General features: G+C 42.9%; 1 protein-coding gene across 1 annotated transcript; it reads left to right on the top strand.

Annotated features, from left to right (window-relative positions):
- Positions 1–3645: 3645 nt before the first annotated feature.
- On the top strand, positions 3646–42476 carry CUNH12orf75 (chromosome unknown C12orf75 homolog). Its single transcript, XM_019446661.2, has 5 exons — positions 3646–4259; positions 36312–36347; positions 37462–37541; positions 38353–38387; positions 41605–42476. The coding sequence occupies exons 1-4, from the start codon at positions 3646–3648 to the stop codon at positions 38355–38357; spliced, it is 735 nt and encodes a 244-aa protein (XP_019302206.1). The 3' UTR covers positions 38358–38387; positions 41605–42476.
- Positions 42477–63066: the final 20590 nt, after the last annotated feature.

The following is a 63066-nucleotide window of genomic DNA, read 5'->3' as shown; positions in this document are numbered from 1 at the left end:
TCTCTGCCCAACAAGGGGTTCCCCCACAAACAATCTGCATTTGAAGTTCTCCTTGGCCTTGGTCAAGACTTTCTCAGAGCTGCATCGCAATCTGGGGTTCTTCCTACCTAGTCCTCTTTAGATATCCCTCTTTTTTTTTTTTTAAGTTTATTTATTTTGAGGGAGAGAACATGGGACAAGGGGAGAGAGAGAGAGACAGAGAGAGAGAGAGAGAGAGAGAGAGAATCCCAAGCAGCCTCCCAATTGTCATTGCACAGCCTGACGCGGGGCTCGAACTCATGAATCTCGAGATCATGATCTGAGCCAAAGTCGGACACTTAACCAACTGAGCTGTCCAAGCGCCCCATATACATATCCCTCTTCTTATTTCCCCCGTGGGTGTTAGACCTCCAATGCAGCCTGAAGGCTTTCCCTGCCTACTTCTGATCCTGCCCCCTGGATCTTTCAGGTAGTACCCATAACAAATCTCTTCTACACCTGTCTACTAACTCCCAACAGACCAGAAGTCACAGAGCCTCTGACTCATATTTCACTTTTGTTCACACTTTATTGTCCAAAGCTAGTCATATGTCTGTGCCCATCTCCAAGGGGGTAGGGAGCCTAATCTAGAAGAGAACTAATCTAGAAGAGAGAGATAGTACAAAGGGACACATAAGTTCTATCTATGACTACTACTGGTTAAGCAGCTACACTCTTACCCCCCTCCATGCCGGCAGAGCCCCAATTTTGTTCAGGTGTCTATCCTGCACTCCCTGTCATGACTCAGGGATAAATTGTAACTTAACCAGAGCCAATTACAGCCATCCTATTCACCTTCCCAGTGGTTGCATCAGGAAGAGTCATGTGATCCAAATCGTGGCCAAAGAAGTGGGAGAGGAAGCGTTCCCAGTGCCTCTCAGCTTGGACCCAAAGGGGGAAAACAAAATCCCCCTTTTGTTGCTGAGTTCTGTTGTGTCCAGTGGCTGAGCTACCCAGAGCCGAGGCAGCTATCTTGCAGCGTGTCCAGAGGGAAAAGGAGAGAAACAAAAATAAAATTCGGGTTGCCAAACTTCTTGGTGGGGAACTCTTTATGGAAGAAAAACCATGAAAACAGACTATTTAGCTCCACGTTCTCCTATGTCTTGCTTTCCTTCCCTGGCCAGATCAATTTCAGCCATGCACATCTTCTCTCCTCCTCACACCACATCGGTTCTTGTCTGAAGAATGAAAACAACAGCTCAATGGTGTGATTTAACTGGCACAGAGAATGAAGGCAAAATTGACCAGTCGGGAAATGAGACATGTATTAATGATTTTCTTTTGACTCATTGTTTTTGAAAACATCCAGATGCAATTAACTGTTATTTATAAAAAATAAAATAAATTCCTAAAAAGGATAAAGGAGACACTAGACTTATTCTTTCACTCCACACTAGGGAGAGGATTGACATTTATGGGGCACTTACTATGTGCCTGACACTTTATCAGGAACTTTGCCTATATTGTCTCATCAAACGACTTCGCATCGCCCTTTGAACACAATTTTAACTCCTTACAAAGCCCATCATACCCAGTGTGATCTGGCTTACCTCCCCAACTACCCCTCTCTATCTCTGCTCTAGACCTGTCATGCTGGCCTTTTGTTCTATTTGTGAACCATATTCAGCATGTTCCTGCCTCAGGACTCTTGCACTGGCCATTTCCTCTGCCTGGGATGCTCTTTCCTTGGTCTTTACAGGTTTGATTTCTTCTCTTCAATCACACCTCAGCTAAAATACCCCTTCTTTGGAGAGGTCTTCCTTGATGATCCTACCTGAAATAGTACCTCTCCTTCTACCCCTAGTCACCTATTTCAGTGCCCTGCTTTATTTTGTTTCCATCACACTTATAGTATCTAAAATTATCTTTTGTTTGATTCTAATCTGTCTCCTCCCACTGGCTTTTTCTTCTGTGCCTTGTTCACTGTTTCATCTCAAGCATTTAGAAAAGTGGTTAGCACAAAGGAAATACTCAATGGTGTTTGTTGAAAGAATGAATAGATAACACACTCTGTAACCTTATAAGGCAGACTACATATCACTCACAAGGGTCAATGTCCTCCAACCTGAGACCACCAGGAACATGCTGGTAGTTGAGCAAGTTGGGTTTACTGCTATTGCAGTGAAAGAGAAGCCACACCATAGGCAACCATCTCACTAACAGAATGTTAGGAAAGAATCCCTGGGACTTGGGTTCAAGTTAAATGATTATGGTTGGGATTTGAGAAAGCAGGACTTTTTGGGGCACCCGGGTGGCTCAGTCGGTTGAGCATCTGACTCTTGATCTTAGCTCAGGTTGTGATTTCATGGTTCTTGGGATCGAGCCCTCCTTCGGGCGCTGGTCTCACTTCCGCAGAGTTATAGAGTGTCCTGGTCTGATATTGGTGTTCTGTGTAACTGTGCTTAACAGAAGAACACAAAGGCCTGGCGGTGTCAGGCCACTTACTAGATGTCAGGATCTGTTTCTCTCTTTCTTGCAAGTGTCCTAGGGCTGGAGTCCAGTGTCAGCACAGAAATAAACAAGACTGTTTCCTTTGGCTGTTTGATAGTCCTCCCCTCCTCCTCTGCCCACCAATTTTGGGTTTGTATGGGGGTAGCCACTGAACAAAGATGGCGGAGGCCAAGGTAGAGAAACGGTGCTTCTAGAAGTCAGACAACTCAGAAACACCTTTATTTGCCGAAGAATTAGTTACCACCTCAGAAGGTGCCCAAATCTATTTAATTTTCAAATGAGGGATGGTGTATCCTGAATGGGATTACCCCATGTTTACCATTGCCTCAAAGGTCATGTTAATAGTCCACCAGGGTCTTGGTTCTAGTTCAAGGTTTTCTCTAAATACAACTGTATTGTTTTAGAAAAGTGTTTTAACCAGGATCCCAGCATCCTCTGGGCTCCCGTAGCACCCTCTATTCCTTTGCTAACATCCCTGCTTATATTGTAATTAATCTGTTTATAATCTGTCTGCCTGGTTAGACTGTCTCCTACATGTTTGTATCACTGGAACTTAATTTTAACTAAGGACTTGGCACAGGCTACGTTCTCTATAAATATTAAATGGATTTAAAATGGAGATTTAATTCCTGGCCTGAATTCATCTCACAAAACATTTATTGTGTCTGTACTACGAGCCAGGAAGACACTATGATAAAACTGATAGTCCTTACCTTCAGGGAATTAGTATTCGATTCTAATAGACTTAAGAACAAGAAGAGCTGGCCTTTATTTAGGATCGGGCACCGGGTTACGTGCCTGAGTGATTACTGCCATCTTAGAACAGCTGATACACTAATGGGTTAAGTAACTTTGATGAGGCCACACAATTATTAAGGGGGCAGAGCAGGGGTTGTAAATCAGACAGTCTGACTCCTGTCACACTTGCCCAAATGTTAGGCTGAAAGGTGCCAAGTAAATTCAATTCTGTTATTAAATGAGTGGAGGTCCTTTAGGCTATCAACATTGCAGCAAATGCAATTAAAGTGGAGTAGGTTAGTAGCACCAAGCTAGGGAAGACTTTATGCTCTTTACCAAAGAGCTGCATTAGCTCTCTGTTTCAGCAGAAATGGATTTCGGTGTTGGCTTCAGATCTGAGGATCATTCAGTCAGTAACATTTATTGGGCGCCCACTGTATGCAAATAGCTGTTTCTGCCACTTCCTTTCCTACCCACATCCTGAAGCAGGGAGGGGAAGTGGGGAAGAAAAGGCAAAGAGGGCGTGGAGGCCGGCAGGTGAGCATCTCCGGTCGCCTCCAGCCTCACCCTACTGCCGGCGCCGGCCACGCCCCCAGCCTCGCCCTAGCCCCCCAAACCCACTTTAAACTCCCGCCCCCTCTTAACGACGACCAATGCCCGGCCGGGGAGCCCGAAGGAGACCGAGGATTGGCCGGCGCGGCGGTTGCCGAGGTGACGGGTGGGTCCGGCGGGGACCCCGACCGCTGCGGGGGCGAGGGGTGCGGGGCGGCTTCCGCCCCCGGGCCGCGCCGGCTCCTCTCGCGCGCCCCCTCCCCCCGCGTCCCAGCCCGCACCGCTCGGCTGCGGGAGGGGGCGACCCGGCTCTGCCCCCCTCCCCGCGGCCCGGCGCGCCCCGCGCGCCCCCCGCCGGCCTCCGGCTCGGGGCGCACCGCCCTCCGCCTCCGTCTCCGCCCCCAGGACCCGCGGCCGCCCGCTCCCGAGCGCGGCTTCCCCGGCCAGCGGCGCGATGGGCTGCGGGAACTCCACCGCCACGAGCGCGGGCGCCGGCCGAGGTGAGCGGGGGCGCGGGCCGGGGACTCGGGGGCGGCGGGGAGGTCTGCGGGGCGGGCCGCCCGTGCGGGAGAGGCCGGGGTAGGGGTGGGGGGAGAGGCGGCGGGGCGGGGACCCCGCGAGGCAGGGCGCGCAGCCCCCCTCTCTCCCCGTTCCCCATTTTCGGGCCGGGGGGCGCAGGCCGCCCGCTCTCGGAGGGACCCAAGGCAGGGCATTTCCCCACCCCGCGCGGGGGCGGTCTCGGCGGGACGCGGAGAGCCTGCGGGGCGGTCCTGCGGAGGGTGCGCGGGGAGGACGCGCGGCGGGGCTCCCCTGCAGCGGGTAGCCCGGCGCCCTCCGGGGGCAGAGGGCTCCTGCGCGCGGTCCGCAGCCGCTCCCTCCGCGCCCCGCCGCCTCGCGGTCCTCGCCCCCGGCCCCTCGGACCCCTGGCGCTGCGACAGGCAAGTGCGGCAGGGCAATTCAGGACTTTCTCGGTGGTGCTGGTGGCGGCGGGGTGCGAGTGGGTCGGGCAGAGCCGCAGACGGGGCTCCGAAAATTCATCCGAGTCTGTCCTGACGCCTAAACCCGGCCGGGCTGCCCGAAGGATTTCTCCGAGAGGCTGCAGTTTCAAGGATGCTTTAAGACAAAGTGTGACAAAGCTTTCATATTCGCAGTGATCGCTTCATGTAGTTTTCACTGGAAATTCTATTGAAACTTCTTTTACTCCGCTTCATTTTGTGGATTGGCAGGCGACAGCTCCCGAGGTTTCCCCCCTGTCAGCCAGGCTTTCTTGTCGAGTGACTTATTCTAAAGCTCAACTCTTCTTCGCATTTAGCCCAGCTAGCGTCTCCCAGTTAAAGAGTCAGGATCTGTTTGGAGTAATGTCTGCTGGCCTGTTTTGGTGATTCTTCTGGTTAAAGAGCTTCTAGTCTCCTCCAGTTGAGATCAGTCAGATGCCACATCCTATCCCCACCGGCAGGTGCAAGCAGCATTCCGATGCGGCAGTGTTTCCTAGCACGCTGGTGTGGGCGCCCTGTCAATAACTTGGTGACCTTGGGCCTGTCACTTCCCTTAACCCAGACCTCCGTGGAAGATGGAGTTTAAAATTCGAGCCCTGTTTGTTTATTTACTTTAAAGTTTATGTTGGCGTTTTGCTTAGTGGGATCAGATGTGGAAAGCTGCCCTGTTAACTGGCCAAGTTTGTTTTCTCCTGTTTGTGGGTAATCTCACATGGAATATTCCGTTTTCGGAGAAGGCGCTAAAATATGTGGGCTTCTAGTCTCAGAGCTGTGAATTAACCCAGGTGAAGGATTCACTGAAAAGTTGATCTGTTACAGGTGATCTTTATCATCTTGAATTAAATTCTTGTTCTTGGGATATGCAGAGAGCCACCAGGGACCAAATCTTTTCCATCCATGTAACAGTGAGACGGGTTAGTAAGCACCTTGTGCTAACGAGGACAAACAGGATTCTAACCTGACAGTGGCCAGAATGCTCTGGTTGGAAACCTGGAACAGTGTCAAGGCCACATCCTGCACCATGCGTTGTGCCTCTCAATCTGACGTGCACCGGGACCCCGTGCAGGCCACTGCAAGGTTAAGAACAGGGCATCTGGGTGGCCCTGTTGGTTGAGCGTCCGACTCCTGATTTCGGCTCGGGTCATGATCTCACGGTTCTGGAGTGTGAGCCCCGCTTCTATCAGTGAAGAGCCTGCTTGGGATTCTCTCTGTCTTCCTCTCTCTCTGCCCTCCTCTCTCTCTCTCTCTCTCTCTCTCTCTCTCTCTCTCTGCCCCTCCCCCACTGGAGCATGCGCTTTCTCTTTCTCAAAATAAGTAAGTAAACTTAAAAACTAAATAAAAATTGGGGGCGCCTGGGTGGCTCAGTCGGTTGAGCGCCGACTTCGGCTCAGGTCATGATCTCGCGGTCCGTGAGTTCGAGCCCCTCGTCGGGCCCCTGTGCTGACAGCTCAGAGCCCGGAGCCTGTTTCGGATTCTGTGTCTCCCTCTCTCTGACCCTCCCCCATTCATGCTCTGTGTCTCTCTGTCTCAAAAATAAATAAACGTTAAAAAAAAACAAAAACTAAATAAAAATTAAAAGAAGGTCAACAATTATCCACATTAAAAAAATCATAGGAAGGATTTCTAACATTTTCTTTAAAGTGGAGCTATACGGTTGGTTAGTTCATTTGCGTTTTTATTTATTAATGAACTGCTTGTCAGATTTGGGGCCAGGAGGGAGGAATACTGTTGCTACATCAGAACAACGATAAGGTAATTTGGAAATGGTAATGTAAGAAAATGGGAAAACATGATTCTTTTTACAGATATTTGGTTGACCTTTTCTTTTTTTTCCCTAGGTGCACATCCCTTATTACATAAAAGGAGGTATAGTTCTGTTGAACAGTACATGCAAAGTGCATGTCTTCTGGTTGGGTAGCCTCTTTTGTTTATGAAGAAGAGTTCACATAAGAGCATGCTGTTCTCTCCTCTGGCTTGCTCTTTGCTAAAAATTACTTTTCGTTCAGGGAAGAACAAGATAGCGAGTGCAGACCGTGAAACATGACAGAGAAGACATGATGAGTAAGGACTTACTGCATCACTTCTTTGATGGATCTGCCCCGTCTTTCACAAAGTCCTCCCCCAAACATTTCCTTGCTAGAGTCCAGCTGGCCAGCTTTGGCATTTGGTCATTGTTATTTTGAAATTTTCTGTCAGCTGGTGGCAGGACTTGAGTTTCAGAAAGGAAATGCGTCAGGATGAACTATGTAAGGTTAAGAAAAATAAAACCACAGTGCAACGGTATTCGGGTATCTTTCAGTTGTGAACTTTGACATCAGCATCCAAAACGCTATTGGCCAAGTTGCGAAGTTGTGGTCCTGAACCCAAGTGGCATGAAATGCATTAAGTAGATGTTGTCCCTGCCCTCTAGGTACTTACCATGCACAACTTCTGAAATATCCCGGGGTCATACAGGTCAATAGCTATCCTTGAGCTTTTCAGCAAGCAATCCATCCACCCATCCATCCATATATACATAATATAAAAGTACAGAGAGAAGGTGAGAAGGGTGCTGAACTTGGAGACTGGGGACTAGGGCTCAAGCTTGACTTTGGCTCTGTGCTGGTTGCGTTGCTATGGGTATTTCATTTCACTTTTCTGAGTTACAGTGAAAGCACTATGTAAGCTGTAATTTATTATAGAGTAGTGGAATATTACCATGTTGAAGGTAAAATGGCTTTCCCTGAGCATTTTTCTGCAAGAATGTGGCAAATCTACTTCCAAAGTATACATTAACACCTAATAATAATACCCTTAAACCTAAAATCTTTATTATAAGCCCTGTTTTACTCTCTAAGTAATTCAGGTAAAACACGATAATTGTTTCTCCTCTCCCTGATCTATCTGAACAACTGCCTTTCTTGGCTTTTGCCTGGAGAAATTGGTTAATGTGACAAATTGATACTTAGTGTACTTGTGTAAATTTGATTCCATATGTCCAGTATATGGAGAAACTGATAGGCAGTAAAATGATCGAACAGCCATAAGGAATCAGCCCCTAGATCACTCAGGCCCTACGTAATTTCTCCCAAGGAGATTTCTAACCATAAACTTCTGCACAGTCCACCTGTACATGCAGAGCACTGGACTTTACTAGGAGCTTTAAGGCAAAGGCTGAGCAACCAGCAAAGGGTGATTGAATGAAATCAAACTTTCACGCCCTTGAGAAGTTGATAGTCTAGGTAGGAAGATGAACCATTTGAGAACATTTGCAAAGCAAAGTATGATAGAATGCACGCTGAACATCCAAGTGCCCAGGAGATGTTGAATAATACAGTTTAATCACAGGAGGCTTCAGGGAGGAGTTGCGCTGCTGGTCCAAATGGGGTCATGAGAACCATTGCAATTGCAGAAGAGCTCTCTTCATCATAATGTTCTAGTAAGATCACTGTCTCAATGTGGGAGTTTGATTTTCCCCAACCTAGAACTGTGTTAGGTTTCTTGCATAGTCTAGAGTCTAGACCGTAAATGATAGAGCAACATTTGGATTAAATAATCCATTTTAAAAGTGCTGCATTTACCGTAAAGCAGGGAGGTCTGATTGTTTCTCTTTGCTCCCCACCCCCACCTCTCTCTCTCAGCAATTAGATTCTCTGTCCCCTTGTTTTTCTTTGAGCATATATATATTTTTAAACTTAAGTGGAGAAAAGAGTAGCCCTGCATTTAGGCTAATGATCTAAACAGGTCAGCCATTCCCTTTTATATAATCATACATATAGATGGCTAAGCGAGTCTGTAATGTAAGCCAGACCGTCTCTTTTTAGGTAAACCAGAAAATCCTTAAAACGTCTGGATGGTTCCAAATATCTACAGTAGCCTACTTCAGTGCAGGCTAAGGCTGTGGAAATTCTTTGCAGCAGAGGACTTATTTCAGATGTATTCTGCTCATGGTAGTTGATTGAAATTTTTAGTTGTAGTTTTTCTACCAGATATATATGTAACTGGTAAGTGTCTGATCATAACTTTGTGGCAGCTTAGTATCAGAAAGTTTCTGTAATGGTTCTTCTGCTCTTTATATAATATTAGTCTGAAGAGGAGGAGTTTAATAATTATTTACTCTATTTTTATCAGTGTACCCAGGGAGTTAATACAATCCTTTTGAGTCCAGTTATTTAGATTAGTTTTTTCCTCATCAATTCGCCAGATAATTGCATTCTTTTCTTTTGATGTAGCTGTGTGGTCCAGCTTTAGCGTACATGTATCAATGGTTCGGTAGTCCTGAAATGTTGCCGCTGTGCTTAGCGTTAGTGCAGGCCGTATGGGGGAATAACAGAAAATTTTGTTGATAGCACCCAGGAAGTCACTTATGTCATAAGTGGCGTTTTCTTTTCATGTTTATTTATGTGAGACAGAGTGCAAGCAGGGGAGGGGCAGAGAGAGACGGAGGCACAGAATCTGAAGCAGGCTCCAGGCTCCGAGCTGTCAGCACAGAGCCTGACGCGGGGCTTGAGCCCACAAGCCGTGAGATCATGACCTGAGATGAGGTCGGACGCTTAACCGAGTGAGCCACCCAGGCGCCGCGGGCCTGGCTGGCTTTAGTAGTTCACGTTGGTTATAGGGTGTTGGGAAGGAAGGAAGAGTGGGAAGGAAGGCAGGAAAGCCTCAGAGTTGAGGGGGGCCTCTGGTGCCACAGGGCCCCAGTTCAAATCCTGCTTTTGTCATTTATCAGCTGTGTGACTTTGGGCAACTCACTTAAACTGTACCTTAGTTTTCTCAACTATAGAATGAGGGAGTAATAATAGAACTTACTCAGGGTAAAATGAGTTAATGTAAGCAAAGTACTTAGAACAGCGTCTCGTATATTGTAAGCACTCCCTGTGCTGTTTATTATTAATATAGGGAAAGACTTTGGTAACTGGTGTAGAAGGAAAGAGTGGGCATACAGCAGGGGCATACTTTAAAGCTGCTGCCTGGAGTCAGGGGAGTGAGAAGGGCCTGGAGTGTTGGAGGCATTGATGTCAGAGACCCCTGGGACAGCCAGGCTGAGGATGGGCTGCATGGGACGGAGAAATAAAAATGAACCCAAAGAAATGCCTGGGTCACTGGAAGATTCTGTCGCCTCTAAAGGGAAGGTAGGAAGGTGGGGGTGATTGGTATTCTCCTGGAGGTTGCAGTGAGAAGTGATGGTGAATGAGGAGAGATGTAGAAGTACTTCTGTCCAGGCATTTAACCATTCATGCGACAGAATCTGGACAGCATCAGGACGTTCCCGCGTCCTGGCTCCCCGGAACTGACGTTGCTGTTGCGTGCAGGGTTTGTAAAGGTGACCTCAGCGAGTTACTCAGTTCTGCCATAAGCCACTTAGCGCTCGATATAGACATGGTTAAATTATGATATAGGAGCGAGATGCCCATCCCTTACCTTATGTCTGTACTTATGTGGCAGCCTTTATTTATTAATTTTTAGCTGCCTAACGTGGAGCTGCTCAACAAGGACAACCTGCAAACAGAGAGGTTTTGTAAGAGCCTCCATATTCATGCACGTAATTTTATATTTCTAGGACACATTGACCTGGATTTTTTTCTCCCTTACTGAAGAGATGACTTACGAATCTAGTTCTTTTATTGGCTTCTTGAAAAAATAACATTGCTTTGGATGAACTATGAGCTGTTTTTCAACTTCTTTTGGCCAAACTGAGACTATGACATCGTTTTAGAACTATTATGGGTCAGAAGAGACATCACAAGCTGTCAAAATTAAAGAGAAGTTTGTTTAGTTTTTCTGTAGTTATGTTTATACAGTTCTCAGAGGGCCTTTTCTTTCCTTTTATAAAACAAATAAAGAGTAAGACATTCCTGCCTATTTTTTATTATTTCCCATAAGAACCATAGTCATTTGTGTTTCTGGTCATTTATGCTGAAAGAAGAGTGATTTGTAAATCTTTAGTGCTTTTTTAGAAATGCTTCATGTACACAATTTTATTTTTTGGCGCGTGTGTTTAAATTATCACCACTCAGTTGGAAGAAGGAAGTATGATTTAATATGTAATTTAGCAATTTATTTACTTGTGAATATTTCGTCTGTAACATTTCTATACATAGAACATATATTTATAACATAAATTCTATACGGTGCAATAGAACGGTGATGAAAAAAGGCATTAGTAGGCTAGTTTGTCCTGGTGTCTGGGTTAGTCGGTTAAGCATCCGACTCTTGATCTCAGCTCAGGTCGTGATCTCCCAGTTCGTGAGATCCAGCTCCTGGATCGTGTGGGGCTCTGCGCTGACAGCATGGAGCCTGCTTGGGATTCTCTCCCTCTCTCTCTCTCTCTCTCTCTCTCTCTCTCTGCCCTTCCTCTGCTCACACTATCTCTCTCTCTCTCAAAATAGATGCACATGAAAGAAAGAAAGAAAGTAGAACCTTTCTCTAAAAATTAATTAATTAATTAAATAGGCCAGTTTTTGAAATGTAAAAATGTATGTAGCCTTTCTTTAAAAAAGATAGATCTTTTGTTTATGTTAGCATTTGGCATATGGGAGGAAGCTTGTGACAATAACTGTATGAATCTGAACAATGTTGAGAACGTACCCGACTGTACAGCTCACTCTTCATTTGTAAGGCTGTTTAGATTGCGAAGGAACGTCTGTCTATAGGAACCAAGGTGTGACGTCCGTCTCCCTAAAACTGCTGAACCCGTGTTGTGTCTTGTAGCTGGCTTGCTTTATCATTCATGAGGAGTAAGATTGTGTCTGTGTTTCTAGAATGTATGACTGTAACATTAAATTTAATCCCTCCCCCTGCAAACCTTAATTTTGCTATATATTTCTTTTCTTTTTAAAAAATTTTTTTTTTAACGTTTATTTTTGAGACAGAGAGAGACAGAGTATGAGCTGGGGAGGGGCAGAGAGAGAGGGAGACATAAAATCCGAAATAGGCTCCAGGCTCCAAGCTGTCAGCACAGAGCCCGACGCGGGGCTCGAACTCACGGACCGTGAGATCATGACCTGAGCCGAAGTCGGACGCTTAACCGACCGAGCCACCCAGGCGCCCCTATATATTTCTTTTCAAAAGAGAATTTTGGGTTTTAGAGGGAAGGAGGAGGACAGGGGTGAGAGGTGTAGTGGGAGGAATGGTGGCCTCTAAAAAGATATGGCTGTATCCTAATCCCTGAAATGTGTGGATTATCTTACTTGGAAAAAGGGTCTTTGCAAATGTAATTACGGTAAGGATTGTGCGATGAGGAGATCATCCTAGATGGTCTGGGTGGGCCCTAAATCCAGTGATAAGTGTCCTTATAAAAGAGACACAGTGATGTGGGGACGTGGGTGGAGTAGAGTGCACACACCATGAGGTCACAGACCAAAGAATGCCAAGGAATGCCCACTGCCACCAGATGCTAAGAGGAACATGGAAGTTTGAACCTGTTGATGTCTTAATTTTATGCATCTGGACTCCAGAACTCCAAGAGCAGAATTCTGTTGTTTTCTGTGTCCATCACCATAGATTTAAGGGCAAGGTGCCGTAAGATGTTCTCAATTCTTTTTTTTTTTTTTTTAAACTTTATTTGTGCATGCACGTGTGCAAGGGCACATTGGGGAGGGGCAGAGAGTCTCAAGCAGGCTCAGCGAAGAGCCTAATGCCAGGCTCGATCCTGTGAACTGTGGGATTGTGACCAGAGCCCAAATCAAGAGTCAGACGCTTAACTGACTGAGCCACCCAGGCACCCCCAAGATGTACTCGCTTCTGACACCAGTCGCAAGTACTGGGTCCCCATTACTCCCACTTCTATCCAACTTGGCAGCAAATTTGGGTGTTCCCACAGCTCTTCTCCTCAGATTTGATAATTTGCTAGAATGGCTTAGAATCCAGGAAGGCACTTTAGTCACGGGTTTAAATTTACCAGTTTATTATAAAGGACACAAACGAACAGCCAGATGGAGAGGTACATAGAGTCATGTCTGGAAGGGTCCCGAGTATAGGAATCTCTGCCTCCATAGAGTTGGATTGTGTCACCCCCCCTAGCACATGGATGTGGTCGCCAAGTCAGAAGCTCTCAGAACCTTGTTGGTTAGGGGTTTTTAGAGAGGGTTCATTACATAGGCCTGATCGATGGAATCATTGGCTATTGGTGATTAACTCAATCTCCAGCTCCTTTCCCCTCCCTGGGGAACAGGGATGAGACCAAAAGTTCCAAGTTTCTAACAAGGCTTGGCTTTCCTGGTGACCAGTCCCCATCTCGAAGCTATCTTGGGTCCTGCCAGGAGTCCCTTCATTAGTATGAAAGAGGCTCCTGTTACCCTTATCACTCAGGAAATTCCAAAGGTTTTAGAAGTTTTGTGCCAGGAACAGGGGACAAAGCCCAAATATTTTTCTATGACCCCACAATATCAGATTAAATTTTTAAAGTGTTTGAATAAATTGGGTTTGCTATGCATTTTCAAGTGACTGAGGCTTTTGAACTTTGAGACTCATGAATAAAATATTAGTCTTTTGAAGTGTGTAAAGTAAAAGGTATACACAGTCTTGGTGAAGTGAAGTGATGTTTGAAACAACCAACAATGTTTAATTGTTTCCTACTTTTTTGTCTGTAGGGAAGTGTTCTTCCCTATAGACCGAAACCATTTATAATAACTTTTTGTCACTGAAATTGCATATAGTACTTGTCTGAGAGCAAACCTTAGACCCTTTCTCTTTTTTAGGAAGGTACTTAAAATTATCATCCTTTATACAGTTTTGGAAAATAGTCATCAGATCTCTAGTGTATATATTTTGTGATGATTTCATGCCACAAGAAGCATTGTTACCTTTCCTCCATCTCTGTTTCTAGGCTATGTTTAAACGGTAAAGAGTCATTTTGGCAGGAAATGAGGTGGTGCTAACAGGAATCAATGTTGTATCCCAGGGGCCAGGAAAGAATTAGATACCATTATAAATATTTGTTTAGCAAATGATAAATCACATGGACCATAAACACAATTTAAAGCAAATGGGATTTTGCCACTATCTGAAATGTTCTAGATAATTTTTTTTTTTTTTTTTTTTGTGGCATAAATTCTCTAGAGATCTCCCTCTGGTTAATTAAAATCAATATATAGGTGAATTGTGATTACAGTGTTGTGGTGAGGGTAATGATTTTTCTTCAATTTAGTTTTACAGTTTTATACTTTTGCAGAACAAAGACATTTTACATTTAAAAAAAAATTTTTTTTTTTTAACATTTATTTTATTTTTGAGACAGAGAGAGACAGAGCATGAATGGGGGAGGGTCAGAGAGAGGGAGACATAGAATCTGAAACAGGCTCCAGGCTCTGGGCTGTCAGCACAGAGCCCGACGCAGGGCTTGAACTCACGGACCGCGAGATCATGACCTGAGCCGAAGTTGGCCGCTTAACCGACTGAGCCACCCAGGCGCCCCGAAAACATTTTACATTTTATGTACCTGCATATTCTGATAGTTTTGCCAAGGTTTGCAACAATAACACATTTTTTATTTTTTTTTACTCTGAGAACTTGTGTGTTGGGGAGTCATGTTATACCTGTTCTGGTTCTATAAAATCATTACTACCATGTTCCCTTGCTTCTAAGATGCACATTTTCCTCCCTTAAAACAAAAAATGGAGCATATATTATGATCACGTGAATACCTGTAGTGTTTCTGACTTCTTTGCCCACCCTGCCACTGCACGTATTAAACAGATGGTGCCCTTTAAATGAGGGACATTTGCAAACAGGAAAAATGGTGGGCTGACTTCCTTTGGGAAGGTAATACCAGGCACCTGCATGGGGCCTGCAGCCATCAGGTGAAGTGAATGGAAGGTTCCCTTCACCTTCCATTGGCTTCCAATGGCTGATTAAGTACTCGTTAGACAACATGTTGCTGTTTTGAAACTAGTTACGCACACATTGTACTTTGTCTTCTCAGCTGCTTTTAATCTGCCCAGTATTAGCAATTGAAGCAGTGATTTAGTGACCTTGGACGGAATGATCAGAGCAAGGACTTTGCGTGGGTCTCTGCCTTCCCATCCCACGCTGTTCTTTCCCTACCACCCTGGGGCCATCCCCAAGATGGAGTGAGGTGGCTTCTGTCCCCTCTGCTCTCTGTGTGGATTTATCAGACGGCCCTTCATCTCTCTGCTGAGGACTCATGGTCCACACTATGATCTCTGCTCTCTTCTCTCTGGAGGACTTTGCAGAATCAAAGTTTCCCACCCCTCTGGCTCTCCTGACCACAATAAACCCTCAAAACATTCCCTGTGCTTTTCCATGAAAATGAAAATATGAAAATCAAGATATTATTTTCTCTCTAGACTTTCTTCCAAATTCTTACACTCGTTTTGACTCTGAAATACAACATTCATTTACACAGGTTTTTGGTGGCACTAATCCTTTGCTTATTTTTTCTATCAAAACATCCAATGTTCTTAGGTTAAGATTTTTTTTTTTTTTAATTTTAGGAATTTATTTTGGTTTTATGACTTCAGGTTCCAAACCAACTTTTATTTCTATAATTTTAATGATAGTTGTGACATAACAATGTCACTCTTCTCTAAAGAAAGGAATGAAGTTTGTTACAAAGTTAGGGTTTGGTCAGAACCTTAAAAGAATTTGTTTGAGACACAGTCTTGATTATCTTTATGCTCTGCTTTGAATGTGTAGGATTACAGATCTTAAATTAGTATCACCGGGGTACAGTTTGTGCAGTTTTGGCAATAACTTTTCCTGCAGGTTTATTGCTTACTTTGTAGCACATTTTTTGTTTTCAAATCTCTATGACTTGGGCAGAAATTATTTTAATTCCCATTTCATAGGTATGGAAATCGAGATATTAATTTCTAATGAAATTGACTGCTAATTAATAATAACACCTTAGCTATTTTTATGTAGCAGACTTTATTCTAGGTGTTGACATGCATCTTTAAAAAAAAATCTTGGGGTGCCTGGGTGATGCAGTCAGTTAAGTTGCCGACTTCGGCTCAGGTCATGATCTCACAGTTTGTGAGTTCGAGCCCCACGTCAGGCCCTGTGCTGGCAGCTCAGAGCCTGGAGCCTGTTTCGGATTCTGTGTCTCCTTCTCTCTCTGCTCCTCCCCTGCTTGCACTCTGTCTCTCTGTCTCAATCTCAAAAATAAATAAACATTTAAAATATTAAAAAAAAATCTCCACAGTAGCATCAGATAATGAAAGATGAAACTGAAGCTGCAAAATAAAATATGGGCATTTATTTGGGGGTCTTAGGGATTGCAATCTGGGAGACAGGAATTCGACCAAAGTTGAAAACATACTCTGAAAAGACAAAGGAGGTTAGAGTTTTTAGAGGAAAGAGAAGGTGTTCATAAATTGTTTTGAAGAAAAGGTGTTTGGTGCTGGCTTAAGTACAGTTAAAGCAATCCATGTGTGATTGGTTGCTAGTGTGAGAAAGCCCGTTTTGGTCCATTCTAACATAAGTAGATGCCTTAGCTTTTAGCTGAGTTCAGCAAAAGGATTCTGAGAATTTGGAACAGAATATGTGCATGAGCTGGGCCTGCCTCCTCACTGTCCTCCCTGATCCATTTTTTTTTTTTTTTTAAGTTTTAGTTCTTTATTTTGAGAGAGAGAGAGAGAGAGAGAGAGAGAGAATCCCAAGCAAGCTCCACACTGTCAGCTCAGAGCCCGACACGTGGCTCCATCTCATGAAAGTGAGATCACGACCTGAGCCCAAATCAAGAGTCAGATGCCCGCTCAGCTGACTGAGCCACCCAGGTACCCCCCCCACCCTGTTCCATTTTAAATGGAACCATAGCTCTTAGCTGTGGTTATTCCATTTTATTCTCTGTTCTACATTAACTTTTGAGAAAGAGACTCGTATTACCCTCATTTGACACAAGGGAGGGAAGTGAGGTTTTAAGAGATTAAAAAACACTACCTAGTATAGTTGGAACCAAGTTCTGTGTCGCTCAGATGAGGATCCTGGGAGGAGGCAGTGTGTAGATGGGGCTGGCCATGTTGGGGAGAGAATCTGTGCTGAATGATAGGAATGGGGTCTAGAAGAGAGGGGTTGTTTTTGGCATGTGGGTGGGAAGCCAAGATGGGACAGGGTTCAGTAGCAAATAGGAGCAGAGTTAGATATGCATGTAACACCCTTGGGAGCTAGGCTGGTGTCCTTAAGACTCGTAGTTTACTGAGGATGTCCCTCCAATTTGTCTTGTGCTTTACTTTGTGACTAGTGCATGGTGTGACTTAAAGCAAGGCCATGTGGACACCAGCTTAGAACATGTGTGACTTAGAAATGAAAATATTTCTCAAATCTGTCAGCTTATCTGGAAAATGAAGGGATCGGATTGGGTGATCTGTAAAATCCTGTCTAGAACTGACACCTTAGAGTTTATAGAATTGTTAAAAGTGGGCAGAAGAAATTCAAATTTTAATATTTGAATATAATGATTTTCTTGCTCTCTTTTTTTCTTTTTGAAGTGATCTTTTTAAAACATATTTTCAACTTGTCTCTTCTAGAACATCATTTTGGATGGGTATCGGGATTAATATTTTTGTAGCAATTCTATCACAGTAATGCAAACCTTTTTTTCCCCCCTAGGCCCTGCGGGAGCAGCTAAAGATGTGTAAGTAGTTAATATTATGATTTTCTAAACTCTTTTTGAGGAAGACACTGTTTTTCATGATCATGGCCTTTCAATATATGTAGGTATGCCTGAAAAGACATGGGAATACTGGCTGTACTGTGTAAAAATCAAGAGTTTCATCTGGTGTATAACTAAAGTGGTATTTGAAGAATGATACTGTGTTACTAATTATTCCGTTTTAGCCTTTCAGTTACCCTAGCACTGTAACTCAGAACTTTCAGGAAGGGAAACATTTAATTGTGCTTCCTTCCCAACTTATGCCAAAATTTCTTCTAATTGAAAGCAAGTGGTTATGGGAGAATTAATTTAGCACGTAGCTTCTATGACTATGCTGTAGAGTTAGCCAGTGGGGAGAGGCTGGAGCGAGCATTTATCAAATGCACGCTGAATTTTAAAACTAAAATTGAAAATTTTCTTTAAGTTTATTCATTTTGAGAGAGAGAGAGAATGAGCGGGGAGAGGGGCAGAGAGAGAGAGGGAGAGAGAATCCCAAGCAGGCTCTGCACCATCAGCCCAGAGCCTGATGCGGGGCTCAAACTCACGAACTGTGAGATCATGACTTGAGCTGAAATCAAGAGCCAGATGCTTAACGGACTGAGCCACCGGGTGCCTCTGATAATTAGATATTGGAGTGAATGTATGTGACCATTCAACATAGTCAATATTGAGTTGATCCTTTACACCACAGGACATTGATAAAGGGGCATGTATCTCCCTGGGAGAGGTTTCTGGAGCTCAGGAACCCTTCCAGTGTTTCCATCATGCCCCTTCTCTCCGTCTTAATACCTCTCATCTAGGACAGAAGGGACATTGCTGTAGTGAGTATTTGTGGTTACTCCGTGGAGAGTGGGATGGACCCCACCCCCCAGCCAATCTGGATGGTAATACTGATGGAACCACACACATACCAAGGAGGATAGGAAGATTTCTTTCTCTACACACATAATGAGGCTTTCTGGGGGAGAAGAGTAGGCACCCACCTGGCCCATCAGCTTGAGTGAAGGAAGAGGGTGGCGGTGAGTGGCTTTGGTTTTTATTGGGGTTGGGAGTGGGGCTGGTGAGGGGCTCGTGTGCAGGGGGAGCGGCCTGCCTGATTTTGTTGTCCTCACTGGCACTAAGGAAGTAAAGTCCCTGCTTTCTCGGATCCACTCACACTGGTGTGAGGCGAAATGGGGAGTGGTCAGACTTGAAAGCTGTCAGTGGTCAGACATCAAAAATAGAGTCAGACTTTTTTTTTGTTTAATTATAGGGAAGATTCAGAGAAGATTCGAATGGGATTGTTTTTCAAGAGGTTTTTCAAGAGTTAAATATGTATCTTATGTGGGACTTCAGGTACCCAAGAAGGAGTCTACATTGCTTCAAACTCCTGATTGCAGCGTTTGAGTTTATTCCCACAACTTTTAGCAACAACAGCTTCCGCATCCTGACCTTATTCCTGTCATTGCTGTATCTTGGTCTCCCTCAGCCCCTCCCTTCCGTTTCTATACATTGTTGCCAGATTCATTTCCTCAGGCACTCCCCTGCCCTTGTAGGACGTCCGCTCAAAAATTTGCAGTTGTTCTCCATTGCCTGCTGGATTGAGCCCAGAATCCTTTGGGAACAGGAAGGCCATTTATGTTTTAGCCTTTATTTGACACACTCTGCATGAGGTGGAAGGAATCACTGCAGTTGGGGTGAGCAAGGCCAAGGATGGGAAGTGAGCTAAGTCCTGCTCTGTGAGGCCTCTGTCAGGGGCCCCCTGACCTCCTGTGTTCTGCCTCTGATCCTTGTGTTTTGCTGTTCCCTCTGCCTGGAATGGCATTTTTCTCAATTCTGTTATAAAAAAATGCTATCTCTTCTTCAGGGCTTATGTCTTGTTTGTGGGAAGAATTTCTTGGATCTCTCAACTGGATAGAGTGTCTTTTTCTTCTCAAATGTTATAGCATTTTGGACCTTTCTAATGACACATCGAATTGGGCTTATAATGTAGCTATTTATCTTGTCCTCCTCGGGCAGTGAGGGAAGTGAAATGTCTTACCCATCTGGAACGTCTCCCATAGTTATTAGTATTGTGTTTTGAAGGTGGTGTTCAATGAACAGTTGCCGAATGAATGCCGTCATTTCTGTTCCAGGAGAGAGATTGACAGCTTGACTTTTTCTTTCTTTAAGAGGCATGGAAATTTCTAATAAAATTTAGTGATGCTTTTGTCAACAGAATTAACTATTCTAGGATATGAGATGGGTAATTTAATTACTTTTTGAAATCCTAACTTCTCCAGATCTAAAATTTCTGTGACTATATATATACTTCATTGTATGTCCTAGAAAGATATAATTTTAGTTAATGATTGACTCTTTTAGAAATTAATGTAGCAAACTGGAAAAAGTTAACGACTATTATAGTATTACTTTTTCTTGCACAAAAGGTATATTTAAAAGTGTTCTTTTGTTTTTTTCTAACTAGAAGGTAAATATTTATAAATCTTGACTATGAATGAACAAGGAGCTATGAAATAAAGACACTTAAAACTTTTTTTTTTTAAAGCATGGGGCTTGAACTCACGACCCTGAGATCAAGACCTGAACTGAGATTAAGAATCAGACACCTAACCGACTGAGCCACCCAACAATTTAAACTTTTTAATATGAAGATTTAATTAAAAAAAATTTAATATTTATTTTTGAGAGAGAGAGAGAGAGAGAGAGAGAGAGAGAGAGAACGAACAGGAGAGGGACAGGGAGAGAGGGAGGGAGACACAGATTCTGAAGCAGGCTCCAGGCTCTGAGCTGTCAGCAAAGAGCCTGACACAGGGCTCGAATTTATGAACTGTGATATCATGACCTGAGCTGAAGTCGGCTGAGGCACCTAGGCGCCCCAAAGATTTAGTTTTTTTAGGTTTATTTATTTACTTTGAGATTGAGAACATGAGTAGGGGAGGGGCAGAGAGAGGGAGAGGGAGAGAGAGAATCCCAAGTAGGCTCCACAATGTCAGTGTAGAGCCTGATGTGGGGCTTGAACTCATGAACCATGAATTCGTGACCTGAGCTGAAATCGAGAGCCGGATGCTTAATTGACTGAGCCACCCAGGCGACCCATGAAGATTTAATTTTTTAATCTAGAGAGACTGATCCCAAACCAAAAGAAGTGGCCAAAATTATATAATGGGTGCTAAGAGTACAGAACTTCATGTAGGGCAACCATCATATTAGTATGCAGAGAACATAAAAGTCTTTTGGGGGGATTATGGTTTAGTTTTAGAAGTGAGAAATACTATAATCACTCTCTTAGTATAACACAAAAAACCCATTCTCTAGGGAAGGTTTGCCTTTTCTTTCCCATTTGCCTCTTTTCTGTAGACAAGAAGCCAGGATACAGTAACAAATAAAATGATACTTCTGCCTTTTAGTAGGTTATTGTCTATTGGGGACCAAAATAGAGTGATAGGTGCTGATTATGAAAATAGAATTTAATGCTGGTCTGGGTCTTGAGGGATGAATAGGAGCTCGTGTGGAGAAGAGAAGAATGGCAGCCCAAGCAGAGGAGCATGACAAGAACCACATGGGTGCAAGAGAGCCTCAGCCCGTCAGTTTGTTCTGGAGCCTGGAGGGCATGCTCAGCAGAGATGCAAGACGAGGCCGATGGCCTGAGCTGGCTTGTGAAGGGCCTTTGGTGCCAGGCCAGTGATTGCATTTGATATTATATGCATTCAGGAGCCATTAGAATTTTAAGGTGGGGAATTCAAAGATTGTGTTTGAGCTTTTAGGGTGATAACTCCCAAGACAGGGCAGTTTGTGAACTGGGGGAAGAGTGGACACATGGGGAGTTAAGGGGGTGAGGGAGTTAAGAGGGAGGCAGACGGAGGGGCAGACTGCAAGCAGTAGCCTGGGAAAGAGAAGAGCTGCTCTGAGTTCAAAGTACTCTTGGAATAGGATTAAGGTTTGTTGACTGACAGATTGGAGAAGGAAAGGAAGGGCAAATCTGAGGATCACGTTGTGGTTTCAAACTTGAGCCAAGGGAAGGGATGGCTAACAATCCAACTAGGCAGATGGGCTAAAGGGGGAAGGGAAGCCATTGGATGTGGCGTGGTGGCCACACGGGTCACCTGGGGGACTGTAGTTTCCACTGAGTGATGTGAGTAGTAATTGGCTCAAGGTGGAAGTGGGCGGGGAGCGGGGGAAATGGTGTGTGGTCTTTTGTTGTAAAAGGTTTGCCAGTAAGGGAGGGAAGGCTGGTGTTAGGTTACGAGAGGGTGATGAATGGAAGCGTTGAATTACTGTATTGTGCACCTGAAGCTAATATACACTGAATGTTAGCTAACTGGAATTTAAATAAAAACTTTAAAAAAGGTAAAAAAAAAAAAAAAAAAAAAAGAGGAAGCATATTTTTAAAAAGTGTATTTCCATTAAAATTTTTTTTTTAACTCACAGAGTGTGAGCAGGGGAGGGGCAGAGAGAGAGAGAGAGGGAGACACAGAATCTGAAACAGGCTCCAGGCTCCGAGCTGTTAGCAGAGCCCGATGGGGGCTCGAACTCACAAACTGCGAGATCATGAACTGAGCTGAAGTCGGATGTTTAACTGACTGAGCTACCCAGGCGCCCCAAAAGTGTATTTCTGTTATAAAAGGAATACCTAGAAAATTTGGAAAGTGCAGAAAAATATTTTTTTTTAAAAAGAAAATAATTAGCTATTATCCTACCACCAGAAACAGCCATCATGAACACTTTACACAATTTTCTTCAATTTCTTCATTTTTCTATTTCTGCTCGGTTGTGTGTGTGGATGATTTTGTCTGTGGAAGTTTGTTTTGCTTTTTGTTTATTTTCTAAGTGCCCATGGACGGAAGGGTGGAAACCAGCGGAGTGAGATGTGCTGAGGGTGGTTTGGGGAGGGCGTCATCTCTGATAAGGGGGACCATCTGATGGAAGTGAATCCCAGAAGAGGCGGAAGGGCTAAACAACTTAAGAGAGAAAGTTAACCTTAGTAACTTGAGATGTGGAGGGAAGCCTGGGTGAGGATATACAGGCATACCCTCCTTTTATTGCATTTTTGCTTTGCTGTGCTTTGCAGATACTGCATTTTTTACAAATTGAAGGTTTGGGTCATCCCCGAGTCAAGCAAATCTGTGGGAGCCTTTTTTTTCTTTTTTGGCAACAGCATTTGCAACTTCGTGTCTGTGTCACATTTGGTAATTCTCAATATTTCAGCCTTTTCTTTTTTTTTTTTTTTTTTTTTTTTAATTTTTTTTTTCAACGTATTTTATTTATTTTTGGGACAGAGAGAGACAGAGCATGAACGGGGGAGGGGCAGAGAGAGAGGGAGACACAGAATCGGAAACAGGCTCCAGGCTCCGAGCCATTAGCCCAGAGCCTGACGCGGGGCTCGAACTCACGGACCGCGAGATCGTGACCTGGCTGAAGTCGGACGCTTAACCGACTGCGCCACCCAGGCGCCCCTATTTCAGCCTTTTCAATGTCATATTTGTTATGGTGATCTGTGATCTGTGATTATGGCTAACAATAATGTACTTTTTGATTAAAGTCTGTACATTGTTTCTGTAGACATAGTGTTATTGTACACTTAATAAACTACAATATAGTGCAAACATAACTTTTATATGCACTGGGAAACCAAAACATTCATTTGACCTGCTTTATTGTGATACTTGTTTTATGGCTGTGGTCTGGAACCTAGCCTACAATATCTCTGAAATATGCTTGTAGAGAAATGTAATCACCATAGCGTATCAGTGAGTGAGGCTTTCTTTTTCTCTCTCCCTCTGTCTCTTAAAAATTAAATCACAGTGCTGTAACATGCAAAACAAAATAGATGTGGATTCCATGTGATGGCAGTTGGCTGCTTTCACAAACCTGCAAAAACCAACCATGCTTTTTGCCTTATTTCAGTGAATTTTCGTAGCTATTTGGCACAAATAGGTTGTGTTGGGATATTTTTGGTTGGAAATGGCAGAAGCCCAGCTTAAACTGGCCTAAACAAACAAACAGGAAGGAATTTATTGGCATGTGTAATGGAAAAGCTCCAGGGGTTTGGCCCTAGTCACAGCTGGATCCAGGTGATCAAATGACAGGAAGAAACTCATCTCTGCTTTCCTGTTTTAGGCTCCATTCTTAGGAAGCTTTCCCAAGTAGTGATGGAGATGGCCAACTTTTTATCTTATCAGCTTAATAATTCCTGTGGAGGGGCGCCTGGGTGCCTCAGTCGGTTGAGCGTCTGACTATTGATCTCAGCTCAAGGCATGATCTCAGGGTCATGAGTTCAAGCCCTGTGTTGGGTTCTGTGCTGGGTAGTGAGATACTTTAATAATAATGATAATAATAATAATAATAATAATAATAATTCCTGTGGAAAAAGAGCTTTTCTTTCCCAGCAGTATGATTAAAAATCCTAGGGCTAGGACTCTCCCTGCCAGTGCATGGGGTCATGTTCCTCTCTCAGAATCAACCAGTGAGCCAGGGGAATGTTGGCTTCTCATTGGCCAGGCCTGGGTCATGTGTCTACCACTGGAGTCAATCAGCATCATTAGCTCCACCTGACCATATATGGTCAAAGAGTGGGAGAGTGGTGGTCCTCACACTACAGACAAATTGGGATGCTGTTACCCAAATGGGGCAAACATACGCAAAGTACATTCTGCACTAGGTCAATTTCCATCTCTTTATTCAAATTTTAAGCAATAATTATAAGAATATTACAAACATATTTTAGTAAGAAACAGTATTAAAGAAGATGACACTAATTTAATGTTTGCTACTGAAAATAAAAGATCATAGCCACTCAGCTTAAATGAGGTATTTCAAATACTTTTTTTGCTTAGAACTTGTATGGTGACCTTTCATGAGGATTCCGTTCTTGACAAAGCAATTTTATTGCTCTGGAAGGTAGCAGCTACAGAGGAGAATATCTCAGAATGAGTTAACAGAAAATACATTGAAGCGCTGCTTTTTAAATTAAAATGAGATTATGACTCTTTCATCTCGAGTGTCCTTGGAATCCTTTATGAATTTCTCATGTCTAATGCACCTGTGTCAGCTGAACATTCTCTACTCCTAGTTACAAACCTGAGTGTATTGGTGAAGAAGCAGGAGGTTGAGGTGCATGGTGTGGAAGTGACAATGAAAAAGCATGCATTTTGGAGGCAGAGAGACCCGCATTTATTTATTTTTATTTTTTATTTTTAACTTTATTTATTTTGAGAGAGAGAATCCCAACCAGGCTCTGCTCTCTCAGTGTAGAGCCTGAAGTAGGGCTTGATCCCACGAATGATGTGAGATCATGACCTTGGCCGAAATCAAGAGCTGGACGCTTAACTGACTGAGCTCCCCGGGTGGCGGTGTCCTCTGTAATCTTAGCCGTAAAATTGGGATGATGGTAAGTGTACAGGGCAGCCATCTTCATCATTATCGTCATCATTGTTCTCAGTTCCTAGAGCTTATCTTTATTGAGGACTGTATGCCATACAGTGATTTCCAGCATCTATGTTATCCCATTCTGTACCCATGACAATCTGATGGAGACAGTAATGCTGCTTCATTTTACAAATGAGGATATGGGGCCCAGAGAGGTTAAGTAACTGCTCAAGGGTTGTGATGGTTATTGGTACAGTATATTTAGTATCCCAGGATGATACTTGGCATTATGCTTTGCTGCTGCCTATACATGGGAGTTAGAAGTGTTTGATGCTTTAAGTGTCACTGAAAAGACTTGGCAGAGGCTCTGTCACAAACACTTGGCAGTAGAAGACCCAGCGCAGAGCTGCAGTTCAGAACCACGCAGTCCCGCTGTCTGCCTGTCGGTACACGGTTCGATTCTCCTTAGGTAGGGCAGTGCAGTAGGAACAGGAAGACAGAAAGCAGATGGGTGGGTTCATCCTGGGACACAGAGATTGGTGTGACCAGCAAGGGTGGATGAAGTGCTTGGCTGCAAGGCACATGCTGGAGAGGGGGAGCCTAAGGGGCTGATGAATGGGGAGAGCGGGCGGATGGCTGGACTGGAGGCTTCTTGGGGATGCAGGGAGAGGGGAAGATCGGAATAATGATTTTTCCCCCCTCTAGGGAGTGAGATTGTCTACTGTAAAATGTCAGAGGTGAAGTAATTCCAGGAACTAAGCTCTTCAGAGCAGTCATGGAGGGAGTTATTAGAGTAGCAACAAAAGTTGTTGGAATAGGGGAAGTCAGCAAAATGTGAAGCAAAGGTCGATTGGGTGATTTTCATGGAATTTAAAATACTCCAAGATAATGATGGTTCAGAAGAAAACCTCTGGGTCAGGGCCAAAATCTTTAGTGTATTTGGGGCTGCCGTAGCAGGGTTCCAGTGTCCAGAGGAGAGTGTTTGAATGAAGGTGACATTGGCCCTATCCGAAAGAGCTCTGTGGGGAGGTTGGGAGCCTGCTGGCTTCATCTCCTGTTTGGAGACACTGGGAGATTTTGAGAAAAGTGATACCATCAGGGAAAAGCAAGTTTTCTTAAGATAAGGAGGTGGAGAGAACATTCCTGTCTTTAACAAATGATGCTTCTGCAGCCATTGCCAAAATAATCCTAAGCACTGTGTGTTTCTTAGAAGGAGAGCAGAAGGAGGGGAGGGGAATTGCAATTTGGCTCTCAATCCATTGCCCTCATACAAAGAATGAATGTTATTCATGTTTTCCAGTAATACATTCTGGAAGAAAGAACAGGACCAATATTGGCCAAGGGGGTCATACAAGAAGAGAGATTTAAAGATAACTCTTCAAAGAAGTTTTGAAATCTTGAAGAAATGAATGAGATTACATATATTCCAAAATATGTAATTAAGTGTTTGGTAGAATTGATTGGAATCACACTTAAAAAGCAGGAGTCATCAAAAGAACGTATTATAAAGAAAATTAAATGATTATACTTTATCCAGGGAGCTGTAGTGTCAGCGGGAAGTCAACATTGTCAATTAATAAACCTATTCCAAAATATTATCATGAATGGCAACTAAAAATAGATAATTAGAGCTACGCACATGGTCTCCAGAGGTTTCCATGTTAAATCTTATTGTTTACAAATCAAAATAAGTTTGGCCTCTTTAGCAACACTGCAAATATGGAAAAAGAAGAGACTGCAGGCTGTTTTTTCTACTTGTTAGATTATCGCTAATAAGAAGCTCTATATTTAGAACATTTTTCTTGATAAGTAAGTAAAAATATAAATCATTTCCTTGCCACACAACTGTGTTCGTTCTGGAAGGCTAGGGAAATGAGAACTTTGTGAATTTTAAGGCCAGCTGTGGCGAGGCTGAAACAGTAGATGATAATTGGAGTGGCTGGCTAGCTGGCTAATATTTATCATCTGTATTTGTTCTTGAAAGTGAACATCATGTATCCATGCCATGGTTCCATTTAGTTTATCTTCGGAACCATTTTTTTTTTTTTTTTTAGGTCACTTGGGATAGCTATTCTACACAACCCAGAAACCAAGCAAATAATAGTGACGAAAATATTTTGACTACCAGGTATTACTGAGGATGAAAAAGTAGTGGTTTATATTTGACAGAGTGACTCTGAATAAGGTTTCTCTTAATTAAAGTGATAGTTATTGATCGGGTTGAAATCACAGCAGAATAAACTAAAAGATTGAAGTGTTCTATGCAGATAGTTGGTTTTAAATAGGCGGCCGCAAATATGTTCATGCAAAAAAAGGACAGGCAGAAGGGAGCCAGCCTGCCCCAAACAGTGACCACAGACACGTAGCTGGTTTTGAGGCAGCTCATTTTCTGGAATCTTGACTTTAAAAAAGTCAGAGCTTATTTATGTTTAGGGGGAAATCCAGTCTCTCTGGTTTATTTAGGAAAGGTGCTCAAAGCTAGTATGAAGCAGACGGGGTGTGCCATTACCTAGAGAATGTGGATCCGTATAGACACTGAATCTGAGAAGGGTAGGAGGGACCCTGTGCTGGCTTTAGTAGGTTCACAGGAAGTAGCTAGAAGTATATGATGGAAATGCTGAGATAGAAGAAAGCAGTTTTGAAACTGTGAGCTCAGTTGTGGTGGTTGCTGTTGGTCGGTTGGGGTTTTTTGTTTTTTTTTTCTTCTTCTTCTTTTTCTGCCATGCCTGTGGGAGGGTCATGGGCTGGGTCAGTTTTGGTGAGATAGAAATCAGTAACCAGTCTACTCGTCTGCAAGGGTGTGTCATTTTTAAACTAACGGAGGAGTTATCTTTTCAACAATCCCCAAAGTGGGGCAAATGTGTTCACCTGTGGTCCACCCTCAGTAACCCTGGTCTTTGCAAACATGGTGGTTGATGCTGCGACCAAGAATCTGAGTCAGAGCCTGTGAGCCTGAGTCCCGAGGGGTGGCTTTACCCTCGACACATTCTTTGCCTGCGAACATCTATCTATTGTTTGATAAAGGAAGCTGAACTTTTTATTAACAGACGGAGACCCATTTTTAATTAAATGCCCAATGTATTTCTTAAACCTGGTCCAAAATTGTTATGTTCCATATGTTTGTAAGAAATGTTCTTGTGGTTTAAAAGGTTTTCCTCCTAAAATGGGGTGTGAGCTTGTGATTAAGAATGATTTCGTTATTACATTTCTTCAAATGTGATGTCACTTTCCACACATTTTCAAATGCTGTCTATGATTAGAAATAAAGCATTGTCCTGATACTAGAGGAAGCCATTTAGCAGCAGGCTTTCAGTCATGCTCCCTCTGGAGGAAACAAGCAGATCCCGCAAGTGCACTCTGTATAGCAGTGGGTCACACGTAAGCAGAAAATGGAGTGTCTCCTTGTTAAAATTAATGGAAGGCTGTTAGTACTACTTTGTTCCTTTGCTCTTTGCACAACGGAAGTAAGTCTTCCTTCTAAGGCCGTCCTAGGCATGACTGCAAAATGGACCATGTTTGTACCCGAACCCCTTCCTGCAGGTTCTGTTCCTTGAATCTCTCTCCTGTGCCTCTCCCTTCACTGACACTGAGTGGGGCACACGTCCCTGCTAACAGAGGACTTGAAGTTGTAACTTTAGCCGTAAATTAAACTGCGTTTAAATCTTGGCCTTTCCAGACCCTTAAACGTATTCAAATACGTGTTTGCTTACACCACTAAGTAAAAAAAGCCAGCCTATGTGCCTCTCTACACGTTTCCTTCCCTCCCTTTACTCTTGACTGAGTTGGGGAAACCAGGAATCAAGAGGGCCCTGACTTTCTTTTTTTTTTTTTTTAACTGTTTTAAAATGTTTATTTATTTTTGACAGAGAGAGAGAGAGAGAGAGAGGGAGAGTGAGCGAGCACGAGTGGGGGAGGGGCAGAGAGAGAGGGAGACACAGAATCCGAAACAGGCTCCAGGCTCTGAGCTGTCAGCCCAGAGCCCAAGGCGGGGCTCGAACTCACGGACCGCGAGATCATGACCTGAGCTGAAGTTGGACACTCAACTGACTGAGCCACCCAGGTGCCCCGAGGGCCCCGACTTTCTTGCCTTGTGCATTAGGGCAAATGGCAGGGGTGGGGGGGGTAGCGCCTGGGTGGCTCAGTTGGTTGAGTGTCTGACTCTTGATTTCAGCTCAGGTCATGATCTCCTGGTTGTGGGATTGAGCCCCATGTTGGGCTCCACACTGAGCACGGAGCCTGGTTGACATTCCCCCTCCCTCTGTCTCTGCCCCTCTCCCCAAGCTCTCTAAATAAATAAATACATAAATACATAAATAAACAAACAAACAAACATTAAAAAAAAGACAGTCTGCCTGCCTCTTCACACTTTTCCTTCCCCCTCTACTCTTTATTGAGTTGGGGAAACAAGAAATGAAGAGGGCCGTGACTTTCTTGCCGTGTTGTGTTAGGCCATTGAAACGGTGTCAGATAGAAGGGCTTTTTCTGTTACTGTTTTAGATTCAGTTCCACATTGAAGGACTACTTCATAGCTTTTCAGTTTCCAGTTCTAATAGAGACAGCTGTTTGAGCCTCTTCTGTTTCTTACTTCTCTGGTTAGAGCACTAGATTGGCCTACATTAGAATTGATGTGAAACAAAGCTGACTTGTCTTTCTCCATCTTTGCCAGACAGAAACTTCTGGTTTTCCTGGCAGTGCCTTTGGGAAAGGAGTAGCCTGGCTATGTGGGGAGGTGTGGAATAGGGTCCCCTCATCTGGGGAGGTGGTTTGGTTAGGTGCTGCTTGTCCTCAAGACCTACTCCGTCCACCCCTTCTTTTCCTCTAGACACACAGATAGAGTCAGAGCTCCATGTGCTCCCAAGGCACAGACACAAAGTCTGACCTGACTTTGTGTCTTATAGGAAAGAGCTTATACTACAAAGTAATTGCAGGATTGTGTAGTTTATATTACCAGGAACTGAAGAAATGTGTGTGGAAATGGATCTAAGGGTGTGAGACCAAGGTGGAAGGAATATATACGGGGCTGGTATTGTATTTAACAGAGATTTTGTATTGAATAATTTAGGTGCATGGTGGGGACTCTAACAGTTTATTAACCTGGTTGACGAGACTCTGCATCATTGAGCTTACTCTATTCAGGGACAGAGTAGGTCACAACTTCCCTGGGGTCTGGAGAGGAAGGAATCCAAAGGCTTAAGGAAATTGGGATATTGGTGTGAATTTCTCAAGTATGACCTGCTCCCCACTGCAGAGGACACCGCCCCCCATCCCCACTAAGCTTTGAGTAAATTGGGGAATGCATAGTGAGAGGGTGTACCAATAAGCACTAAGGGGGTGGTCCTCTGCAAGGTGGCTGTGCCCCTGAGATGGGCTCTTTATCTCATGTGGTATGACGGAATCCCAGAGGACAGGATCGCATGTCTACCAAGTGGAACTTAACCACAAGGTGGACACACTTACCATAATAGATAGCAGGGTTGGGATGACGGGGCACGGGCTCATCCTGGAGGGAACTCTGATGATAGCTGGTGGATTACAGCCTGTCTAGGGATAAATTAGAAGGATAGCCTTCTAAAGGGTCATTTTCTCCCTCTCTGTATTTTTATAAGAGGAAAACTTCTGGTCTATGAGCCAGAAACCTAATTTGAGTCATTACAGTGGAAAGGCATAGCCACTTAACCCAGTTTCCCAACCCAAGTCAGACTCCCAGTGATTGAGGCTATGTTCTCTTGAGGGAACTTTTGTCACTGCCACCTGTATATACTAGAGGTATTTCTCCACACCTTCTCAAGGGACCTTTGTCTGTTTACTAGAGTAGCTGTGTCCAGAGCAAAAGGAAGTACCTGGACCTTTTAGAGCTTTCTAGATACTGACTCTAAATTGATGTTAATTCCTGAGGACCCAAAAATGCCACTGTAGCCCAGAAGTCCATGTGTGGGCTTATGATAGAAAACTTGGCTAATGTTCAAACTATAGTGTGCCCAGTAGTCTGGAGACCCATGCTCTGGTTTTTTCCTTAGTTCTTGAATTCATAATCAGAGGAGACATATTTGGCAACTGGGAGAAGCCACCCATTGGCTCCTTGACCTGCAAAGTAATGACTGTCATGGCAGGAAGGCCCAAGTGGAAGCCCATGGAATTTTCCTTCCCTACTAGAATAATAAACAAAAAGGGATACAGCATCTCTAGGGGGAACTGCAGAAATTAGTGCCAGCACCAAAGACTTGAAAAAATGATGGAGATACTTCTCACATCCCCATTTAACTTGCCTGTTTGGTCTGTCCAGGAGGGAGGTTTATTTTAGAGAGTGACTTTGATTATTGCAAACTTCGTGAAGGGGCAATTTCAGCTGCCATTCAAGGTGTGGTGTCCTTATGGAAAATAGCGTAGCCTCTAGCCCCTGTTATGCAGCCTTTGGTGTGGCAAGTCCCTTCTCTCTGCACCAGTTTGCAAGGAGTACAGAAGCAGTTTGCTTTTACCTGGCAAGGCCAACAGTATACATCACAGCCTTGCCTCTGTTCCATAGATCCCCCTGCTTCCCCTCATCCTCTGTTCTGCAATATCCTGATCTTACTGGTATCCTTCAGCACATCCTAATGGTCCCGTACATTGACCTGGATAAACAGCAAGTCACAAGTGCTTTTGATGCTTCAGTAAGACATTTCAATTCAGGAGGTGGGAGATAAACCCCTCTTGCTTCCAAGTAATGTATGGGTTAGCATCCACACAGAGAAAAGGAAACCACATTAACTATATTAACAGAAAGAATTCACTATGAGGAGTTGGTTAAGCGGGTCTTGGAGGACAGGGAAGGCTGACTGACTGATCAGGGGTGGGAATAGCAGGAAGTGGCTACCACTTCTCAGGCTGGAGTGACGAAGGAAGGAGGTTGGGGCCGTCATAATCTGGGAGTTGGAGGAGGAGGAGTCTGTGGGTTGGGACCCAGGCTTCTGAGGCGGTGGGGGTGGGGTGCGCACTGCCAGGTTGGTGCTGTCACATCTGAATGTTGTAATCCGGGGCCTGTTCTGGAGACTGGAGCCAGCTGCTGGGCTGTTGCAGACAGGGACAGAGCACAGCTGGAAAGAGCAGCCCTCTTTCCCTCCTTTGCATTTATGTCCCTTTTTTATGTCCCTCTAGCATTCCCTTTGGTGGAACCTAATAGGGAGACTGGCGGCAGAGGAGAGCATTTTGTCAGAGTCCCAGCCCCACAGCCCAGGGTGTGGGGAGGGGCAGGATTTGGAAGCGAGAGGTCACAGCTGACAGGAGACAGAGTCCTGCACAGGTCCCCGAGCAGGAGCAGAATTTGTCTTGAAATGCCATATAGTTGTCTCCAGATCACTCTTGACCTCTTGGTAATCTGTGCTGGTTTTCCCTCCCTCTCCTTGACCCCAGCCTGTGGCTCCATGGAGGGGAAAGGAGTCAGTAAAAATTACCTTTCACTTTTTGTTTGTAGGTGATTTGGTTATGGTAGCTGGTCCCTTACCTCTTATAACTCCGTGTTTGGATCTCCTAGTAGAAACCTCAAGGATTCTTCCCTGTTTCTGGTACATTTCCCAGTTTTCAGTGCCTCTGCTTGTAGCTGTCTGGGCATTGACTCTTGAACTGTGTTTCAGAACTATTCTTTGGGAGTGGATTACCATGATGGGGGATTTAGCCTGGTTGATGTATGTGTCCTTGCTCCTTTTCTAAGGGAACAAGATTATGGGTAGGCTGAGTTTGTAGAGATATTGGGACCAGTTAGCACCTGAGAAGCGTGGTGCTTAAGTGCAGCAAAGCAGTTTATCCTCTTTTCCAGTTTGTCTGCCATGAATTGGCCTAGGTTTCACTCTGTTGATGTTTTCTAGCAGGGAACAATTCAGGCTTCAGGCTCTTCTCTCTAAGGTTCGAGGCTGGAGCCGTCTCATTCTGTGCCCTTACCTCTCTGCTTTAGTGCCGGCAGCATATAGGGTAGTGCTGAGGACCTTCTAGACCATCTGTCCATGGCTTGTTGTTCACACAAAGCTGGGGGAGGTGTGGCTCCCTCCACTTCCTTCACCGGTTGGGGGACCAGATTTAGTACTTGAGCCACATTCACAGCTGCAGGCCTCACAGTAGCTACTGCCCTCCCACTTAAACTGTAGTGGCCAGAAAAGAAAAATAATCAAGTCCTCAGTGGAAAATAGAAGTTCCTCCATGGTGGGGGTGGGGGATGCTCTGGCCTGAGCACGGTTCCCAGCCTGGTGTTCTGGATCAGTGGGACCGACAGACGACCACAGGCTATTTTCATGACTTTGGAAACCAAACAGAAATCTGCATGTGTCCGAAAGGAGATGGCACAGGCTTACCAAAGTGTAAAACTGATTTGCCTTTGAGTCAGAGACACAGGCTCCCCCTGGGTCATCCCGTGCTCATCAGAAGCTCTTTTGGGCACCTGCACGTCTAAGAAAATATCTGCCAATGAATTATTAAGGCGGGTTGATAACAAAATCTTTCCAAATTTTGTTTTATAAGGAGACAAAACCCAATGATTCCTTAAAATGGTGTACATGTGGGGCAGCCCAGATATTTAAGCAGCAAGGGCATTCTTCAAAACTTAAGAATTTCCCCAAGGATTAGAATTCTGAAGGCTTAGTAAGTGCTTAGAAGTATAGTAAGTTCAACCCCAAGTTTTGGACTGCTCCAAGATAATGTCCACTTCTCTTCAGTAAGAAATGACCTTTCAGGAATCTCTGCTGCTGCTTGATGGACCATTTCTTCTTCTAATGCAGTTGGGTCAGGACCACATTATGCCAGCTGATAGGATGCTGTCCACTTGGCCACGGGCAGGGCAGCATTTGGTTCCCAGGCATCTGACCACACTGGCTTGGACCTGTCAGTTCACAAGGAGATTGGACTTAGACCAACCACCATTTTCTGATTTAACCTCAGTCTGGATCTGGCTGTTCAGATGAATAGATTCTAACATAACTGTCCATCAGGACAATTTTTAAACTTGTATAAAAATGAGTTGTATAGCAATTCAGCAAGTTCTGTGAGGATTGATTGCCCCTGGAGCAGTTAGAAGTTTCTCCGAATGCTAACAAAATGTTGACTAAGACTCTTTTACTGTCTTACTTTTTCCTCTTTCCTTAAACGGAGTGCTAAAAATTGGAGAGATCCAGCTTGGTAGATGGGGGTGTTTCTCTGATATACCCGCGTATGGGCTCACAGTTTCTGAAACAGGAGTCGGAATCACACAAACTGAGATTTGAATTCTGGCTCTGTTACCTGGCTCTGTAACCTTGGTCATTGCTACTCACTCAGCCTTTCAGAGCCTCAGGTTTTCATGTTGAAAACGTGGCTAAAAGCCACCGTGTGATGAGGAAGCCATGTAATAGCACGAGCAGAATGCCTGCACAGTTACACAGGAGACTGTGAGAGCCAGGTGGTGCTCAAAAGCTTTTGCAAGAGCGGTGTGGAGGCAGGTCCCAGGTCGGGAGTGGCCACCTGCTGTTTTGTCACTGACAGCGTTCTGACTTTTCCATCTTCCTATTTGAGAGACAAGTGATGAATTAGAACACGGAGCACGGTTTTTGGTGTCAGGCAGGGTCTAAATGTCAGTCTTCCTTGTTGGTCTCGCGTATTTATTAATTGGTCTCACATATTTATTAATGACACGGCTCTGTGAACCTACTTCCCCAGGTCCAAACTCGCAGAGCTGTTGTGAGGTGCCCTGTGAGATGCCCGTGAAGTGCCCTGCCCTGTGTCTGACACACAGGAGAGACTCAGCGATGCCACCATTTTTACCCATGTGGTCTTTGTATTGTAGAATAATTGTTTGTGGAAGGAACAGATGAAGGAGCGGCCTCGCACGTGGGGGCATATATACAAAGGCAGGCATTGTAGCGTATTTGAAGGCTTAAAAGAGTGGGTATCTAATAAGTCTTTATAAATGGTATTTTTAATGACTTAGTAATTTGTCTGAAGCTTAATTTATCACCCAGTATCTGTGGCAGCTGCATTATCATTTCCTGCAAGTTAGATGTACAAGGTTGTTGATTAATTTTATAATGGAGAGCACAGAGTGGGTTTCAGGACATTGAATACTTTATAAGAGATAGTAGATTAAAAATAATTTACTATTTTCTTATATTTGGGGGAGCTAAAATATATTTTAAAACTTTTAGTGTATCCTTAAGCAGAATCAGGCAAGGGGAGAAAGAATTAAAATAGACAGAGTTGGATATGAAAAAAAAAAAAAAATCTGTGCCAGAAAATGAGACATTGTATTTGTCCAAACCTACCAGTAGCTTCAGAAACAACATCATGATGGGATTAGCCATTTGGGACCAAGGTAAACAGTTCTAATAATCTCGAACCAGTTAGTCACCATCATTGTCCTATTATCTGTACTAACGGGTTATAAATCCATTTTAATTAAAAGTGGTGAACAACACCTTGTATACCACTTCACTAAAGCTTAACACCATTTCTAATACAGTATGACCTTGACACCTTTGAATTAAAAAACGATCCAGCTTTAGCAAGAAATGAATGAAATTGACGGTTATCTGGCAAATTTAGGTTATGTGCTCAATCTGGATAAATTAGATCTCAAGATGGATTTTGCACTCCATCGGAGTAGTAGCTGTGGGCATGGCCAGTGTTCAACGGATGATTTCCAAATCTACACCTCCCTTCTGCAGAGGCTTGAGACTTACTGGAGGTTGCAATGAGGCAAAATCTCTTGTACATATTCATTTGAAGCATTCCCAACTTTTAAATGGATGAAACCACGATTAGACAGTCCCTAAAATTAGAAGATTCGGTGATTCATTCTTTCTTGTTGAAATCCTAAAGCCCTTTAGGATTACATGTTGGATTCAGCCAGATACATTTGAATCTTGGTTTTTTGCCTTTAAGAAAAGTAACTTATGTATGCTAACTAGTGCTTGAGGGAAAGCTTCCCTATCCTCTTAGAAACATGCCAAGGAGTATCAGTAGAATATGGATTCCTCTCATGCAAGGAAAGATGCTGTACATTTTAAAATTGTGATCCCCTCTAAAAGTCACCTTTTAAACATTTCTTCCTTCTCTGTGCAGTAGATCATATGTAAAATGGCCCGTTTATATAGAAGGAAGTCAAACTAACGTTAACTCTTCTGCACTAAAGAAATCTCTCATACCTAGAGAGAATTGTACCACCGAGTGGCATGAGAATCAAAAAATCACAGTACCCTAGGACTGGCGGGTGGGCACCTTGGGCATCTGGTCGGCCACTTAATTTACAGATGAGATGCAGGCTGGCAACTTGCCAACAGCCTGTCTGTGCTGGTGGCACACCCATGACAAGAGGCCAGGCTTCCTGAGGCTGTGTTAGTGTGCTCTTTCCAATCTTGGTTGCCGTCCATTTGTCCTTTTGTTAGCGGTTGGACTTTTTGGCATTTGCTGGATTTGCACATTTTGTTAAGTAGAAAATGACATTTTTTTTTAGTGCATGAATGATTGAGGTGGGAACAAGAGTGTTATGGAAATACTTGATGGGAGAACTTAAATAAGCAAAATTGACTTTAAGTCAGTAGCCCTCTTCTTTTTATAACCAAAAAATAAAGTCTGTGGCAATGTGACCAAATGGCTCATAGCAAATATTTTTGACCTTTCAGAACAGAAGAATCGATAACGGAAGATGACAAGAGGAGGTATGTTTGATATTGAATCTGGCTTTAATTAAGTGAATAATTCTGGCTGTCTTTCATGGATTAATTTAACTCACGGATGTAATTTAACACTGTAGTGCATTGCCAATAGCATTGGTTACACCCAGAAAACTTCTGGCACAGAGAATACAGGTAGGAGCATGTGATCTGAAAAAGAACTTGCCCAGAGTTCATAAGCCTTGCTTTCTTTTTTTTTTTTTTTTTTTAATTTCTTTTTTAATGTTTATTTTTGAGAGAGATAGAGCATAAGTGGGGAGGGGCAGATAGAGTGGGAGACACAGAATCTGAAGTAGGCTCCAGGCTCCGAGCCGTCAGCACAGAGCCTGACGTGGGGCTCGATCTCACAAACAGCAAGGTCATGACCTGAGCCGAAGTCGGACACCTAACCAACCGAGCCACCCAGGTGCCCCACGGGCCTTGCTTTCAAGCATGCTCGATTTTTGTCTTTTACACATGGCCTGTCATAGCTGGTTTCCATCCTGTGGCCTTTGGATGTGCTATTTCTCCCTAACTGATGACTTCCTTCATTGTCGCAGCAATGAAGGAGGTGTTCACCTCCACCCTCCCTATCCTCCTCTGGTTGGCTGCACTCTACTCTCATTTCTCGTTAGCTCTCTCTCCCCTCCTTTTATGTTTATATGTACCTACAGGGAATTATTTCTGTGTGTCCATAGCAACTACCACATTGACCACTCCAAATTCTTGATGACTGTTGACTCATTAACTACCATGTCACTCTATGGATATTTATTACTGTACTAAATTACAAAAATCCCAACTTCTTTTTTTCTTTTCCATTCCAAGTTAAATATCAAAAAATTCCATTGACATAGCTTTCTTTTTTCATATAGAGCTTCTTTTTAACATAGAAAACATTGTATTTCCAAGGGCAATTATATTCCAAATTCTACTTTTGAAAGGTCATGAGTTAGGTGGGTCCCATGGTGTAATGGTCAGCACTCTGGACTCTGAAAAGTCATGAGTTATTTTAATAATTCTCTATGTTGGCAGTATCCCAAGCTTCTATCACTTTCTGCAAATATTGAGCTCCCTTAATATTGGTCTGATTTTTCTGTATCTGCTTCTTTTCACAAAGAAACTATGGAGGGGTATATGTTGGTCTACCGTCTGAAGCTGTCAATATGGTATCCAATCAAACAAAGACTGTACGAAAAAGTAAGTAAAATTGTGATATTTACTTTCTGTAAATATCTGTTTGTTTTGTGGGGGAAAATATGAAATTTATGTTTCAGCTTGCCCAGCTCAACCTACGTATTACTTAGTTGCAGTTAACCATGTAGAAAAGCCATTATCTGTTCATTGTAATCATTGGTTGAAATTGGCACCCACATCGTGAGAGTAATTCCAGGGCAAAATTTAGCGTCTATTTGTGGTTATGCTCCATGGATTAAATTTTTTTTTCCCCACGGATAGTTTAAATTTATTGTTAACCTCAGTGACGATTGGTGTGACAGTGATAGCAAATGATTCAGTAAGTTTACGGAGTTCTTCTAGAACATAAAGGTAAGTTCTTGTATTATATTCCTTTTATATACTGATGGCAGTCTGATGATCGGATGAAAAAACAACTGCCTATTGTATAAGTAAATGAAGCGAGGTCCCTTTTTCTGTTTTAATAAGTAGTGATGGTGGGGCTAATGATGTCTTTTTCATGATAGCGTGCATAACAACAGCCTCACAGCTAGCTTGTTAAATGTGTGGCTCATGGTGAATAGTGCTCATTATCGCCCACCGTACAGTTGTCTGGGGCATAGTTTGAAAGGATTGTTAATATGTATAATTTGCACACAGGCTATGTTACCTTATTTGTAACATACTATAGTTGTTTGTTTCTCATTGTTATTTCTCTGCTTTATGATCTGGACTAGCACATACATATATGTCACTAGTATTCATCATTTTATAGGAAACTAGAATATGTTCTTTATAATCTGGTTGTTTAACTTTTTTTAATTTTCTCTTTAAGATTAGAAGAAAATATCATGACTCAATGATCAAGAGGTACTGTATGTTTTCTAAGTAATTGTACATATTTAGCCTTGATGAGTGATATTGCTATGTATATACGGATGAATAGATATTATTGCTATGTATTTCTAAGAAATCTTGAACTTCAAGATTAGGTAGGCGGGGTCACATCTTGGGGTTAACTCTATGAAATGGAGCATCTGATATTGTAGAGGGGTCTTTGATAATTAGATCAATTTTCTTTGCAGTTAATTTTATTTTTCATTTCTTTTTGTTTCAAATGCAACTTAATTCATTTAGTAAGAACAAGCTAAGTGTTTACCTAAAACACAGAGGTGTCACTTTTCATTACCAAAAACTGAGGGGCTGAGACTTTGGAAATGACAGATAGGGAGAGACCAGGGAGGCTGGGACTGGGAATTAGATCAGGATCGATATTAAGTGTTCGGCAGTAGCCAGGGTTCATACAGAGCAGAGATGTAGAGATGGGCGGTCCTCAGTATACAGAGATGCCCTTATGCAGGTGGGAAGAGTAAAACCATAGACCAAGTTTACAGGTTGGGTATTACAAGACATGTCCAGTATGCACAGAAGCAACCACTGTGTAAAAGATGAGGCATTGTGGACCTGCTATCCTGGCGGAGAGCTTAGAGTTAGAGTTATCATAAGACAAGCAAGAACAAGGACAGGAAAAAAGTTTTCCTTTATTCACTATGTGTGCCGGTCTCTAAAAGATCTAAAAGATCTAGCATTTCCATAGAGGCAGAAAGCCTCACTCCACCTGTCCAATGACACATATGATGCTTAGATCCCCGCTGCCTCTCAGTCTTGCTGAATGACATCCAGCCTCTTGAATGTCCTGTGATCAGGAATGCCCGCTCTCCTGAGACAGCCCATTCTCTTTGGGAGTAAGACAACCTTGGATTTGAATTCAGGCTCTTTCACTTATTAGCTGGGCAAGTTACTTTCCCCTCGTAGCCTCCGTTTTATAATCTGTAAAATGGCACTAATGCTTAGCTTGAAGCGTGTTGTTAGGATTCAGTATGAAATAAATGGTAGTTTCTGCAATCATTGTCATCATTATCATCATCATCATCATCCTCCATCATACTAGTTTTTGTAACCAGAATCCAGCCTTTGGCAGACCCAAAGCAAAACTGATTTGAGACTGAACCAACTTCTTGCTCATGGTCAGTTACTAGAGTTGGTGTTTGGGATGGGGAGGGATCACAGAATAAGCTTACAGGGGCAGACAAAGAAGCTTTCCCACTGGGGGACAGGGACACAGAAACCGTAATCAGTTTCTCCCTGACAAGATATACAACAATCTTGAGTAGACACGTCTTCAAAGACTTTCTCCTCAAGGCAAAAGCATCATGGAGCTTTATTCCCTAGTGCCCATGACCACGTCATAGAGTGTTGAGTTTCTTTTTGGGAATTGGCTGGAGATTTTCTATTTCTAGTATTTTTTAATATTTATTTATTTTTGAGGGAGAGAGAGATAGAGCGAGCACGAGCAGGGGAGGGCCAGAGAGAGAGGGAGACACAGAATCCGAAGCAGGCTCCAGGCTCTGAGCTGTCAGCCCAGAGCCCAATGCAGGGCTTGAACTCACGAACCACGAGATCATGACCTCAGCTGAAGTCAGATGCGTAACCAACTGAGCCACCCAGGCGCCTCTGTTTCTAGTATTTCTAATAGAGTTCTAACCCTCTAGATTCCCTGCTAGTTTTCCCCTGTGCAGAAATGCTTTTGTTATTTGCTTCGAGTAGAAAAGATAATCTAATTGCAAGCAAGCATATGTTATTCTCCTCAAAACGGGTTGTATTTCAAAAAGTACAGGAATAGAGTGGAAAGAGGTGTCTTGAGATGGGTATCAGGAGATTCAGGAGCTCTGTTACTAACGCACGACCTTAGAGGAAGCCCTTACCTTCTCTCAGGTTTTCTCAATATCTGTTTTCTCATGGGACAGCTGGACAAGACAGATGGTGGTTCGACTTTGTGTGTATGAAATTCCCTGATAACAATTTAACAATCTTGCTGGTAAACCAGCCCACGACTTCTAAAATACCTCTTTACTGCTCATGACTATAAACACATATTATTTTATTGCCATCCCACTCTGTTTGAATTGCCTGAGAAGTTTTCTAAGTTGAAAGGCTCTCCTTTTTCCGTAGTTGCTAAGCATCACTTCCCTGTGATATGTCTGAGCTCATGGCTCTCTGGGCTTAAGTCATTGTTCAGAAACCCCGAGAAGACTGTCCTTTGCAGAGAAAAATACTTCATGGAAAGGGTCGGAGACTTTTTTGACCTAGCATGTACAGAATCTCTCGAAATAACGCCACTCAGTGACCAGAGCTCAAAGTTAATTTGGTTACTTTTTGAAACAAACTGCGGAATGATTTCAGAATCTCCTGCAAGACTTCTGTCTTGTTACAAAAGTATAGTTTCTTCTACAGATGACTCTTGGGTGAAAGTTGTGCCCATCTAGATGTGTGGAGTACTCCCAGCCCAGACAAGCTTGAGTGATGCTCTCAGATGCCCATGGAGGGCCTGGCTGAAGCAGATTCCCCTGGGAGAGCTGGAGATAGTGTGGATGGCTACACCTCTCCCAGCAGGGTCTGGCCAAGTAGGAAAGAAACGATGTTATGGCTGAGCGGTCTGTGTCTTTAATTTGGGTGATGTTGATGTGCAGCTGGTCTGGGCATTATCATATCATATCATATATATATATATATATGTGCGTGTGTGTGTGTGTGTGTGTGTATTTTTAATGTTTATTTTTGAGAGACACTGAGTGAGAGCAGGGGAGGGGCAGAAAGAGAGGGAGACAGAATCTGAAGCAGGTTCCAGGCTCCAAGCTGTCAGCACGGAGCCCGACGCGGGGCTCGAACTCATGAACCGAGAGATCATGACCTGAGCCGAAGTCAGACACTTAAACTACTGAGCCACCCAGGTGCCTCTTATCATGTCATATTTTAATTCTAAGCCCACAAGTCTCTTTCTCCACTGCTCTTTGTCTCTTTATATATGTGTCATCAGTGCTTTGCGCTGTGCTGGCCACATATTTAGACTTAAATAAGTATTGAGTGAATCTTGAATGTGTGTTTTACTGAAAGGAAGAATAAGTAAGTAATTTAGCTGAAATTATCAGCTAAAAAACCAGCTTAAAGCTGATACTTGTTTTCCCTGAGTTGTACTTTTTTTAAGCTCGCTAACTCTTTCCCCCTTTGACATTTGTTGTCTTCACAGCTTGCTCGTTAAGATTTGGAAGGAATTGCACCCCATGGGACATCATAATGTGCACAGAAATTCCCAAGGAAATTCTAAATAGTCACCTGCTTCGCCTCCCCTCCCCACCCAGATTCCTAAGTCTGTAGTTGAAACATGGGTACATGTTGAACGTCGTGGTGCTAGACAGGAGGTGGGTGAACAGTACATGGGCAGATGGGACTTTCTGGGGTCCACCTGCGGAAGACAAGCTGACACAAGCTGGTGCCTGGAGCCAGCCTGCTATGCCTGGCAGCATCGTCACCTTGGCCACTCAACACAGCTCATGAAGATCATGTCTTTTCACTGATACTTTTTTGATAGCTTTTATATAACAAAATCCTTATTCTAGTTATGACTTCAGATACTAAGGCACTATACGTGAACTCCCTAAAGTAATATATTTGTGTGTTACCTTTCACTATTTCTAGGTCACGTTAATTTTTAGCTGTAATAATGGTTAAATTGATTCTTACTGTTACCTCTTTCCCTTTTTTACCTTTTGGTTTTCAGCTTTATTTAAGCGTCAGAGAATTTCTTCAGTTAGGAACGGTGTGTCTTATGTTGCAATATTTAAAAATAAGCCACTGAAATTTGCATGCCCCACGCGCGTTTCGATTAACTTTCTGTTTTCTTTAGCCGAAGGCTCATGTCACCCTGGATCCTTCGTATCCATCGATTCTCCTGTTCTCATCATGTTAATTCTATGCTCTCTTCGAGGATTTGTGACTGATGGTTCGTGGGGTGTATGGAAAGTTCTTTATTTGAGGATGTGTGGCCACTTAGTACTGCAATGTAGATTACTCAGTTTACCGATGTATTTCAACAATTAAAACATTTTTAATCCCTCTTCACCTGGATTTCTTAATTGTTTTTTAAAAGATCACTTTCAAAGAAGTCACACCTGGCATTGTGATATATAGATACTGTATCAGTGTATAAAGCTAACAATGTATGTAACTCGATTGCCATGAAGAATCAAAATTTTTCGTAAGAAGGAAGACATTGTCTTACATATCTGGTCTATGTGACAACCGCTGGGATGTCAAATTGATAAATATATATCAAAAGTGCTTTTCTGAGCAGGTGGCCAGAGCAGAGTCTTGGATCTTGCTTCGAGTGGTTGCTGGCTGCATCTGGGGTGTCATGAGCCATGGGACCTAGCTCTGAGGAAAGAGTAAATCAGACCTGGGAGATCTGCGTGGTCCTGATAGCTGTTGTCAATATTTTATCAGGACAGTTTATTGGGAGGAGGTTCAAGATGGCAACATAGAAAGATCCTAAACTCATCTCCTCCCACGTGCACAGCAGACTACATCTCCACGTGAAGCAGCTCCCTCCGAAAAGGACCTGAAAGCTAGCTGAACCGCGCCTCCACAACAAAGGATAGAAGCGCCACACAGAATGGGGAGGAGGGGCACAGTCATGCTCTTGCAAGCAGCTCCACCCTGGGCACAGGGACCAGCAACTGGGAAGGGGCTCACTGATACAGAGCTTGTCCCTGACGAGGGAGGGGTTTTGCTCCACCTCAGGTAACCCAGCCCTTGGGAACTGCGTCAGAGAGATGAACCCTCGAAGCACCTGGCCTTGAAAACCAACAGGGCTGACTTCCAGGAGAACCAGAGGGCTTTAGGGAATGAAAAATCCCCTCTTAAAGGGCTTATACACAGACCCACTCATCCCAGGACCCAGCACAAAAGTAAGTGTAAAAGATGCTTAGATCATATGCGTAGGGGACTCATTTGTTAATCTTACAGCATCTGCCAGAGAGACGGGAACCTGTTGGGAGTCTCTGGGGACAGACGTGCTGGCAGACACCATTTTTGCATTCTACTTCTGCCTTGTTGGGACTGGTGCTGACGGTCGCCATTTTTGTACCCCACCCCCCAAGCCTGCTAGCTCTGGTGGAAGTGTCCTGCTTGCAGGTACGGCAGCCGAAGCCCACCCAGCTCCAGCTGAGTGCCCTGCCCCCATGGCCCACTGTGCCAGCCACAGGGCATGTGCAGCCCACACAAGGGTCACCTTGGAGCACCTGGCTTTGGTGGGAACGGGCGATTGTGTTTCTAGACCCGTTGGACAATCAGTCCTTGATGGGTTGCCACCCCCCAGGGCACTGCACAAGCAGAGGACTGAAACATACCTCCAGGGTTCATGTGGAAAAGGATATTTTCTTGTCCTGGAGCCTCAATCCGAGGGGCAGGCTTCTAGGCTTCTGGTTTGCCACATATTCTTAGGCTACAGAGGTGCCCCCAGGGAAGATGGGCAGGAAGATAACCATATTGGAGCTCTCCCTTGGCCTCCTAACAGTTGGCTGATAACCTTCCAGAAAGCCATGAGTTTTGCAGTTGTCCCCCTGGGGACGCCTCCAGATTTCCTGGTCTGGAAAGTCTGCAGGGTTTAGGATTGCAGACCCACAAGACTGTATATGTGATATACCTTGAAAGGTGCTCCCTGTGGATCTAGATGGCTTATTCTTACATAAAAGAACTAGGAAAAGAACAAATGAAGCCCAAAGGAAGGAAATAATAAGGTGGAGATAAATGAAAGAGAGACTAAAAGGATAGTAGAAAAGGTCAGTGAAGAGTTGGTTCTTTGTAGATAAGCTAACATGTAGGCTAACATACCTAAAATCAAAAATGAAAGAGGAGTTACAACTGATACTATGGAAATACAAGGATCATAATAGACTACCACAAACAAACTACTTCTATATAGTAGTTTAGTATACTACAAACATACTACTATATGCCAGCAAACTGGACAATCTGGAAGAAGTGGATAAATTCCTAGAAATATACAATCTTCCAAGACTGAATCTTGAGAAAATAGAAAAATCTGAATAAGCCAATGGCCAGTAAAGAGATTGAATCAGTAACCAAAACCTCCCAACAAACAAAAGGACCAAATGGCTTCACTGATGAATTCTATTAAACATACAAAGATGTGGGGCACCTGGGTGGCGCATTCGGTTAAGCGTCCGACTTCAGCCAGGTCACGATCTCGCGGTCCGTGAGTTCGAGCCCCGCGTCAGGCTCTGGGCTGATGGCTCGGAGCCTGGAGCCTGTTTCCGATTCTGTGTCTCCCTCTCTCTCTGCCCCGCCCCCGTTCATGCTCTGGCTCTCTCTGTCCAAACAATAAATAAAAAACGTTGAAAAAAAAAAAATTAAAAAAAAAAAAAAACATACAAAGATGTAATACCTATTCTTCTCAGACAAGGACCCCACAGCGTAGAACATTACAGGCCAGCACAATAATCCTGATGAACATAGATGCAAAAGTCCTCAACGAAACAAATACTGGCAAACCAAATTCAACAATACATTAAAAGGATCACACACCATGATCAAGGTTGGTCTGTCCCAGAGATGCAAGGATGATCAACATCCACAAATTAGTCAATACGATACACCAATTTAACATTTGTATGTAAGAATAAGCTGTTGTGTGGAAAGAAGCCTGAATGAGAGGCAGGGAGACTCCAAAGCAAACACAGAGAACTGTCTAAGTTCCTAAGGACATGATAGTCCTGGGGCCATTGTGCCACGGGGAGTGTGAGTTGGCTTCTGTGAAACAAGTTCGTGGCCCTGTGATCGGTTCTCCCCTTCGCTTTGGCTTAGGTTGCTGTCTGTCCCTGGATGCCAAGACACATTCTCACTTTTCCATTTACACTGCTTACCACCCTGGTCTCGTCTCACACGAACCTAGAATTGTGTGAAAGCCCGTTGAACTTTTAACATGACAAAAGAACATTGAAGGTAAGAGTAAGACATGGTCATAATATCCATCCCCCTGTCCCCTAATGGCATTTCGATGGAACAGCAGCAGTTTATTCCATTAAGGATAACAGATTAACTTTGTGAAAACGTTTAATTTTGACATAATTTTAGCTTTATAGAGGAGTGTAAAGTTGGCACAGACAATTCCCATATGCTTCCCCTAATGCTAACGTCTTACACAGATTTGTCAAAACTAAGAAATTAAATATTGGTACAATCTACAGACTTTGGTGGGATTCTGTTAGTTTGGGCATAAAGGTCCTTCCTCTTGTTCCAGGATCCAATCCGAGGTTCCGTTGCATTCCATTATATTAGGTCCTCCTGGCTTCTTAGTCTCCCCATTCTGGCAGTTTTCTCAGTCTTGCCTTGTTTTTTCATGACCTTTACACTTTTGGGGCCTCCTGATAGATATTTTGTAGCATGTCTCGCAATTTGGATTTGTCTGTGTTCTTATGGTTAGACTGCGGTTTTAGATTTTGGGGTAGAATACCACAGAGGCGATGCCCCCGCCTCATCACACATCGTATCTCATGATTTCACCACAGCTTGTTGCTGGTGCTAATGACCATGATCGCTTGGTTGGTTAGGGGGGCATCTGTCCGGTTTTTCCACTGTAAGGTTTCTAATTTTTCTTTTCCAAACTCTGGTCCTTATAAAATGAGTTACCATGTTTAGAACATACTCAAAGGAAAGGAGAATAAAACTCTACCTCCTGGATGAAGGAGTATCAAGGAATTTTTAGACATTTGTTAACAAGCACTACAGTAGTATTTTGGGGGAGATACTTGGAGACTCTGAAAATGTCCTGTTTCTTCTTAAAGGTTTGCCCACTAATTGTAGCATTCACTCTCAGATGTTGCCTGTAGCATTTATTACTGTGGTGTTTCAGTGCTGGTTTTCTACTTTCCTCATTCAGTCAGATGTATTATTTGGAATTCTTCTCTAAGGAATATTTGTCTGTTCTCCCCTATTTACTTATTTGTGCAATCTCTTATTTATATCAGTATTGATGGATATTTATTTTGTTCTTTAGATTATAATCCGATACTGTCACTATTTTATTGCTCAAATTCTTTGAGCTTTGACGATTGGTAGTTCTTCAGGTTGGTTCTTTTCTTTTTCTTTTTTTTTTAATGTTTATTTATTTTGAGAAAGGGGTAGGGGCAGAGAGAGAGGGAGAGAGAGAAAATCCCAAGCAGGCTCTGCACTGTCAGGGCAGATTCCAACACAGGGCTCTATTTCATGATCCCAATGCGGGACTGATGTCACAAAATGTGAGATCATGACCTGAGCTGAAATCAAGACTCAGTTGCTTAACTGACTGAGCCACCCAGGCACCCCCAGATTGGTTCTTGACATGGCTTATTTCCCCCCCACCCCCCTGCCTTAGGTTGACTTTTAGTAGCAAGCTGGCCTACAAAACAAAAATCCAAGTCAAAAGTTAAAGCATACTCCTAAAACTTCATCAATTTTATTATAAATGAATAGTGTTTTCCATATTATGACAAGTCTTAACATTTTCCTTCAACTAGACATTACTTAAATTTAGAACCTTGTGATTCTCACATGCTAATAATACTTGCCACTCACTTACCTCTGTCTTAAGGCGAATGATTATAATATTTATTAAGGATTGCAAGAATCTTGAGTGAAAGACTTAAAGTAGGAGATCTATTAACATTAAGATCTTTCAAAAGAAAAGTGAGAGATTAGTGAAGCCTTAAAAATGCCTGAAAGCTAAGAGGTAACATCTTTTCAAACAATATATCCTGGTTGTTTGCAAGGTTATTATTTAAAAATATTAACAGAAGGATGAGTTTCAGAAATTTTCTGATTAATAGATTAGAGAAGGCCTTCTTAAGAAACTTTCTGAGCTAGGACACATTTACTCCTAGACTTAGTTAAGAAAGACCACTAGAGTTTAGTTTTGGAAGAAACTGAATCTGGGATGTAGAAGTCTGGTTTTGGCAGGTACAACTAACTTCTGAGGTGTTACTGAAGAATGGCTGGCCTGATAAATTGAGTTCTCAAAGGTGATCTGGAGTAAGGCTTGGGGGAGAGAGGCAGAATGATAGAAGATGCTAAGTTAGCGTGACGGGCAAGCTGTCTCTCTGCATGTTTGAATTGGTAAGAGCTTGAAGAAGAAGAGAAAAGGTTCAGTTTTGCAAATGAGAGCTTTGTGTAGTCATATGGTATCCATGTCCAAGGTTGTGAGGAATTTCAGGGGTGAAAAGTTCTGTAAGAAGACTCATTCCCAGGAAGACATTTGCTTATTTGCTTACTTTTACATAATGCATGCGATAACTTCAAGCAGTACAAAGTGATGTGCTTTTCCATAGACTGTGTTCTAGTACCCAGTTCTGATTTTCAGTTGCTCATCAGCCATCATCAGTCAAGTTCTCGCTGTGCCCCAGGTGGGTATTAGTTAACAGTATGGTTGAAAGTCCTTGCATGCTAGGCTCTTCAGACTGGTGAGGATATACCCGGTAACGTGCAGTGTATGCAGAGCCATGCCCAGTGTTGGCATGGATTACTTTGGGAGCACAGAACAGGGGCAGCTAAGTCAGACTGGCGGGTTGGAAAAGATTCCCCAGAGGGCACTCCTCTGCAGAACCACCTGAGAGAGGGTGAGCTGGCCAGCCAGAGGTGGGAGAAGAAAGAGGCTTCAGGCGCAGAACCTCAGGTACAAAGAAGGCACCGAGGGTCCTTGGCATATCCTGGGAACTGCTAGGAGTTCATCTTGGCTGGATGGGAGCTGATGGTGATGGGGTGAGAGGGGCGATAAGATGAGCTAGTGAGGCACTTCATAAGCCACACTAGAACTTCTAAAAGCTGTGGGAAGGCACTGAGGGAGAGAAGCAGTGGTGGAGCTTGTGTTCTGGGTCCTTCCATTTACCTGTTGTGTGGGGGTTGTCGGAAGGTTCGGTCCTGCTGTCTATCCCAGCTCCGGGTTTGTGGTCTCTCTGTGGGAGGCATGAATGATATTATTAGGTCTAGATGGTGAAGGTGGGGCTTTCCTATTTAATCTGTCATACAAAACCCTTGGAGTTTTCAGATACAGCGCAATTTGTGGAAAGGTTTGAGGCAACCAAGAGTTTGATAGGGTTCACCCCGTACACGAGACCATACCTTCAAGACTGGGAGAGATGGCTGTTAATCTAATGCATAGAAACCAACACGGAGAATCAAGGAAAATGAAGAAACATAGGAATATGTTCCAAATGAAAGGTTCCATCAAGAATATCAGAAACATTGCATTAAGGCAGGGCCATGCCCCTCCCAGCACCAAGTATGACCAGGTACTTAGTAATTAGGTGTTTGAGAATGTTGAAATCATCCTGTTGTTTCATTTATTTCTTCCATATCTTTTCCACAAAACCATTCTATTAAATGAAGACAAGCTTCTTTGTCCAGTGGAGACTTTACACTTAGATAACTTAGCACTCGACTGCGTATTTTGCTTATTCTCTACATATGTAATATTGAAGTACTCAGACTCCTTAGAAGGCAGGTATATTCGTGTATATCTGTATACAATTGTATATTCTTTTCCATTCTTAGAATTGGGTCCCCTAGACCCACTATGAAGAAATGGCCTTATGTTGGTAGGGAAAGCAAAATAATTTGTGGCTCTCTCCCAGACAAGAAGCAACTATGGTGTCTTTTCTACAGTAGTCATACCTTTGAGACAATTTTAAGGTCTTTGGCAAGTCATTTGGGTTTTCTTGCACCTTGGCAAATTGCAATGAATGGTACAAAATCTATTCTAGTTCTCTTCTAAGATTGTTAGCAGAATTCATTCATTGATTGATTCATTTATCCAACAATCATTTCCTGAGTGTCTACTCTGCCTGTCATTGTTTCAGGCATTGGAGATGCAGCAGTGAACAAATCCTATGACATCGCTTATGTTTTACAAAGGAGCCACACACTAAATGAGTGTGTGTGTGTGTGTGTGTGTGTATACATATATATGTAAGGCATATGTATACATGTATGTATATGTATGTAAGGCATATGTATACATGTATGTATATGTATGTAAGGCATATGTATACATGTATGTATATGTATGTAAGGCATATATGTACATATATATGTATATATATATGTATATACATACACACACACACACACACACATTATAGTTTGTGAGAGTAATAAGTTCTATGGGGAAGACTAAGCCAGAGAAGAGGGAATAAAGAGTTAGTTGGGAAGGTGGGAATTATAACTTTAATGTTTACTTTTGAGAGAGGGAGAGAAAGAGAATGAGCGGAGGAGGGCAGAGAGAGAGAGAGAGAGAGAGGGACAGAGGATTGGAAGCAGGCTCTGCATTGACAGCAGCAAACTCGATGTGGGGCTCGAACTCATAAACCATGAGATCGTGACCTGAGCCAAAGTTGGAACACTCAACTGACTGAGTCACCACTCAGGTACCTCATGGGAATTGTAACTTTAATCTTAAATAGAATGATCAGGGAATTTTTCACTGTAAATATGATGCTTTTGAATCAAAGACCTGAAGAAGTAGCTACTACCCATGTTGTATCCAGAGGAAGAGCATTTTATTTTATTTTATTTTGTTTTTTGTTTTTTTTTCAACGTTTTTTATTTATTTTTTTGGGACAGAGAGAGACAGAGCATGAACGGGGGAGGGTCAGAGAGAGAGGGAGACACAGAATCGGAAACAGGCTCCAGGCTCCGAGCCATCAGCCTAGAGCCTGACGCGGGGCTCGAACTCACGGACCGCGAGATCGTGACCTGGCTGAAGTCGGACGCTTAACCGACTGCGCCACCCAGGCGCCCCTGAGGAAGAGCATTTTAAAGAGAAGAGAGGGACAAGTTAAAATACCTCATGCAGGCATGTGTCTTCAGTGTTTGAAAAGGGCAAAGAATTCAGTGTGGCTGGGCAAAAATCGCAAATGGGAGAGAAATAGGGGAGGCTAGAGGGCTGCTAGGGAAGAGATTTTGGAGGAAGATTAGGTTTGTTGTTGACCAATGGCTTTGTAAGTTATTCATATATTTTAGAATAAAAATTGTATATATTTAAGATATACAACACAATTTGATATAAATACAGTCAAGCTAATTAACACATTACCTCCTTCATATAGTTCCTTCTTTGTGTGTGATGAGATCACTCAAGATCTCTCTTGACCTATTTCCAGTGTTTAATGCAATATTATTAAGTATAGTCATTATGCTGTACATTAGATCTGTAGACTTACTCATCCTACGTAACTAACTTTATACTCTTGACTAACATCTCCTCATTTCCTCCATTCTCCCAGCCACTGGCAGCCATCATTCTACTCTCTGCTTTTATGAGTACAATCTTTATTTTTTTTAGATTACACCATAAGTGAGATCATATAGTATATATCTTTCTCTGTCTGTATTTACTTAGCGAAATGTTTTCTAGATTAATCCATGTAGGTATCAATGGCAGGATTTCCTTTTTCATGGCTGAATAATATTCCATTATATATATATATATATATATATATATATATATATATATATATATATATATATTACAATAATATAAAAATATAACAGCATAATATGTATCTATAATGGAATGTTATATAAACTATATATATTATTATATATCTTCTTTCATCTTTATGCTCTCATCTGTTGATGGACACTTGGATTGTTTCTATGTCTTGGCTACTGTAAATAATGCTGCAATGAGCATCTCATTGACATACTGATTCCATTTCCTTTGGATATATACCTGGAAGCAGGAATTACTGGTAGTTCTGTATTTAATTTTTGAGGGATCTCCATATTTTCCCATAATGTCTATGATAATTTACATTCCCATCAACAGTGTAAAAATGCTTTCTTTTCTCCACATCCTCACCAACACTTGTTATCTTTTGTCTTTCTGATAATAGCCATTCTAACAGGTGTGAGGTGGTATTTCATTGTGTTTTTGATTTACAATTCTTTGATTGATATTGAGCATCTTTTCATTTATCTGTTCAGATATCTGTTGGCTATTTGTATGTCTTCTTTTGAGAAATTTCTGTTTGGATTTTCTGCCCATTTTAAAATTTGGTTATTTAAATTGGGTTATTTGCTAGTGAGCTGTTTGAGTTCCTTATATATTTTAGATATTAACCATCTATCAGGTATATGGCTTGCAAATATTTTTTTTTTCCCATTCTGTATGTTCTCTCTTCACAATGTTGATCGTCTGCTGTGCAGAAGCTTTTTAGTTTGATGCAATCCCATTTGTCTATTTTTGCTTTTCTGTGTGTAGACACTTCATTCTATGAGGTGGGAAGCCCCTGGATGGTTTGGAATAGAGATGGTTCAAGTTTTAACTGGATTACAGGTTGATGTATTGTGTGTGGTGAGGAGGGAAGCAGGGACATCAGTTGGAAGGTGGTTGAAGTAATCTAGGAGAGAGAAGAAGATAGTTTGGAAGAGGGTGATAGCATTGGAAGTAGTCAGATTCTAGATGTATTTTGAAGGTAGAGCAGGTAGAATTTGCTGCTGCATCAGATGTGGGATATAAGAGTAAAAGAAGAATTAAGGAGTGCTCCAAGGATATTGGCTGAGCAACTAGGAAAATGGAGTTGCCATTTGCTGATATGGGGAAGATCGTGGGAGGAGCAGGCTTGAGGGATAATCAGGTGATTGGGCACATTAGCTTTGAGATGACTCTTCAGTTTCAAAGTGGGTACATAGGAAAGGAAGGTAAGATGGCACACACATACATACCGTGTACAGATGGAATTTATAGCCACAGGGTGATGGGATTGTCAGCAGAGTGAATAGATGGAGGAGAGATTGAAAGGCTGAGTCCTGGTCATTCAGTGTTTGGGTCTTGGAAGATGGGGAAGGACCAGCAAAGGAGAGTGAAAAGGAGTAGAGAGAGAGAGAGAGAGAGGGAGGGAGAGAGAGAGGGGAAATCTGGGAAAGTTTGGCGTCCTGGAGATCACACGCAGAAAGCATTGAATGGAGTATCATATTAGAAGGGCCATACAGTGGTAAATGGTTAAGACAACCATACCCTCAAAAGCACAGATTCCCATAGAAACAAAGCCAGTGGGAACAGAGAAGAGTCAGGAGATACTGATTTTGTTTTAGGCAAGTGGTCTGTTAAAAAAAACAACCCTCTTTAGGTCTATTATAATTATTGGCCTAGGTATATTTTTGACTGATTTGGTTCTGTTTGGAGCTAATGAATGGAATCTGTAGCTCTGGATTTCCTAATTCTCTACACGAGGGTGGTATATTGAGAGGGAATGCTCAAAGGAAGTTGTGTCTTCTACGGACAAGTTATTGTCTTTCTATAATTGCTTGCAGCTTTAAAGCAGTTACAGTCATAAAAACATGTAAACTGGGAAAGTGATGAGTAGAACAGGAACATCTCTCCCCAGATCTCGGAGCACTAATAAAGCCACAATAGCCACAATAGGGCCGGTACAGGAATAGATAGATTGATGGAACAGAAGAGAAAATATATAAATATCTATTTTTGCATATGATGATGTCATTATAAATTAGAATGTAAAGGATGATTTGTCCTTTTTTAAAAATGTATCTTTTTTAAATGGTGCTGAAAATAATTTGCTGATTGGGTAGACAAATGGCAAGAGTCACCAAATAACCTATCAATGTATTTGAGTGGATGTGAGCATAATATAAATGATAAAACCATAGAAAAGGAAAATATTGTTGACTATTTATCTGACCTGGATCGGAAAAGAGATTTATGTGAATGACACATAATGCTGAATCCATAAAGAAAAGTTTTGTTAGATTGGACTATGGGAAAAATGAAAGCCTATGTAAGAAAAAAAAAAACAAGCCTGGAAACATTTAAAAAGCAAATAACTGAAGAAACAAACAACATTTGTGATAGAAGGTTAAAGTGCTTTGCAAAGTGCTCTTAGATGAATGGCCTAAGAGAATTATGGACAAAGGAACCAAAAAGGCAATTCATAAAAGGGATACAAATGGCCAGTGAATCATTGTGGGAAAAGTTCAACCTCATTAAAGTCAAATGTTGCAAAGAAAAGTCACAGTTTTCACTTTTCAGACACTGCTCATCACTGCATCTGCTGCTCTATTAGGAGGGCCCCTCTTGGTCATGTGACTCCAGTATTATTACTCTTTGCTTTCAACATCCATGAGTGGGAACCTTTCAATTCCCTGGCCTCAAAACTCCTTGACCTTATCTTCCCCAATTAACTTGTTCTCTACCCAACCTCTGACACTCACTCCCACTGCATGCCCCAGCTCTTGTTATTTACACATTTTTTAAATGTTTATTTATTTTGAGAGAGAGAGAGACAGAGAGAGGGAGAGAGAATCCCAAGCAGGCTCTGCGCTGTCAGCGCACGATCGTGAGATCATGACCTGAGCCCAAGTCTAGTCGACCGCTTAACCCACTGAGCCACCCAGGCGCCCCAGCTCTTGTTATTTACGTAACTATAACTTTTTACAGTGACACTTTCTAACATTCCACACTGTTGCTCACTATCCCCTCTCTTTCCATCTCCTGACTCCAACAGTCTTTCAACCCCACCAGGACCACTCATTGCTGCTTTCACTGCTAATCCGTCTTGTGCCCTTATGTCCTTCCTTACCCAGTTGAAACACTAAGGTCAATCAATATCATCACTCCATTCCACACATCATGAACTCGCTTGCTCCTGTTTTCTGCTGCAATCACTTGACTAACTATGACCCTGGATGGAGCCATTCCCCTGCCTGCACATGTGCAGCTGAATAGAACTGCATAGAAATAGACAATCAGCTAACAGAGACTTCCAGTGGGTCCACGGTGCTGCCTGGCCATTACCTTCTATTTCCTTAGTCCATTCATACTTCCATTCTCTTAGATGGCTATGTCATATTTTCTCACTTCTCAAACATCTACCACATCCCCTCCCATCCTCACTGTAAGCTGACACCATTGCTTCCTATTTCACCAAACAGAAATAAAAACAGGAACAATCAAGCTCCCCCAACCTTGGGTATCCCATTTTTCCTTTCCTTGCAAACTCCAAATACTGCAACTGGAGAGCATTGCATCCTGTCCTCTTTGACCCAAGGAGGGGCTTTGCTCCTATAAGTCTCTCCAGTTCTCCAACAATTCCCAAATCAATTCTCCACCCTTTACAGTATAATTTCCATCATCATAAAAATGTGCTTTTATTTCTCCTACCTTAAAAAGACCCTCTCTATTGACCTAATACCCCTTTCTTTCCTTCCTTTGCAGCAAACCTCCTTACAATATTTACTGGTCTATACTCACTGTCGCCAGTTTCTCTCTTCCTCTTCTTGAACTTACTCCATTCAGGTTTTCACTCCTCTTTCCACTACAACCATTGTTCTCAGAGTCACCAATGACCTCCTTGTTGATAAATCTCATGGTCAGTTTTTGGTCTTCATCTTGCTCTTGATGTTTCCAGCCTCCCTGAAACACTTCTGCACTTGGCCTCCAGGTCACCACGTTCTCTCGATTGTCTTCCCGCCTCTCTAGCTGCTGATTCTCAGTATCCTTTGCTGATTCCCTCTGATGATCCAAGCCTCTATACCTAGGTGTGTCCACCAGCTTGGTCTTTGGACTGTTCTTTTCTATTTATTCTATGCACTGCCAGTTCTTTTTTATTATTATTATTTATTTTTATTTTTTCTTTCTGTCTCTTTTTCTATAATTTTTTTTTTTTTTTTTTTTTTTTTTTACAATTTACATCCAAGTTAGTTAGTATATGGTGCAACAATGATTTCAGAAGTGGATTCCTTAAGCCTCTTACCCATTTAGCCCATCCCTCCTCCCACAACCCCTCCAGCAACCCTGTTTTTTCTCTATTTAAGAGTCTCTCATGTTTTGTTTTTATATCTCCATGTTTTTATATCATTTTTGTTTCCCTTCCCTTGTGTCCATCTGTTCTGTATCTTAAAGTCCTCATATAAATGAGGTCATATGCTATTTGTCTTTCTCTGACTGACTAATTTCACTTAGCATAGTACCCTCTAGTTCCATCCACGCAGTTGCAAATGGCAAGATTTCATTCTTTTTGACTGCCAAGTAATACTCCATCGTATATATATACCTCATCTTCTTTATCCATTCATCCATCGATGGACATTTGGGCTCTTTCCATACTTTGGCTATTGTTGATAGTGCTGCTATAAACATGGGGGTGCATGTGTCCCTTCGAAACAGCACCCTTGTATCCCTTAGATAAATACTTAGTAGTGCAATTGCTGGGCCATAGGGTAGTTCTATTTTTAGTTTTTTGAGGAACCTCCATATGTTTTCCAAAGTGGCTGCACCAGTTTGCATTCCCACCAGCAGTGCAAAGGAGATCCTCTTTCTCTGCATCCTCACCAACATCTGTTGTTGCCTGAGTTATTAATGTTAGCCATTCTGACAGGTTTGAGGTGATATCTCAATGTGGTTTTGATTTGTATTTCCTGGATGATGAGTGATATTGAGAATTTTTCATGTATGCACTGTCAATTCTTAAGTGTTTGTCCTCCGTCTCGACTGCTCTTGAAACTTGAGTTCTCTATGCAATTGTCTGGTCTATATCTCCATTTGGATGTTTTAAACCATATCTCAGACTTAACAAGTCCAAATCTTTGTTCTTTTTTTTTTTTTATTTTCTTATTTTTAAAATTTACATCCAAGTTAGTTAGCATATAGTGCAACAGTGATTTCAGGAGTGGATTCCTTAATGCCCCTTACCCAGTTAGCCCATCCCCTCCACAACCCCTCCAGGAACCCTGTGTTTATTCTCCATATTTAAGACTCTTTTATGTTTTGTCCCCCTCCATGTTTTTATATTATTTTTGCTAACTTTCTCTTGTGTTCATCTGTTCTGTGTCTTAAAGCCCTCATATGAGTGAAGTCATATGATACTTGTCTTTCTCTGATTGACTAATTTCGTTTAGCATAATACTCTCCAGTTCCATCCATGTAGTTGGAAAAGGCAAGATTTCATTCTTTTTGATTGCCGAGTAATACTCCATTGTGTGTGTGTGTGTGTGTGTGTACACACACACCACATCTTCTTTATCCATTCATCCATTGATGGACATTTGGGCTCTTTCCGTACTTTGGCTGTTGTTGATAGTGCTGCTATAAACATTGGGGTGTATGTGTCCCTTTAAAACAGCATACCTGTATTCCTTGGATAAATATCTAGTAGTGCAATTGCTGGGTCATAGGGTAGTTCTATTTTTAATTTTTTGAGGAACCTCCCTACTGTTTTCCAGAGTGGCTGCACCAGTTTGCATTCCCACCAGCAGTGCCAAAGAGATCCTCTCTCTCCACATCCTCGCCAACCTCTGTCATTGCCTGAGCTGTTAATTTTAGCCATGCTAACTGGTGTGAGATGGTATCTCATTGTGCTTTTGATTTGTATTTCCCTGATGATGAGTGATGTTGAGCATTATTTCATGTGTCAGTTGGCCATCTGGATGTCTTCTTTGGAGAAGTGTCTATGCATGTCTTTCGCCCATTTCTTAACTGGATTATTTGTTTTTTGGATGTTGAGTTTGATTAAGTTCTTTATAGATTTTGGATACTAACCCTTTTTCTGATATGTCATTTGCAAATATCTTCTCCCATTTGGTCAGTTGCCTTTATTTTAAAAATAAAAAAAATTAAAATAAAATTAAGAAATTAAAAACAACAACACACACACAAACAAATCAAATAAATGATGCTAGATCCTAGGTGTGTTTTGGTCTGGGTGTTGAAAGGGGCTTGATAGATTAGAGAAAAAAGAGGAAAGAAAAAAAATAGTTTGAAAATTTGAAAAAATGAATACAGTGAAATAGAATAAGATGAAATGATGGAAGTAAAATAGAATTTGAAAAAATTTACACAAAAGTAAAAAATATAGTAGAAAAAATTAAAGAAAAATATTTTTAATAAAAATTGGAAATAAAATTTTTTTCTTTCTGTATTCAAGAAAAAGAAACGAAAAAGAGAAAAAAAAAGAAAATTGAATAGATGGACCAGCAAACAGACAGAAATACGATTGAAATTACTTCGTTTTCCCCTAGAAGTCAAACTGTGAAGTGCTTTATGGTCCATAAACTAAGCAGGCAGAGAGACTTGTGTTCCTGAAGAGCGAGGTTGGCCCAGTTGGGCAGGGGTCAGATTAACTGCTCCGCTCTCCACCAGATGGCGCTGCTAGCCTACTGGTGTGGGTTGTTGCGGCGCTCGTAGTTGCGCATGCTCATGCGCGGGAGCAGTGAAAATGGCGCCACCCAGCTGCCCAGTCTCTAGTATCGGAACTCTGTTCTCCCTGCTCAGCAACCGCGCACCAGTCCTTTGTCTTTGGCTTCCGTCCACTCCCCTCTTTTACACTGTCTGTGACCATGCTGTCAGATGGCACCTCCCTCCTGAGTTTTATCTCCGATGTGTCTGTGTTTCCTGGCCCCTTACTTCTGAGGGACTGCGGCTCTGACCCACTCAGATCCTCTGGGGGACGGTCTCACCGTGCAATGGTTGGGTGCCGGCTGCACCCAGGAACGTTCTCGGGACTGTGCTGCTGCCGATGCTCAGAGACTGCGGCTGGGTGCCAGCTCGCCCCAGAGAAAGATCACACGATTGTGTAACGGCAGCATTTCAGGGATTATGGAAAATCACAAAGCGCATCTGACACCAGGCTTCACCCCAGCAACCTTGTTCCAGCACCAGTGAATGTGGCTGTTCTCCCAGGTCCACTGGAGCCTTTGCCTGTCAAGCGGGGGCACACAGCCTCTACCCGAGGTCCTCCCAGCAGGGGAACTGCCTCTCCCGTGTGGCCCAAAGAACCCCAGACTCCACTCTGCTCCTGGGGATTCACCCTTCCCACCAGAGCACGGCCAGGTATAGAGCTGCGGAGCTTCAGAGTCTGCATTCCCCCTGTTTATAGAGTCTTAATGGAATTTAAACCCTCTCCTTTCTCCCTTTTTTAGTTCAGTCCCTGTGGCTGTTTCCACTTTTCCACTTTCTCTCCAGCTGCTTTTGGGTGGGTGCTTTTCCCGTATTCTTCCCCCACCCCCCGTCTCCATCCTCTCTCCGTAAGCAAAACAGCTCCCTGCCCTCTGGGGCTTCTCTCTCCCCACGCATACCTGCTGAGTTCTGTGGTTCAGGTTGTGCAGATTGTTGTGTTAATCCTCAAATCAGTTTTCTAGGTGTGCAGGATGGTTCAGTGTTGGTGTGGCTGTATTTCATGGACACGAGATACAAAAAAACCTTCCATGCTGTTCTGCCATCTTGGCTCCTCCTCTCCCAAATCTGTGTTCTTTGTCTTCCTTCCCAGTTTTTCTCCTGTTGTGGAATTCTCCAACTCGGTAAAGGGCAACTTCATTCTTCAAAACGCTGGGCGTCATCCTTAATGCTTCTTTTTCTCCTCTGTCTTCCACCTGCTGTATCAGCAAATCTGGTAGGCATAGGAACCACCTTTGTGATGTGCCTACATTTCTGTTTCTTCTCTCCATTGTCATTACTGCTATCCCAGTCTATACCATCATCTCCCTCCTGGATTACTGTAATAGCCTCCTGAGTCCTGACACATCTCGTGCTTCCTTCCTTAACCTACTCCAGCCTGTTGTGAGCACAACATTCAGACGGTTCTGGTTAAATGTCAAGTCAAAACCCTCCAGTGCTTCCTCTTCAATTTCAGTGAAAGAGCTGAAGTCCATACAGTCCTCCACAACAGGTGTCTTACACCACTCCTAATTCCAGTAACCCTTCTGACTTCTCCCTTTTTGCTCTAGCTACACTGATTCTGCATTTGAACTTGCCAACCAGGCTCTTGTCTTTCATTTTCTTTTTTTTTTTTTTTAATTTTTTACTATTTATTTTTGAGAGAGAGAGAGAGAGAGACAGAGAGCAAGCAGGGGAGGGGCAGAGAGAGAGAGGGAGACACAGAATCTGAAGCAGACTCCAGCAGAGCCTGACGTGGGGCTTGAACCCATGCACCGTGAGATAATGACCTGAGCCAAAGTCGGATGCTTAATTGACTGAGCCACCCAGGCGCCCCATCGTCTTCCATTTTCATACTTGCTGGCACACCCATGCCTGCACCCAGCTTCCTCTCTCCTTCAGGGTTTGACTCAAATGCCCCCCAATTAAGGCTTTCCTTGCCCACCTCGTCTAAAACCCACCTCCTTTGTACCCGTGCTTCTAGTCCCACTTCTGGGTTTGTATTTTTTTTTTTAATTTCTAACTTTTCTCCCTAGCATTTGTAAGAAACACATTCTACACTTTACGTATTTTCCTTCCTGGGTGTGGCCTCCTTCACTGGGATGGAAGCTCCAGGAACAGGGATCTTTGTCCTTCTTGCTTACTGCTTTATCGTGGCACCTAGCACCTGGCACATAGTAGATGCCTAATAAATACTTATTTGAGTGACAAAGATATCAAATGCAAGAATGCTCAGCCTTGGCATGAGTATGGTGAAGTGCATGCTCTCATCTTTGCTTGGGAGCTTCAAGTAATAAAACCTTTCTGAGGCCAGTTTGGCAGCTTGAATCAAGAGCATTTAAAAATGCCCATATCTGGGGCACCTGGGTGGCTCCATCGGTTAAGTGTCCAGCTCTCGATTTCCGCTCAGGTCATGATCTCATGGTTTGTGAGTTCAAGCCCTGGGTTGGGCTCTGAGCTGACAGTGTGGAGCCTACTTGGGATTCTCTCTTTTCCTCCCTCTCTGGCCCTCCCCTGCTCATGCAGGTGCACACCTATGCTTTCTCTGTCTTTCAAAATAAACTTAAAAAAAAATGGTCACATCCTGGACTCAGACGTTCAATTTCAGGGATTTATTTTAAGGAAATAATAAGGGATGTACAGACTTACATGAAAAGGATGTACATCAGGTTTTTTTTAAATTTTTTTAACATTTTTATTTATTTTTGAGACAGGGAGAGACAGAGCATGAACAGGGGAGGGTCAGAGAGAGGGAGACACAGAATCCGAAACAGGCTCCAGGCTCTGAGCCGTCAGCACAGAGCCCGACGCGGGGCTCGAACTCACAGACCGTGAGATCATGACCTGAGCCGAAGTCGGCCGCTTAACCGACTGAGCCACCCAGGCGCCCCACATCAGTTTTTATAGTAAAGAGAAATTGGAAGCAATATATTTAAAAATAAGGGAATGCTTAAACATTATGAATCAGCTATACAGGAATATTGCATAGTCATAAAATACATTTGAAGAATATGTAATTTAATGGGAATATGTGCACAGTATATTTCAGAAAGCAAAGACACAAAATTATATACAGAATTATCCCATATATTACACACACACACACACAGTTTCCCTGCCTATCCAAAAGTAGAGCGTTCTTATGAAAACTTTTGTAAACTGAAATGGCATAAAACAAAGAAGCAATTACCATCAATTTATGTGGAAAAATCTTAGAGTGTTCCCAAACCCAAAAAGTCACCTCTCTTAGACTCTTCTGATACCTTAGGACACACCTTGCTGATGGATGCACAAAATAAATTGAGATAAAGCACAGATGCTCAAAGATATAGCTCACAGCTATGGTGGCTTGATGTTGATCTAAATGCTGTGTGCTGAGTATGGTTCCCAGGAGAAGGAGCCTGTTGGCCACCTTCACTGTTCGGGGCACGTGTTGCCTCTTACTGGCTCAGCTCGCTGCAAAACAAATGATTAATGCTATTTTCTCTTTCCGCCTCTTCTTTCTCTCCTTTTTAAAAAAATGTTTATTTATTTATTTTTGAGAGAGAGAGAGTGTGAGCAGGGTAGGGGCAGAGAGACAGAGAGAGAGAGAGAGAGAGAGAGAGAGAGAGAGAGAGATAGATACAGAATCCAAAGCAGGCTCCATGCTGTCAGTGCAGAGCCCAACTCAGGGCTAGAACTCATGAACTGTGAGATAATGACCTGAACTAAGGTCGGACGCTTAACTGACTGACCACCCAGGTGGCTCTCTGCCTCTTTTCCTAAGAGGAAACATTTTCTTTGGGTTTCTTTTGGTTAGCAAAAACAGGTACTAATGTAGATCTTCTGTAAAAATGAAGTGGCATAACGTAAGCTTTCAAAAGGCAGGGGACACCTGCATAAACATAATAATATGTCTGTAAGTGAGACAATAAAGAAATCCTGCTTTTTGGTGAGTGATGAAATATACATTCTTAATACATTTCCCAAAAATGTGTGTGAGACTTTTGTGATCAGAAATACATAAACTTTATTTTTCAAGGTAGAATATTATTCTTCCACCTGTCTTGGGTGTGTAATATTCTGAGTTGGGGGCAGCGGGATGGATATCTCTCCTCCTGTCCCTCCAGCTCATCCCACAGGGCTTGCTGAGCACCCTCTAAAGGCACGAGCACCCTCCATGCTCTGCAACCTTTATTCAGAGTATTTCTTCTTCTTGGAATGCTTCTCCATTTCCCTCCGTCTGACTTGCAAGCTCTTTTTGGTCTTAATACTGAATTCCAATGTCATCACCAGGCAAAACTAGTCACTCCCTCTCCTGCGTTCCTGTTGGCATTTGGGCTCCAACACAGCACCTACCACAGTGTTTTCCAAGTTCAGTTTTGTCCAGTTGCCCCAAATATATGCCGAGCCCATGGACTGCCTTCTCTGGGCCACCACTGCCGACCAAACCACTGCTATCATGTGTCTGGACCACTGCCAGGCTCTTTTCACTCAGGACAGGGGTGGGTGGAGAGTGGTACAGTGGCGTGGCCGGTCCTTGTCTCTCCTTGGTCAGTGAACGTCACGCCTGGGACACGCTGATCCCCAGCAGCAGGGCAGTGCCAGGCTCATCAGAGTGAGTAACAATGGTTTATTGAATGTTGATGGAAGGAGTCCTTTCATTTGCTTGACAGTTTACCAGACATATTATTTTTAATCGTCACAGAAGTATTCTACGCTTTAATAGGGAAATAATTTGAATCAATTTCTTCCTTAACAATCGGCATAAATATCTGTGATAACACTTTCAGTGTTTAAGGTCTTAAAAAATCCCACAAAATCCCTCGGGCTAGCGTCATGTCTGTGTAATGCACGCGTGTACTGCCCCCTAGTGGATCTAGCTTATAATAGCCGTTTTATTCTCTATTGCTGGCGGAAGTAACCGGTATCTTTCCTTAATATATTCATGGATTCCAGAATACAGCAGTTTCTTCATAACAGCAGGGAGTTTATATCCTGGCTTTGCCACCTATTAGCTGTGTAGCTTGGGTAATTTACTTAACTTCTCTGTGTCTCAGTTTCCTAGTTTATAAAATGGAGCCAGTGACAATGGTAAGTCATTAAAAACGAATATGTACTGAGTGCTTACAATGTGCCAGGCATAACTCATTGAATTTCTGCAACTCATAGTAAATAGGAACCATATTTTATTTCCAATTTTATTTAAATTCTAGTTAGTTAACATTTGGTAAAATTGGTTTCGGGAGTGGAATTTAGTGATTCATCACTTACATACAAACACCCAGTGCTAATCATAACAAGTGCCCTTCCTAATACCTATCACCCATCTAGACCATCCTCCTGCCCACCTCCCCTCCAGCAGCCCTCAGTTTGTTCTCTATAGGTAAGAATCTCTTGTGCTTTTCCTCTCTCCCTGTCTCCCCCACCCCTTTCCCTGTGTTCATCTGTTTTGTTAACGCCACATATGAGTGAAATCATGTGGTATTTGTCTTTCTCTGACTTATTTCC

The sequence above is a fragment of the Panthera pardus genome, unplaced genomic scaffold (assembly GCF_024362965.1).
Source record: "Panthera pardus isolate Hobbes unplaced genomic scaffold, ASM2436296v1 HiC_scaffold_6, whole genome shotgun sequence".
Taxonomy (NCBI): Eukaryota; Metazoa; Chordata; class Mammalia; order Carnivora; family Felidae; genus Panthera; species Panthera pardus.
The sequence above is the reverse complement of the archived record's forward strand: the minus strand, read 5'-3'. Positions and strand labels throughout refer to the sequence as shown.

Coding starts and splice junctions, on each gene's coding strand:
- CUNH12orf75 (XM_019446661.2), top strand. CDS start 3,646: ATGCAAATAGCTGTTTCTGCCACTTCCTTTCCTACCCACATCCTGAAG. Junction 4,260..36,311: donor GAGCGCGGGCGCCGGCCGAG/GTGAGCGGGGGC, acceptor TTGACCTTTCAG/AACAGAAGAATCGATAACGG. Junction 36,348..37,461: donor ACGGAAGATGACAAGAGGAG/GTATGTTTGATA, acceptor CTTTTCACAAAG/AAACTATGGAGGGGTATATG.